Consider the following 72089-nt stretch of genomic DNA (forward strand, 5'->3'; position numbering starts at 1 on the left):
TCGCTCCCAAGTGTCACATGCACCATCTTCTCTCCATATTAGGTGATGCAATGGAGTAGTTTGTGCTATCATGTAGCACGTCCAACGCGTGCAGAAGGCCCTTGTTGTGGTATGAGATGATACAAACTCGTTCCCTGTTGCCCACGACACATGTCCTCACCAAAGTGAGGAACCACAACCAGCTATAATTATTCTCACTCTCAACCATTGCAAAGACGAGAGAAATGATATGATTATTTGCATCTGCCACTATCACTGTCATAAGGGTACCATGGTACTTGCCGCTCAGAAATATGGCATCCACACATACAACCGGTCTGCATGTCTGAAAGCTTTGATGCATTGCCCAAAGGACCAGAATAACCTAATGAGATATCGGTCAGTGGTGCTGTATGACCCATCCTTTAGCTTGATCGACTTATCTACCATGGCCCACTGAGTCCGTAGATTCATCATGGCAATCTTCTGCAGTAGTCTTGGAGCATAGTTGTAAGACTTCTCGAAGCTTCCAAACAACATCTTCAACGCCTTCTGCTTTGCTCGTCACGCGGTGTGGTAATTGATCAGCATACCCGTCTTAGTCTGCACCTCCTCCATAATGGATTTTGGCGATAAACAAATGTTCGTGTCAACAAAGGTGATGAGGAGTTGGGTATGAACCTCGCATCAACGGCGTGACTCACATTCCTAATAGCTTCTTCGCTGCATATATATGGGGTGTGTCACTAATCACAAAATAGTTCTCATATTTTAGCTTATGTGCTCGTAGAAACTAAGGACAATTCAGGTGCTTCATAAGCCTGACCTCATACTCAGTAGGGTTAAACCGAGCGCACTTGTTGTCCCTTCTTGTTATTATAGCATAGCTGCTAATAAAGTGAATGCCTTTCCCCCAGTTATGAAACTGTTGCCCGACTTTGATGTCGCTATTATGGTATCCCAGTTAGGTAAGGTGTTATATTCAATGATGACATAATCCAACAACACATCACCACAAATGTACTGGATCGCTGGCACCGGGTCATCGTTGTCACAGCTTCTTCATCCCTGCTACCACCGGCTTCATCATTCATGCATCCTACATCTATCTCAAAAGGGCCCACTCTAGCTCCCTCTCTATCGGAACTGCCCCCCCCCCGACATACCCTCCATCCTCTTCATGCATCACCTGCTGGCCTGATCCTTCCACGATAGTCACTGCATCACCTTGCAACAGTCGTGGCACTATGTTTACATACACCCCATATAAAAGTTCTCCTCTAATACCTTACGTGAGTATAAAGCCCATGCGTTGTTCCTTCTCATCTCGAACAACGTATGAACAACAACAAGCTGTTTAGGATGAGCCATGTCCACATACCCTCTAGGACAACAATATGAGATTATTGGTTCACACACAAAAGGCTCATTACATGTAATTTTAGGCTATCTAGGTCATTAGGTATCTCAACTGAACTCTCTATGTGCTGCTAGTTCTGAATTGTTATGAGTCTCCTATGCAAAATTACGGGACGCTCTCCATAATAAATATAGAAAGTCATACCGTATTTGCTAAACAAAGGTACATCTAATAAAATAACTACTTAGAAGTATGTATGATACACAACTAATTACGCCTCTCGATAAATAATAAATATATTAACAATGCAAATTAAATAGTACAGTACTTAACAATGCTAACTATTTAAGTAATTAAATATGTTAATTAAATCATCAATATTGAATTCAAATGGAATAATTAAACATGTTTATACCACTATCGATCCATCATTCTCATCACATCCCAACTCTGACCACGTCTTTGGCCATACAACTGTTCGGTGTGTACTATTATTTTAATAGATTGAATTAAAATACTAATTAAATAGACACACACAACTTTTAATTAAAAAAGTTCAATTTGACAATTTTTGGTGCATTGTGATTTTAATCTAATCCTTATGCCCAACTCAGGTTTTTTGAATCTTTTTGAAATTTATTTTTTTTCTTTTTTCTTTCTTTTTCTCTCTTTTCTCTCATTGCACCGACACTTTACTTACTCCTATGGGGAACATGCATACACTAGGTCATCATCCTACACCACCACTAGCATAAAGTGCCACCACTAGGCCATCTTGTTATTAAACTAATTATCACCCTACGCCACCCCTAGCATAAAGTGCCACCACTAGACCATCATATTATTAAACTAATTAAATAATCTAATTACACTGACTAATCAAATTCATGCTAATTACTTGTGAGGAATCATCCAAATAGTATTCGAGCTAAACATTAGGACGATCATTTTTCCATAATCACACCCATAATGATTAACCAGAATACCATTCTGGTAGTCCCGGCATGTGTTTACTTATAGGATCAGAACACATGCCTTTACAACAAGCACATCATCACAAGATATAATAAAGAACGAGTAATTAAATTAAGTTACAAGTCTTTAAGTAGATTAAACTTTACAACAAAATACATAACTCAAACATTTGCTAGAGTAGCTACGCTGTGGAATAAGTTACATGACGACAAAAGATGGATCGCGCTATTTGCCCTAAGGCGTCACCCAAAAATAACAATACACGAGTAGAATGGCACTAGTCCCACCCGTCGCCAACATCGGCGGGTGTAAAGTAGTCAAAGACTAAACCTTCCTCACCTCAAAAGCAAACAAAGCACGTGAATACAAAGGTAATCGTAAGACTTAATCCATAATTGACACTTATAAATAGCCTGACTCCAAGGATAATATAATTTGGATAATTAGCAAGGACTCATAAGGTTAAGTGAATTTCATATGCAAGAGTAATGTCGACTCAAGTGTAAATATCTACACCTAACCATAAACAACCTTCTATCCTAAGATCCTTAACATACCATAATTATAACTTGAACCGTATCAAAACTTCAACAACATCACTATACATTTCCCAACATACAATCACAACCACAACTAAAACTCTACGATTGATACAAATGGACAGAAACATACTCATAACCGAGAGCACAACAATTCAAATTATTTTACACCCTGCAGGGGGTACTCCATTATCCACACGACTTGAGGACCATACAGCTTATATGACCACACAGGTCCACACAAGAGGGTACTCATGTCAACCTTTCCCAAATAAGCACCAAGCGTTTTAACATGTGCCTCGACATATGGGGTCATCTAGAACTACTCTCATAGCAAACTAGATACCCCTTCGAAGCCTATTATGCCGATAACACCCGAGACTAGCATGCCAAAAGATCACAGCTACATAAGGTATTCGGCTCATCTCCGTCCCATATATGGATATGTGGTAAGTACGGACAAGTGCTAAAACCAACTGCAACAACAGACGATGATTAATCGATTCAAGCGGGCCTATAACATCCAAGACTCCCTTCTCGAGCCATTCCTACTGTCTGCCCGAATCTCGGCTCATCCTCACTAACTTACACCATACTCCATCATCATTATCTTTGTGATATAAAGTAAGCCCTAAGTTTACGAACGATAGTCAAACCACCGCTCAACTTCTACCAAGGACCTGTGCCATGCTAAGAATAACACATTATTTTTAAGTTAGTCCATTATGTGACATGAACAACCCAGGTTACAAACGATCAAGCGATAAAAAAAAAAATCAAAGGAGGGTAATACAACAAATAGGATCTAATCCAAAACTCAACATAAGACTCATTGAAATGCAAACATACATAAAGCATAACTTATCAATTGATACAATATATGATCCAAAGTAATGTGATAAAAATTCTTAGATGCTTTCCTTGCTGCTCAGCTTCACAATTAATAGCCACAAACTCCGGATCGCCCTCGATCACGCCCGCGTTACCCTCCGGTCCTTCGTTCACTAAGAAGAACACATGCAATGATGAGCATGAAAGAGATGCTATGAAAATGCTACAAAATTTTAATGGGGATGTGGTACTGGGTAATCAACATAATGAAGCAAGAAACACTTGAATTGAAGCACATAGGCTCATGGTATAAATGGTTTATTTAAGGGCTATCTAAAAAGGACCGTAACTAAACTAGATATCATGACTAAATGAACTTCAATAAATTAAACAACACTTCCATCCAAAGTATATTTTTCCTAGATATAACTGATTAAAAATGAATTTTCCAAGTGGTTTTATAATTTTAGGACATGGTATTAATTATCCATGATTTAATTAATCTAAACACATTTAATTAATTTTAACATGTAGTTATACTCATAGAAAGCTAATTCAACTGATTTCATGATTTTTAGAGTTTGTATGAATTAATTATAAAATTTACAAGCTATCAGCAAAGTATATGAAAAAGAAAAACGCCTGATGATTTGGGTTGAACTCGGACCCTTCGGGTTCCAGAGTCTCCGGGTTGAACTCGGACCCTCCGGGTTCTAGAGTATATGGGTGAACCTCCGGGTGGGGGTCCTCGGGTATGTTTGGTTAGGATCACATGAAACCTCCGGGTTGTGACCCGGAGTCTCCAGGTTCCTGCAGAACACGAGTTCTTCGACGGATTCGATTTGTATGTTAAAGTCTAACCCATATAAGCATGTATAGGCACTCAAAAATGGATTCTAAACCTAATTTATCTACTCCACCAACTCAAATCACTAGCTTTGCTCATTCAAACCTTCTTTCTATCTCTAATACCTCAAGAAGACAATGCTAGTTCGCCATTCCTCGATTGCACTCCACAAATCCCATCCAAATGCCAACTAATTCGTGCATACTCACATGAAAAACCTAGGATACATTCCCAAGGTTTATTGCCGTCTATTTGGGGAAGTTTACAGTCGTCGATTTGGGGAAAAATTGAAGAAAAAGCTTGGAGAAGGGAAGACAAGGTGCTGCTGAAATTTCAGAACAAAGTGGTGACGAAAATAAGTTGCAATCCTTCAAACCTTCATGCATGTGAGAAATTTTTGGATGGATGGAGAGCTCAAGAGGTGAGGAATGTAGTGGTAATACATGCATACCTTGCTTCTTGCTCCTTGGGTGGGATTTTGGGGAAGAAATGAGAGAGAGCTTGAGAGAGAGAAGAGGAGCAGCAGCTCTGCTGCTTGTGCTGGCCGGTTTGGAGTGAAAGAGAGAGTGAGTGTGAGTGAGTGGGGTGGGGGTGGGGCTGCTGGCACCCAAGAGAGGGAGGGGTAAGGTGTGGGGCCAGCCAATGGGTCCCATTTGTAAGAGAGACAAGTATTTCAGCAGAAGTTACATTCCTTCTCTCCTCTTTTTATTAGTCCAAATAAAAAGATTTAAGCTCTAAAAATTCTAGAAATTTTTGTGACATGATTACAAAACAAGATGAAACATTATTAATTGGATTCATCTACAACGCATAAGCGGAGATTAAACTAAAAAACTCTAACGTCAGGTATTTTCATAACTCAAAGAAATTTTTTAAACACCCATTAGAAATAACAAGCACTCAACCATGCTTAACAATTAAACTTGATGCTTATGATTCCCATGATGCATGACTATGCTTAATCACATGATTACAGAAATTAGGATGTGATATTACTATTATACAATCTACTTACTCTGACTAAGCAAATAATTGCTATTATACAAATTCACGCAAATTATTATTACACTGACTAATCAAATAATCAAATTCATATAATCAAACTAAGTAAATAATTATACAAATGTAATTGATCAGATTAAACAATCTACTTACTCTAATTACTATTATTGCTGCAAGTATTAATTAAATACATAATTTAAGTACTTACTATATGTAAGACCCCAATCTCAGGATCTTTTGTGCCTCCTGTATCAGTCCCTGGATCAAGTAGCTGATACGCACAGTATAACAGTTGTAATATCACAGTCAAACTCTAACAAGTATTAAGGTTACAGGGTACAAAAGGTTACAAACCATAGTGTATATATTACAAACCTGGCCGAATGACCAACAAAAGCACAGCGGCAAACAGAACCCAAACCACAAGCAACTAGGGTGCGAACGCAACTCTAGAGACTACTCCTCAGTTCCGTCTTCGCCTCTGGCGTTGGCGGGATCCGCCTCTTCATCTGAATGACAGCAAGAGTGAGCACGGAAGGCACTCATCAAGCCCTATACTATTTCAAGTTGTTGATAGATGCATAATTGGGTAATTTAAGGATAAGGCTTTACGGTTTAGTTTTATGCGTAAAGCGGTTTATGCAGGTATTCTGTTGTATCACATATTATTGATATTAATTAGTTTAAAATCGGCTAACAAGCTTTATCTGGGGGTTTTTGGGTCATGAGAGGGGCTACACTTCACTCCGCAGTCCCTATTATCATATCTGGTGTACCTCTAGTATCATACAGCTTCTGGCGGAATGAGTCAGGAATCTCATCACACGGACATCTAGTCCACACACTCACTCATCAAGACGCACACACCCAGTGTCTAGTCATTAGGGTTACTGCCTTCGCATGTCCATGACCGTGGACACGGCTATTCGAATAGATTTACACTCTGCAGATGTTGTACAACTTTACTCATACGATATGCTCAGCCTCCAACCGTTGCAAGCGGAGGAGCGAATCATACCGAGATCCTCCAAACACCTTTCCAGCCAAGCTTTTCTACGAGACACCCCAAGTACCAGAGACCATGTTCAGAATATCAGATTGGCTATGCCGTCTCTCGAAATATTCAATAGAGGGCCAGATGGACACTTGGTTTCTCGTTGCTCCCCAGCAGCTTAGTATTATGCCCAACCCAGTCCGGTAAAAGAAGAGTGAAGTCCTACCCATTTAGGACGCATGGTTGCACGGGGGTGGCTAAGCATGATAGCGCAATGACTCGGTCCTTAATCGGCTAGAGCAGGTATCTTCTGGCAATGAACACCACAAAGGTGACTCGAGCCCCCAAGAGCATCCTCGTCCAGAGTACCACTCCACCTGCCCTCGCTAAAGCAGTTTTCACCTATTTTTACACATCTCCCACCATATCCCACACAATGTCAAGGATTTCACATCCATTATAGAATTCATAACCATCAAGGATTCATGGTATATGAGTTAACATTGATAACGGTAAATCTTATCTTCGAGAAGAAGTGTTTTAAAAGCGACGTCTCCGAGGAGACGTATTCCATCCTAAGCATGCTAGATATCAAGGCGTCATCCATCGTTAATATATTTAACAACAGGTCTTCCTAGGGTGATATGCATTCTGGATGATGACATGTAAGGCATGATAGTGTTGATAGGATTAACTATTACAAGTAGTTTGAAAGAAAATGCAATATATAGCAAAGGTGACAATAAGTCCGGTTTTAGTTGGTCATGTACATTATTTGAAAATCATAGGTTCAGTATGATCAAGGAGATAGGACTTGCCTTCTCCGAAGTTCTCTTCAGAGTCTTGGTTGTAGTTTGGATCCTCTTTGCTCCTAATGCTTCCTGCGCAGCACTCACAGAATTCTGGTTGCTCTGCAATTACGACTACGATCAATAACGGCTATACTAGAAAAGAACCAATTAATACCAAATGGAAAACCAAATGAGCCCTAATGAACAACACAATGTGACAGATGAGTAGATCTCGATTTTAGATGAATTTCGGCGAAAGAATCGCCAAAATCGGAGCCAGAATGGAGAAGTTACGGCTCCCGGAAGTTTTAATCCAAATTAAATCGGAAAAATACTAAATTGTACTATTCATGAGTGGGACCCACTAAATAGTACCTGGGCCCATATGAACAGTACTAGTTGGGCCGAGATGGGCCGAGATTGGGTTGAGATGGGTCGGGCTGCATAGTATTGGGCTACATAGTATTGTGTTGCACAGTACTGGGTTGCACAGTGTTGGGCTACGCGGTATTGGTTTGCACAGTACTGGGATGCATAGTGTTAGACTGGCCCGCTGGGGTACGGCCCTTAAATGGTTGGGCCGGCCTAGCAGGCTGACGGCGCTCGGGTCGAGCCGTGGCCTAGTCGGCCAGGCCGAGTCACGGCTATTGGCCGGCCCACACGAGTGCGTGGGCTGTGGTGATGGCTGGTGCAGCGCGAGCGGCGGAGGGGAGGGGCAAGAGCGGCCGACGGGGAGAAATCTTGCGACAGCGCGCTTCGGGGGTCGACGGCGAGAAATATCGCGACGGCGCGCTTCGGGGAAGCTCGCCGGCGTGGGATTTCGACGAGGTTTCACGAGGGGAAATCGACATCGAGCTCCTTTGCGAAATGGTGAACACAGCAAGGAGCATGTCGACGGTGGCCGACGACGAATTCAGTGCCAGTTGGTTGCTAAAGGGGGGGGGCACTGGCATGGCCAAAATACTGGGCAGTGCTCCCCTATATATAGGGAGGCGCCAATCCGTTCGGAAGGAGGGTCCTACGGCTTCTAGACATCATGGTACGCGAATGGGGTACGAAACACACCGGCGGTGAGCTAAAGCGCAGTTGCGGAAGTCACACACATGGCGGCGCATGGCAATTGGCCAAGAGGTAGCTTAGGGGCGTCTACACGGTATCTAGGAGGGGGCGTCAGGGGCTTAGGATGTTCACCGAGCTCAAGGATGGCGAGGAGCGGGACAGCGATCGGCGATTCGTTGAAGAGGTGACGGCGGCGCTGATCGGTTGCTAGCGCGAGCGGGCTCTCATCGAGCTCCTGGCGAACGGATGGCGGCCTAGGTACGGCGGAAGGGCCCTGAAGCTTCCTGGCAGCACATGGTCGGAAGTTCGACGGCGGCGAGGTGTGAGAGCATGGATGCACGACGGTGGCAATGGAGTGTTGGGAAAGGAGGGGAAGAGAGGCTAGGGCAGCGCTATTTATAGTGGAAGAGGGAGCATGGGAGGGGGCGGTGTGTGCGTGACGTCGAGAGGTCGTCGGTGGGCAGCGCGATGGTGAGGTGGCGGAGCGGCACCCACCATTTTTCCTGCGGCGTGGGCGCTCTGCGCCAGCCACACGCGGGCGGGGAGCAATACTCGTGCGAAGCCATCCCCTTGGGCTACGGGGAAGAGAGAGCAGGGGGGACGAGGAGGACGACGGATGGGGGAAAGGGCAGGTGGCTCGCCAGCGTGGGTGCTCTGCGCCAGTGAAGCACGACATTGCGCTGGAGGAAGAAGGCAAACGTGCAGGCGTGGCGTGGATGCGCAACACGTGGTCGGCTCAGTGCAGGCGGAGCGTGGACACGTCGACGCGCGCGCTGCCGTTCGGTTGGGCTGGCCGACGTGCTGTTGGGCCGAGTGCGCGGAGAAAGAAGGGGAAGGAAGAGCGGGCCGCTGGCGGGCTGAAAGCAGAGAGAACGGAAATTTGGCCCGAGAGTGAAAAAGAAAAGAAAAGGGATTAGGAATTAAATTCAAAGGAGAGATTTGAATTTGAATTTGAATTTGACTTTGGATTAGGATTAAATCAATTGGAAATTTCTGAATTATGAGGTAGAGGTATAACTCCGAGATTTGGGAACATGATTTGAATCAAAGGATTTAAATTTGAATTTGGACTTGGGATGGGAAGAATTTTAAGACTGGATTTGACTTGAGAGATATTCAATTCAAATTACCACTCAAAAATGAATCAAGACCAAAAACCAAATGCGGATGAATCAACTTAAGGCAGGGATTACCTTAGTATAAAATTTGGAGCATTTAGAATACTTAGCCAATTAATACCAGTACCAATACTCGCACCTATACTTCTTTGATTTTATTTGGTTTTAATTTACTAAAAAGATTTAAATTTGCACTAGATTTTGCTATTTAATTAATATACTAAATCCAGTATGTTACACTATATCTCGCGCTCCTGCTTCTCCTCGCCTCGGGCTGATTCTCCTCTTCTCGCGCTACTGCTACTCCTTACCTTGCGCTGCTGCTGCTCTGCACGCGCTGCTACTTCTCATCTCCTCCTTTGCTCGCGTTGCTCGTCTCCTCTCTTCTTGTAGTGCTACATCTCCTTACTAGCCCGTGTCTCCTTATAGCGAACACGACAGTGTGGGGCTAAGACATGCGAGCACGCGGGGACAAAAACGCGTGGGGTGCTGTCAAGTCAACAAAAGAGAAAGCAGCCAGTGCACTAAAAGCGATGACATGACACGATGTGAAGGGATGGCAGCACCATGATGGCCAGTATTTAGCACCTAAGGTGCTGAATATGATACTATGCACCGTATTCAGCACCTCAGATGTCAAATACAGGGAGTTTTTGTCACCTGAGGTGCTGAATACGGCGAGCAGTGCCGTATTTGGCATCTCAGGTGCTAGGCCCATCTTTTTCGGTGCCTCAGGTACTGAAATCGATTTTTCGGTGTTTGAGGTGCCGAATACAGGTGCTAGGCTTGCAAATACGCCAATATATTATTTATTTTGGTAAATACGGTGGCATTTGTTGTCTATTTTTGGATTTTTGTCGATCCATTGCATCCAATTCAACTACCTCATGCCTCCCACATTGCGTCTTGTGTGAGATTCTTCTTCTATTCACTCCTTTATGAGTATTGGTTGGCAAATTAGAGCATTTTCCATCGACTTTCTAAATCTCGCTCTGTATATCTTCGTACCGAGAGACTCCTGAAAAGATCTCCTCTCTATTTCTCTACGCGCTCCAACCGACCTCCTAAATCTCACTTTCTAAATTCCACTTACTTATATTTATTAATATCCTATAACTAAAAAATATTCTATGGTAATGTATGCAATTTTGTATATGTTTTGAATTCAAATTGAATTAAAAGAAGAATATCACATGAAATGATAAAAATGCATATAAATGGAGTATTACAAATGAATTCACTTTTTCACCATATAACCTAGGGCTGGAAATAATTTTAGAAATTAGTCTATAACATAATAAGAAAATTAATGAATTTCCTAGATTTTTGTGAATTTATTTGAGGCCCTAACAATTGATAGAATTTATAAAAGATCATTTTTGGAGAATTTTAGATTAAATTATGCACAGGATTTTTGAATAAATCTAATTAAAATATGGTGCACATTGATTATGAAACATGTACAATTTTTTTAAACATTTAGAGTAGTAAAAGACCACTGTTTTGAATAAAGAAGATGGAAAAAGACCTTAAAAACTACATCGATAGTGAGCCTCTCCCGCTCCCTAACTGTAGCGAGCGATGCCGGTTGGATAGCGAGCCGCAAAAGTAGTGAGAGCAAATAAAGAGCCGGTTGGAGAGGTGCTTCTGATGGTTTTTGCTAAAAAAAATAGGATAGGGAGTTGAATAGGGGTTTGATTAAAGTTGCTCTTAAGGCTAATTATATTATTAACAAGGTAAACCTTCTTTCTCTCGGTCAGACTATGTCTCCATCGTAAAATGCCACCTCCCTTGACATCACTGCGTGGCCGCAGGGAGGATATTAGATTGAATTCAGTTTAATTTGGAGGTTATACAAATTTAATCGATATTATTATTAAGTTCCAAGCTGCATCTTCAAAGCTACTGAAAAGATCGATTACGTTGAGACTAAGAATTGAGCAGATTCGAGCCATGCAAACTATAAAAGCTAGGGCATCCACTAGCTTATATATATACCAGCAGGCAGCAGCAATAGATCGAATCATCCACCGCAGTAGAATTATACTCCATTGTTTGAGCCGTGAAGCTAGCAATGTTAATTGGAGTCTGTGCATATGATTGCTCGCATGCACAGGGTTTGGATACAGGAATATTGAGCAGGTAACTTAACGCCTGCATATGAATATGATAGAGGAGGACTGGACGCATGTCCGGCTTTGGAGGGACAGCCCCCTTATCTCTCCCATGTGATTGCCGTTGCTACTTCCTCTTCACCTTGTCCATCTCTCCGGCCACTGGCACTGGGGAGGAGCCAGCTCTTTGACCGGCCCGGGCAGCACAGCCCTGAGCCACAAATCCAATTAACCAATAATATCCATATATTGCATGCCATCAAATCTAGTCAAGGCGCGCGTACGAGTGATCCGAAACTTATCAACATATATACTCCAGCTAATTATATATCCACGTACGTACGAATCTCAATCTAGTTTACTGGTATCTGACATGGACACTGCATCCGTGAAGCTGTTGCAGTCGCGCGTCTCTCCTATGCATGCATGGTTGCTTTCACAGACTGGTCACTTATTAAATCGTTGTTGCAGATTGTGTATATCGATCTTAAATTATACTATCAGTGAGCAGCGGCCCAATTAGTTTCGACAGTACGTGCAGTATACCCGTACTTAAATTATTACTCCAGTACTGCACCATACAGAATAGTACAGTAGTGCTCTCTCTGTCCATGCATTTTCGGTGTAATCATATAAGCACTGGAAATATATACTCCACTCTAGATGGAGATAGAGCAAAATTAAGTTTTGGTCTTGCTGATTGGACTCGCTCTTAGCGTGAATGCTTGCTTAATTTGCTGAATAGTAGCAGAAACAGAAGAGGAGCTAGATCTATAAAATAAATTAATTAAGAGATGGATGAATATAATGCAGGTGTGGTCGTTAATGGTCGTGTGCAATGGATCGGAGAGATGCTCTCACCCACGTACTGTTCCTGATGTTTATATGTCACCTTGCTAGCTCATCTCTGTCGTACGGCGCACGTGTGGAAGGAAGGGGGAGTAATAATCCAAGGAATGGGGGTGTTTGATCCACACGTGCGCCCACGTGGTCTTCACGCTCGTCCGTGCGCTTGTCCGCGACCGAGTCCGAGTCCATCATCAGTTCCCACATTAAGACAGAGAGAGATCACCTACCTCCTGCATCGATCGATTATATTTTCTGTTTGTGAAAACAAAATGAAGACAAATAACGCACGCACATGTCAGGAACTAGTATGTATTTCATTAATTATGTGATTTTACAAAATACATGACACCGTTCGAGTTTTGTCTTCTTCTGTCTTTTGCATCGATGTTTAAGGAGATATCTGACCGGAGAAATTACATAGTTTGTTGATTTCCAGGTCGTGTTAGACGCATCCGATTAATTATAATTGCAAGTCTAATATGCAGAATACCTCTAATAAACTGCACTTTATGGTCGTTGTCAAATCTTGTGTTCCATTCCATATATATATATATACCCGTTCCTCCCCGTGCTCGCTCGTTGACAGCCGGGCCCCACCTGTCGGTGCCTTCGTCTCCACCGCGTCGTGCCCGTGCCCGCGCCTGCGCCCGCTCCCGCAACTGCCTCGCGCGCGTAGTCCGATTTCGCCGGCATGCCCCGCCCCACGCGCCCACGTCCGCGCAACGGCACCGCACGCCCCTCGCCTATAAAGCCCTGCAGCGCGCCGCCACTTCTCCACCTCATCTCGCCGAGAAAACCCGAGCGCCAAAGCCGCTGTCGCCGAGCACTCCGCCGCACCTGAGCTCCGACCACCGCATCTGAGCACACCGCCAGCATCGCTGAAGCTCGTGAAGTTCGTTTCACTGCTCGTCGAAGCCCCTCCGCCACAGGAACCGTGCTCGCGCCGACTGCCGGTAAGCTCCGCCGCCCCCTCGCCGTCGTCACCCCTTTTCCGAAGCTCCCCGCGGTCAATTGACGCCTCCTCTATCTCCACATGCCCCCCAGGAAGCCGTCCCGACCGCCAATTACGCTGTTCCGTCGTCGCAGCCGTGAATTCGCCGAGCTCCGACCGTTGCCATCCACCATTTCCGTCGCCGACCACAGTCGACAAGCTCTCGGTGAGACTCCCCGTGCACCCCTCTTTGATTTCCGCCGCTCACCGTAGGATTTAGTGGCCGGTAGCGTGAGTTAACGTGTCTCCAGCGAAATTCCGGCGAAGCCCGAGGTGGCACCGCCGTTCTCCGATCGCCATCGGCCTTGTTCCCTCCCAACTAGTCTCGGCCGTCCGATCATCTGTGAGTGGCCCAGATTAGAATGCCCCGTACCCCTTCTCTAGCCAGTTAGAAGCCGCCATGTGTCCGCTTTAATCCAGTCAGCAAGCCGAGCCACGTCAGCGCGCCACGTGGGCGTTCCTATCCTACGTGGCAAGCCACGTCAGCCCTGGAGCCCAGTCAGCCGCTATGTCAGCCAGTGACGTCAGTATTGCCCAATAAATAGGGTTTTTAGTACAAAAATAAATCAAGTTATTCTCTGGAATTAGGTAAACTTGCAGATAGACCCTTAGACTTTACTGTTTTCACAAAAATGCCCTTATATAGTGCAGGCCCCTGAACTTTAGGATAATTACAAATAGGTCCTTGAAATTTACACATAAGCCCCTAGAACCTTTTGTATTCACAAATTAGTCCCTGCAACCTTTCAGAAAAGCCCCTGTAGAGTAAAACTAGCACAACTTTTTCATACGAGCTCCGATTTAGGTGATTTTCATGCCCCCGAGATCGTAGCATCGTGTACTTTCCTTTAATAGCCTTTTTAGAGTTATTTGCCCTTGTTTTGTGTGCTGTACTTAGCTGTTTGTTTGTTACTTTTCGGTGTGCGCTTTGGTTTTAGGAGACGAGCAGAGTGTCAGTGTTCAGGACCAAGCTTTGGTTTTAGGAGATGAGCAGAGTGTCAGTGTTCAGGACCAAGCTTTTGAAGACTTCGAGTAGCCTGCTTTTGAAGGCAAGTGTTCTTGACCACTTTGATGCCATTATAGGACATTATAGTTTTATTTTCCTTAGCTGCATGCTTGTTCAATTATGAAATCCCATAAATAAGGTTTTACTAGAATTTGTGTGATAATTCCTTGTAGCCTCTTTTGGGTCTTGGGACATGAAAAGGGTAGTCATGCTAGTGCAGTCAGTGATCGGAATAATTATGAATTTTGACTAATGTCTATGAAACAAGTATTTGGGAAATGATAATCTTGTAGTAACTTGAACTAGGGATCCCAACTAGATGGCTAGCATGAGGTGGAGCTACGCAGCAGGGATTGTGTACGTTCTTGTATGGGATCCTATGGACCGGTTGTGAAACCTGTTACCCGGCATAACAGCACAACCATGAGGCTTATATGGGTACGACCTGGCCAAGTAATTAGTGCCCTTCATATTCTGTACGCACTAATGGTCGGTTAAGTGGCACAAGAGGGGGCCTCTGCAGTGGATGGAATCCCTGTTAGCGGTGAAACCTTAGTGGGTGCTTATAGATGTGGAGGTACTTTCTAACGGCCTTGTAGTGAGACCCCGGCTCTACACCCCGGAAGTGTAAAGCAAAATGGGAATTACGACTCATGGGTAAAGTATGCAAACTCTGCAGAGTAATAAAACTGATCGATCAGCCGTGCTCGCGGTTACAAGCGGGCTTGGACTTCTTCATGATTAGATGGGAATACTAAGGGTTGGTTTGGTTAGTCGGGTGGTGGAACTCCCGATGAGTCGGTAGCCAGATATGGGATATCTGGTGAGTCTGGTAGTCGGATAGAATCCGATGAGCTATGTTCCTTATTTGTTGGAGTTTAATCTAGTAAATAGGTTGCTAGGTTATTTGAGTCTTGTTTAGTTGGGTATAGTCGCAGTAATCCCCAAGTCAAACTTTTCCTTGTCAATAGCCTGCATGTCATATTTTTCCCCCACTTGCTGAGTACTCTGTGTACTCACGCTTGCCTTCTCCCAAACTTCCGGATGCTGCTCAGAAGGTGAAGCTTTTGAAGACTTCTCGGACGATGGTGCTGAATTCTAGAAGGAAGAAGGCGTCATTTGAAGGCCATATCCTAGGTTGATGTTCCCCCCGGACAACGCCTATGGATGGATGGAAGTTCTGCTGCCGTTTGAAGATTTCTTAGTATTTTCTTTCAGACCTTCGGGTCCTTTTGTAAGGAATATTTTCATTATTAAAGACACAGTTTATGTTATCACTAATGATGTCGCTATATGTATGAAAAATTTGATCCTGGCATATATGTGAAATACATCTGATTTATTTTTTTTAAAACCGGGTGTGACATACATCTGGCATACATACGCATATCTCAGGGAAATGATGATAAGTGCTCCATCCCGGCACACCTAGAACTCTCTCTCTGAAGATGACGAAGATCTAACTACATACTATGGTAAACTAGAAAATGATGTTTTTGTCATTCCAAAGACGGCTGCATAGTAGCTCTAAGTCTAGTTGCAATTAAGAATACATGTCTAGCGGTTCAGAACTTCAGAAAATTATAAATCAGAACACAAAGTCGGCATGACTACAACATATGAACATCCTATATCTGCTGATCCGCGCATCTTACATCTAGGCATACAACATACCAATCTAGTCATCTAGGCATACAACACATGTAATTTAATACCTTCTGTGACTGTGAGTTCTGTCCTTTTGCTTGTACCGTTGCTAGTCTTCACGTTGCACTTTAGAATCATAACACCACGCTGCAGGCCTGTAGCCAAGCGCAACTGCGCATACCTAGCCGAGCGGCCAAGCCCTGGCCCGAGTGCCTGCACCGTGCTCGCCGTCGTCTGCTGCCGCTTCTCGCTCTACAGCTGTGGATGCGATCACCATGGATTTGGTCACCGTGGATGCAGCCGCCATGGATCCAGTCGTCATGGTGGAGGAGCTCATCGTAGTGCAGGAGCTCGCCATGGATCCGATAGTTGTGGTGGAGGAGCTCACCGTAGTGGAGGAGCTCTTTATGGATCCTATCACCCGTCGCCAGATTAACCTTGATGATGTTGCCGTAGAGAAGCTCACTATGGAACCCGTCGCCAACAGCCACGCTCCATGGATCACACTGCCAGCCTCCCTCGATGGCCCTCCATGGATCCCGCCGCTAGTGTCAGTGAGGAGGGGCCTGACGGCACATCGACAAGGAGAGGCAAGACCCTAACCCTAACTACCACCCGTGAAGGACCGACACTAATCCTCAGCCAGTGCCCACACCCCTTTTATCTGGCGGGGGAAAGGCTTTGGTAGCGCCTTCCGTGGGCTAGCTCCAAAGGCCAGTGCAACCCAGGCTTAGGTTGCCTCCACGCATGCCCGCACATTAGTGACGGGTGTTTTTATTACCCGTTATTAGTGACGGCTTGTAAAGTGATCTGTCACTGTTGTCATTAGTGACAGATTTGATACGACTTCTAGCTCGGAGTGATATTAGTGACACATTGTCAGTGAACTCGTCACTAATGGGTCATTAGTGATAGGTTCTAGTTGACCGTCACTAATACGGTGTCATTAGTATTGGTTTCTTACGTCGTGTTAGTCACGACTATGTCATCGTCATGTCGGTTTGTGAACAGAAGTGTTGATAAAGAGGATGATTTTCGCCTTGTCGGTGCCAGTTATATGTGCTTCTGCTTTCATCAAGTGCGGACGGATATGTTGCCTACATCTCGTCGATACCCAGCAGCGGAGTGTTCGATCCCGTAAACTTGGGATGTGTTGATGGAATCTCGTCGGGGCAGAGTTTCGTCTAGTCTCGTTGGTACTACATGCTTGATGATTATAATGTGCCTTTTGTCTCATCGACGCTGAGCCATAGTGTTGATGTGGATGATTTACATAAATAATGCCCAGCTGCTGTCAGTGTTGTTGTAATGCATTGGACGAGGCATGCTAGATGATTGACGATGTCTTGCGCCCGTGCAAGGGGCAAGAAACATGATTTCAGCCTTCCGGCGTCGGTGTAGAGCTTCACCAGTGGAGACGGTCAAACTACGCCTTATGGGGTCATATCTGTTTGCATCGTATTGGGAAAAATATTCGATGAGTTATTCTGCAATGGAAGAAGAACGAACTACGCCTTATGGGGTCGTAGCCATCTTCGTCGCATCGCGAGAAGCCGTGTCTGTGTAGATTATTTCTTCGTCAACAGAGGAGGAAGCTCTACGCCTTCTGGGGTCCTAGCCGTCTCCTCGCATTGGTAGATCAGGTTGTTTCATGGTACGAGGAAGGCCCGGCGGCGGGGTTATTATGTCGAGGTTGATCGCTTGTCGTCGATGAGCTTGTCGCCGGTGAGCATGCGCGTCGATTTCTTCTGCAAGCATGCTTGTTTATGCGCACTCTGCTTTCTTTATTGGCTTTTTCTTGCGGCGTCGCGTCGTTGCTCTAGTGCCTCTTGGCGCGCATATGTGGGTGCAGTGCTTCCTCCTCGACGGCGGCGTGCTGTGGCGCTATCATGCCGTGAATGGAGGTCGGTTGGTTAGCAAAGCGTCCGTACGTTTAAAGGAAAGCCAGGATGGTATGGTAGCGTGTGGAGGCTGTGATTTGCATTGGCAGGCACATGGTAAAATATGGATTCTGTATTCTACGAATAAACGGTTAGATTCTAGAAGTGAATTCTGTAAATATATATTTGGATTATAGCACAATTTACAATCTATTTAAAATAAATTTATACAATTCATAATCCATATTCCAGAATTCATAATCCATATTCCAGAATTAGGAAAACAAACAGGATCTTTCACGTGAAGAGTACGGTACGACTATAGGAGAGAGACCTCTAAATGGCATGCCATGCCATTCGGGCCTAACCTTGCGGGTACATTTGCATGTATATGTATTTTGTTGGCTAAAATTCAAAATTAGACAACACACATGATCGTATTTATCGAAATAGATAATATATCGTTATATTCATAATTTTAGTATCCGTATTCGTCATCTCATTTACCGAAAACCGACTTTTAGTATATCATACACCAAAAAATGCAGACCCGGCCATATTCAGCACATGAGATGCATAATATGGCACTGTAGCCCATATTTGACACCTCATATGCCGAAAATCAGATGTATTTGATACACGATGTGCCGAATATGGCACTGCAGCTCATATTCAACACCTCATATACCAAAAATCAGGTGTATTCGGCATATGAGGTGCTGAATATGTTGAATATGGCATGTGCATATGAGGTTCCTAGCATAAAATGACGGCATCAAAGAGCCCGCAGCTGGCACAGATAATATTCGGCACAGTGGAGGTGCCGAATATGGCACTGTAGCCTATATTCGGCATATGAGGTGCCGAATATGGCCGGACCTGTGTTTTTTCAACGTATGGTGTACCGAAAGTCAGTTTTCGGTAAATAAGGTACCAAATACAGATACTAAAATTATAAATACGATGATATGTTGTCTATTTCAACAAATATGGTCACATATGTTATCTAATTTTGGATTTTTCTTGTTGGTTTCTTGTGTATGGAAGTGCAGTACATGATCTTCGATAAGTTACTCTGCAATCCAACACAGAATCTTCTTGTTTCATCCACCTCCATGCCGCCTCGCCTGCCTGCAGTGTCAGCCCAGCCAAGTCGGCGGTGCGCATGTTCGTCCCCAGTGGCGTAGCCCAGGCCAGCACGGGGGGAATTTTTTTAATATTATTTTTTAGGATATTGCGGAAATAATATCGAAAATGAGAAATTTCCAAAATTAATACCTGTTCGTCCAACGGTTTGGTAAAAACTGTTTTTGCTCTACCGTTTGGCGAAAACATTATTTTCGCCAAACCGTATGGCGAAAACTAGTGACGTGGCACTGACAGAAGGTTTGGGATGGCCAGTGGCAGTTTCAGGCAATTTTTGTCAAAGAGTTTGGCAAAAATTAGTTGTTGCCAAATCGTACGGTGAAAATTGTATTTTCACCAACCGGGAGGCTGAAAAATCCAAGCCCCCTGTATCCCCTCACCCCCTGCGCTTGCATGGTTGCACCCGTCGTATTTAGCTGCCGCGAGGCGCGAGCAGAGAGGGAGCGCGCCAGCAGAAGAGAGGAGAAGAGAGAATAGAAAAGAGGAAGGGAGGAGGGAGAAGAAGGAGGAGGAGGGAGAAGGAGGAGATAGGAGGAAGGAGAAGGGGAGGAGAGAGAAGAATATTGAGGTAATGTTTCTTTTATATTTGCATTTTAGATGAATATTTATCGCTCTATGTGTATTTAGATTAAATTAGGGATTAGAAAAATAATTTTTCGTTTGTAAATGTTGATTTTAGGTATAAATTTTTGTATTAGATTATTTTTAGTATTATGTTAAGAAAACAAAATATATGTGCATGTAAATATTAGATCTCGGTACTCTAATTATTTTGGACTTTAGATTAGTGGTTTGCAATAGAAAACAATAAAACAACTAGAGGATCAAAAAGCAATGCAACACCGTAGTATTTACGTTAAAATTTTAATATCAAATGGTATTAATTAATAAGTTCTTGAGAGTTAAATATATTCAATTTGTTGGTGCTAGTAATATGTTTATTTAATAATGATATCCCTGATGTAGATTTAGAATAGTAATATTGATTAGATTTTAGGCAACGAAGACTATAATACTTTTTATTGTAGGACCAGAAATGGTGGATCGATATGGCCATTGCGTTAGACAATTTTAAGTTAGTCGTATTGTATGAATGTAATTTAATTTCATTTCTAATTGATATATTTTTAGGTGACAGTTATGTCAAATTTTATAAATCTTAGAGTATTCTATGAAAATGATCAAATCCGTAATGGTCCATCAAGTGTTGATTTGAGCAATTTTTCATTTGCCATCCTTGAGCACCCAAACCCTGAGAGTAAAAGGATGTAGGAGATGAAAAATGTGGTTCACCCAATACTTTCAGCTTGACCATCAGATTTATTCTGTTACGATGCAATACATGTGGACTCGTACGTTAAATCCAGTTTGTTGGGAGTTAAAACCGGTGTATCGGACAGGGTGCAAGCGGCGTCAGGCTGAGTTCAATATCCTGATGCAACCATGTCCAAAAAAAGCGGATGATAGTAGCAGTGCAGCAGGACCAATAGAAGGAGAGGATACACACGAACATGCAGTGTCGATAGGAAAAGTTGAACAAAGGCAGACGACCGAGGCATAGGTTGTTGTGCATAGGTAGGCGGCAGAGGTTGAGGAGGGTCAGACTGATACAGGGAGGAAATTGAAGAAATCATTGTTGAGCTCGAGAACGTGGACCGTAACGCAGTTTATGAGAAACAAGCTTTATTGGAATATGTAAATGTAGATGAAGATGATGGTGATGATGAAGATGAAAGAAATAAAAATGCGATATAATATTTTTTTCAAGGAAGAAATAATTTTGACCATTCGGACGCGAGATATATGGTTCGTACTGAGCTCCCGAGCCAGGAGATATAGCCCACTGACCTCACACGGTTTTTTTTTCAATGGTTTGGCAAAATTTAATTTTCGCCCTACGGTTTGAAGACAATTAATTTTCGTCAAACTGTTTGGCGAAAATTGCCTCGATACTGCAGCCAGGCACCTCTGACCTGTCGCCGATGCCACATCATCTATTTTCGCCATACGGTTTGGCAAAATAGTATTTTCGCCGTACGGTAAGGTAAAAACATGTTTTCGCCAAACCATTGGTGAATAGGTATTATTTTTACGATTTTCTCATTTTGGGTATTATTTTTGTAATATCCATAAAAAATGTAATATTAAAAAAATTCCCGCCTGTCGCAGGGCCAGGCTGGTGTGCCTCGTCATCGCTGATCGTGCCTCTCACGACTGCGATTCCGTGGACATGGGCGGCAACAAGCTGGTCGTGCTCGACAGCCGTGCGGTGCTCCTCGGCTTCCTCATCATCAACAAAGCTAAGGTTATGTTTGGAAGCAAGGAGAGAAAATCATAGAGAAAGAGATTTCTTAAGATTTTAAGGGCTATTTATTTCTTAGGGGATATTCTCGCTCATATTTTTATTTCCTATGACTGTTTGGTAACCAAGAGATGGAAATCTCGAGAAACAAAAATAATCTCAAAAAATCAAAAAAATAAGAAAAATAAAAAAAATCATTATATGAGAAACTTATTGTGTATTTATCTTAGACATCACAAGATCGTAAAAACAAGCACAAAAGCATGACATTAATGGCCCAAGTACAAAGATCGAACATAATTTGACATCCAACATAATTTCAAGTGTCTAATAGCCCATGTACAATGTCTTGTGCATTGCAATCTGAATCTTTTTTCAGAATAGAGAACACAGTGATGAGTTAAGAAACACAACAACAGGATACGAAACACAAGCAAATTTGTATTTGCTAGATACCTCAAATGCACTAATTCTTCACGTCGCCAATATCAGAATATGTATGATTAGTATCTTCAATATCCATGAAAGTAGACTAATGCATGTTTTGATGTAAGCAGTCTAGCTCATCTCATGCATTGTTCTACAGTTGATATAAATATATTTGTAAAGGTATTGATATATTTCATATTGCAGAGCCCAGCAGCTCCATTGCAAAGAGCTGCCAAAGTACCTCTAGTGTTCAACCAGATATTGATGCATGAACAACATGAGGATTATGACGGCCCACCTCAAAAGAAAGTTCCTACTTTGTTTACTTGAACTCTTGAAGGGAAAAATATCTATGTAGAAGGATCATGGGATAATTGAGTATCAAAGTACATTCACCAGCCAAATAAAAGACACATTCTATTCCAAGTTTTGAACAACCTTGAAGTCTGGATTTGAAATAAAAGATTTTGGTAAAACTAAGTTTTGCTTAGCCCTGCAGCTAGAGCATGTGACAGATGAAATTTTTGTACATCAATCAAACTACACTCAGAAGGTGTTAGAGCGGTTTGGTTTTAGAAAATTATTTCCTACTAAAACCCTATGGTCGGAAGGTCATTGCAAGCAGATCAAGATCCCTATAGACCTAGAGAAGAGGGGGAGAAAGTATTAGGACCGGAATTCTCGTACGTAAGTGCAATAGGTGATGTATTTGGCTAATTGCACTAGACCAAATATATTATTTGCAGTAAACCTATATGCATGATACAGTGCAAAGCATACTAAAGGCATTATAAGGGTTTAAAGGATATTCTACGTTACTTGCAAGGTAGTAAAGGTATGAGTCTATTCTATAGAAAGAATCAGGATCTAAGTCTGGTTGAATATGCAGATACTGGGTATCTATCTGACTCGCATACTATGAAATCATAGACTGACTATATTTTTCTATGTGGTGGAACTGCAATTTTCTAGAAATCGTCAAAGCGAAGTCTTGTATTTACTTTGACAAACCACTCAGAAATAATAGCTTTATATGAAACCGCACGAGAATACGCATGGTTTAGAAGAGTGATCAATCATATCTATCCAGTAGTCATGTGGTTTGAACATTACTGACACCCCTACCATTATCTATGAAAATAATGCTATATGTCTTGCACAAGTGCAATTAAAATATGTGAAAATCAACTTAATGAAGCATATCAACCCAAGTTCTTTTATGCTTATAAATTGCATAAGATGATTAAAATAAAGGTAAGGTATACCAAGTCAAGTGAGAATGTTGCAGATTTATTTACTAAGTCTCTCCCTATATCTAGTTTTGAAAGATATTTTCGTGATATTGGGATGATGAAATTTAGAGAGTTGCCCATTTTAAAGGGCGATTTTTCACATAATACTGATATATAGAATTAAATCTTAGTTAAGAAGATTAAGTATCCAAAAAATAATCATTAAGCTTATATGAAGTATTTTGGATGGATTGTACTCTTTTTTCCTTAGATAAATTTTTATGAAGTTTCTTATGTTAATGTTTCTAACGAGGCAATTTATGTGATCATGTTGCGAGCTATGTACTCTTTCTCAATTTTTACTACTGTGTTTTCAGGGAGCGGCTAAGGAGAGGGTAAAAAAACTTAAAGTTTACTATCGAATATGGGTTCATCTCGATCTTTTTAAAGATTCGACTCTATCTCTTAAGTATTTTTAATTCATTCATTGTAAATAGATGAATAAAGAATAAGTAATTTTTCTTCTACATTATCTACTTTGTAATATTCTCTCAAAGAATTATTAGACTACATCTACCAGCAACAGTTTCTCAACGCTTAGCCCCTCTTGCACCTGTGCTGTGATCACGACCACGGCCAGCCACCGTGTCCGGAGGAGCGCCCGAAGCCTCGGCCACGACCATATTGGCTCGACCCGCCATGGAAGCGATGACCGGGAACCCTCTCATCTAATGGGGAAAGAAACAAGAGGGAAAAGGCGTGCCATGGTGTACGACTCGATATGCATGCTTTGCACATACAATGCAATACAGAATATCAACTCAAACTCAGCATAGCAAATGGGCAGCCACCTCAAGAACAACTCTGCAGTAAAAGGTGCACACTGTACACACACAGCCAAGCCTTATTATTCGATTCTATGGAGCCATTCAACACAGATCCCAGGTTTAGTACATCAGGGAAGGAGGAAAATGAAAAAAAGGTTAGCTTTACCACCAGTTGCTAAATGTAAATAAGCAGCTGCTAAAGCACAATCTGCGATTCTCAACATTGTCTTCAGGCTTGCAGATTAGCGAAAGCGAATCTCTCCAATCGAATGGCTAGTGACAAACTGTGTTTTCAGCTACGCTTAGTACACAGCAATATTCACAAAGCTAGTTAGAATCCGCCTTCATATGCCACCTTCCCTGTTTCTTGGCTGCTGCTGCTGTCATGGTGTGATGTGATGGGAAAGGCATTCACTCGTTCCATGCCGCAGAACAACGCCTAGGCAGTCTTTTTCGCGTCGCATGAGGATACTGATCACCCGAGGTTCTCCTTGACCGAGTTTTCCTGAGTTCGTACCCTATGGAATGCAAGTCATCGCATATCTCGTGCCTCGCCAGAGAGACGAGCCCAGGTAATATTTCCCTTTGGAAATCTCTCAGGCCCCTCCCTCTCTTCAGCTTAATCCCGCAGGATGGCCCTTCCTTGTCAGGTGGTCTCACTGGAATTGATTCCACATCATCTTTGATCTCCTCAAGGTTCAATATGCTTTCTTCGAAAGAATTCAACGAAGGCTGAGGTTGGTGAATTCCAACCTGAGCATCCGTTTGACTGTTGCTTCCATGGCTGTCTGTCATCCAAGCAGAATTGTTCGCGAATATGGAAAGGAGTGTCTCAGCGGCTGTAGTAGCACTTTTTTCATCCTCTTCCAACTCCGCCTGATGATTGCTGACAGTATCAAGAGGAACTGATGCTCCATTATTCGACAATCTCAGCATTGGACAAGCATAGTCACGACCTTGAGGAGTTTCCGGGATAAGAACTGACCTTCTAATTGCAATTCCAGAAACTGGAGACTGTACATTCTTGCAGTCCTTACTCTCAGCCATGTGATGGTTTTTAATAGTTGGACATTCAACAAAAGGAATACTTTGTTGACCCTCAATCTGACGAAAATAACGACTGGATGAGTTTTCTTCACTTCCATCCTTATATATAGGTTGCCCTATGTAATTATTTGATACCTTTGATGGCAAATCAATGCTCTCAATCGATACGTTTAAGTCAATGCCTTCCATTTCATCATCAGATATTACTGTTATAGTCTCCTCTTGGGACTCCTTATGCAGAACAACAGCGGGTTGCCCCATCAAATTAGTGGCTTGTCTGTCTCCCAATTCAGGTAAACCTGACAAAGAATTATTTCCACCGTTGGAACTAACTGACAATGCTTTTCGCGGTATTACCATACAATCCTGAGCATCTAATCCAGAAATCTTATCTAGTGCGTGTTGATGCTGGATATTTCCTCTGAGAAGCGCATTGTATTTTGAAGCTTCCACACAGAAAGGCCGGTGGCTCTGAGAATCACGAAACAATCCTGCAGCCATCTCTTCCCTTGAGTTGTCTGGAGCAGAGATGGTCATGACAGCTGTGATGGAAGATCCCTTCGATGATCCAACACTGGATTCACTTCCCTTGTGGAATATTTTGTTGGAATTATTGCAAAAATCTTTGGAGGGATGAGGGCAAATATTCAAATCATCTTCCTGAGCTACATTCAGGTCGAAGAACATGCGTCCAGATTCAGTAGTCTTTGCTTTAGCAGGTGAATGACTGTCTGGAGTATCACTAGAACCAGTTGAACCTGACATATAGAAGATTCGAAGAGTCAAGCAAATACCCCTTGAAAATCTCACACTATCAAGTACCAGAAGGCAATGAACAACAAATTTTTTTTTAAAAAACTTAGCAATGAACAACATGAAGTGCAAGAGAAGCAACTGTAAATACGGCCTCTCTTTAGGAATCATTATTGTTTTGTGAACAGAAACAATCATTACAATAAAGCCAAAATTCTGGCACCAAAGTTATTTGAATTTTACTGGGAGATGAGAGATATTTCAGTTATAACTCACAAAGGCATGGATAATTCAAGATGGTACAATATATCTAGTTAGGATGGTGCACATGAACATTCTAGTATTTACTCCCTGATTTTAAAGGAACGCAGCAGCAGAAACCACATGCTGCAGAAGTCTAAATCGGAAAACTATTCATAAACCATTTGATATTTAGCTGGGTCAATCACCATACTCACGTCAAAAGATATGATAAAGTAGAAACAAACCACAAACAGTCTTTTTTTGCTATTCGAAATAAAATGAAAACAAATTTATATACATAGACCAAATGCAGAGGATGTAATCTCAACCCCCACATCCAATCATATGCATTATAGAATTTATGATCCATCCAACCATTAGGACAAGGAATATCCCAGTGTATATTTTGCACATGTTACGGATCTGATTAATACTCGAGCAAATGGTCCGATTAATACTTCCATGTGTTGTAATGGACATAAGCTGAAAAAATGTCACATAACAGCACATAAACAAAATATAAACGCTGCACGTGAGAACGGAGCAATAGCTCGGTTGGTAGAGCCTTCAGTTGAGAGTCCGCCAACCCAGGCTTGAACCTGGGTGCTTGTAAGTCGTGTGAGTAAATCCCTAAAGAGTTTGGTACTCCCCTCTCTTAAGACAAAGCCAGTGGGACATCTTCTCCCAGTGGTTGAGTTTTTTTTTTTAATAAATGCTGCATGCTACACACACACACATATATAATTTTTAGTCTATAATTGTGCTTATATGGTACAACTCAAGACAAGGCTTTTTCGATATGTTGACAATGCAAACCTGTAGAGTACAAGCTTGAAATCAAAGCAGAGATTTGTGGAAGGCACTTTTATGTTACCTAAGGTATCCTATTTATGGAGACTACAGATTTCAATCAGGACTGATTAGTTATGCTTCATTTGAGTCTTTATATTTAAGGGCGACCTAAGCTTTGATCACCAGTGTATTAAAACCAATTCGGTTGGTGTTTTTTTTATTCTAGAACCAAAACAATAATCTATTTATCAGTTCCAGTGGACATAATTGTTATTCTGTACATAATTAGATACGTAAGGAGTCCAAGTGGTACCATTGTAAAAGCATTCAGATTGCAAAGATATATGAACAGATGATTTGTATGTCTTCAATTAACATGAATAGTACTCTAGAAAGGGCAAGACAAGGGATGTACACAAACTTACCAGAACTAACGTGAGGAATAGTCTGATCTCCGCGCAAGTGACTAAACACCAGAGGTGAACTCTGCACCCAGACACATTGGGATTTATCTGAAGAGCCACCATTCTGGCTAGCATAACTGATGAAGCCAGGGGGAGAAACAATCTCCACATCATCATCCAATGTCGCCGGTTTCTCTAAATCTATCAAACAGCGGTAACCAGGCCTCCCCTGCACACTACAATTATCAGTTTTTTTCCCAACTGAACCCTTGACGTCCAAATTCTCCTCTGTGCCCTCATCGTGGCATCGACGGGCCTGCTTCCCTCTCTCATAACAATGGCTTAAAACACCTGGATTCTCTCTGACATCCGAATCCATCTGTGAAACCAGAAACCTCATTTACAATCACGAATTTGGAATGGCTTGGGTAATAAAAAATCTTTAACCGAAGAGCTGACCGTGTGAGAATAATGCGGCGGATGGTGAGCATACAGCACACCATTGGACTGCTTCCAGAAGGGCGGCATATCCGCGAGATTCTTCTGAGTCCAATACAGCCTGTGCAAGTTCTGCACCTGCAACAGGCAGCAACGCAATTCCTTATCATAATGAACGCAATACAACAACAACCTCGAAAAGTAATCGAATCTAATTTCGCTCTAGAAACTAATAGTAAAGTAAATGCCCTAAAAATGATAAAGTAATTAACTTTGTTCTATCCTCTCTGTTTTCTACCCAAGAAAGTAGGTAAAGGAATTTCATAGGCTATTGGTGAGAGCGCAAGAGCAAAGAGAAGAGTTTGTACCCGAACCTGATCGCGGAAGGCGTGTTCTTGGCGGAGCATTGACCGCCTGAGGTCCTCCTGGGCAGCGGGCTCCGGCGACGGCGGCGAGCAGTTGAGATCCAAATCCATCACAGCCGCCATAATCTTCGTTTTGCACAGTGGCCCTATAGCCGACCGGACAGAAAAACCAAGTTGTTCAGATCAAACAAATCGGCAACAAATAAAACGAATAATAGGAGCATAGGTGGAAGAAGAAACATAAAAAAGAAGAGGAGATTGATAGGACAACATACAGGAAGGGAGCGAGAAAATAATTGGAGTCGTCCTATGCCATCCTAGGGAGGGGAGGTGTCTCCTTTCTGCATGCTTGCTTTTCTTTTGTTTTTGTTTTCCTTGCACGAAGAAAATTTCTCCTTCCCTCCCCCTTCTCCCCTCGGTGTTTCACCGCATCTGAGGAAGGCGCTGTTGTTTTCTTTTCTTCGCTCTCGTCTCGATCTGGACTGGACTGGACTGGACTGGACTGGTTGGGAGGGGAGGATGCTGTGCTTGCTCTGGCTGCTGTCTGTCTCACTCGGCTGTCAGCCACTGCAGCTGCTGGACTGCTTCTGCTCACATCTCTCTCTCTCTCTCTCTTCTTCTTCTTCTTTCACTGCCCTGCCACTTTCTCCTCCTTTTTACCACTCTATCTTGTGAAGTCTCTCTCTAACATGTGTGGCATACATGGGGGGAAAGTGTAGAGGAGGGGAAGAAGGAAAAAGATGGGATTGGGGTTGGGAATTGGGATTGATTCCTTGTAAGCAATAAATGGTACTATCTTCTGTCCCCTCACTCTCTCTCCCTCCGCCTAATGATCTCTGTTTGTTTGTTTGCCTGTCAAGTGTCAAAGGGAGTCTGCGAGGACGCAACCTGTCGAGAAAGAAAGAAAGGAAGGAAAGTGATTACGCGGAGGTAATCTATTTTGGTAATGAAGGTGGAATGACTGACCGGTAATCTGTGTTCTTGGAAAACCACCAACAGTACTAGTCCGTTTCATGGCACAGCCAATTTGACATAGCCTTACGGGGGATTTAGCCAAATTGGTATTAAAAGTCTACGAGATGAGGTTGCGAGGAAGAAACGAGTGGTTATTGCCGCCGTTTGTTGGATGGTTTTGCGTGTTCCAAGTTTTGTAACAAGGTCTGATTAGTATTTTTCAGGCTAGCTGAACCGAATCGGTCCACGTCTTTTATTTCTTTCTGCTTTTAGATTGGCAACTTTGTAAGTCACCTGCCTACTTGCGTGATTAAAAGATCCAGTACAAGATCCTGCTGCCCATAAGTAAGTTAACGATACTATATTATCCGAATAGTTGAGGGTTAAAAATTACCAAGTTAATCTAAAAATATATATATACTGCTTATCGTTATAAACATCTAACGGTCTAGATTTAACTAAAGAGTCCATATTAAATATGATTAATAAATAGTTAGATTCGAAATTAAAAGATTATTAGTTCGATTTTCATACAGATTGAAAAGCAAAATATCTAAATAAAAAGTCCAAATAAAATAAAATAAAAAATAATTGAAAGTAGGGTTAGAATAGAAAAAAGAAGGATCCATATCAAATATAATTTTAGAAAAAATCAAATTATTATAAAAATCAAATACCTAAATAAATTGTCCAGGTAAAATATAATTAATCAAGAGCTATCTGGATTCAGGGGTCCACGTACAATTTGTTTACCGAAGGTAGGCAAATTCTTGCCTTTTCATTTCCTTCTCATCAGTTTTCTTTTCCTTGTTGCTGTTGGTGTACTTCATCATTTTGTTTTGTTTTTGGGTGGATTCATTCTTGATATATATGCTCCAGCTGGGTGGCCTTTGAATGACAGAAAAAAGGCATCTAGTACATGTTTTTTGCAGCTAGGGGTTCACTTTTCTCTGCATCCATGTTTCCAGTTCTGTAGATTGAGCAATCAGACACTAGCTAGTATTAAGGTGAGAAGATGCTGACTAATCATAATTATGCTCTGTAAATCGAGGGCGATATAATCTCGTTGGTGGTACCTCAAGTGGACGACAGATGTAGTAGTATCTACCAGGGATTAATAATTCAAGGGAGCAATTGCAATTTGCAAAGCAAGCATGAAAGGAAAATTAAGTCATAGACAAGTGGTGGCTGTGGTCCCCTGATCGTGCATGGAGAAGCCAACAGAACAATAATTCACGAAATCAAATGGGAGATAAACGTCGCTGATGATGAGGTGCAGTTGTGCGATGATGACCAAGAATAATAATCCAACATCTCATCATTAAATATGTTAGGAGCACACAGACACAGGCCGGTAATAACTAGAATAAATTAACTTTTGCTTCTGCTTAGATTAAACCACTACAAAATCTATATGTGATCTAGCATAAGATTCACTACAACACGGTTGAGTTTTGAAGGCTGTATATTTGCCAGTATATGCGCATAAGTGCCCTCGTAAACTTTTGAGCGGCACATATATGTGTCGTGTCCCTTAGATAGCACGTACTAGCACATAGATGTGCCATCCATACTCTTTGGTTTACCTGGCACTACATATAATTGTCATGGTGTTGTCATTAGCCTGGCACATATATGCATGTGCAGCTTGATCTCCACAACACATATAAGTTGTGGTGGCTACAATAGCTTGGCACATATATCAGATACGAAGCTGCTATTAGTGGCACATATATATCACATTTGGCATATCAAACATACACATAAACTGTAACATTTTGGTCAATTCGAATAACTTCATACATACATGGAGCAGATAAACACATGTAGTTTGTCGTATTATAATCTATGTCTGTGCAAGGTAACTCATATATCACATGTTTGAGCAGTAAAAGACAACTAACGTATCCTAGCAGCTCCTAGTTTTCCAAATTCAAAGGAACTGAACACCAAAAGAGATTGAACTAGTCTTCAGCGGAGACAAGCCAAAACACAACTAGTTCTTCTGCCAACAAAAGACATGTCTCACGCAACGAACAATCATATATATCACTTGTGGTTATATGGATGAAGACATTAACCATCAGTTGGCCTATAATTAAGTAACTGAACAATGAACATGACTTCCAACAAACTAACCTAAGTACCTTTTTCAGGTTTGGGCATGTTCAAAGGAGATCCACCTGATCGCACAACCTACAATAAAATAGAGTCAGTCAAACTTTCACTAATAATATTTACTACCAACTACTATATGTCATTTCGTATGTTTTGGCGTGGGCATAAGATGCAACAACCAAGGTTCTCATTGGACTCTAGGTAGAACAAGGTTGCTATAAAGCACAACATCGACTAACACCTCATAGAATTCCACTAATTGTAGTCCAACTTGACCTTTAGTTGTTTTACCTATGCTTATAAGTCTTCCATGAGTTACAATGTTTGTTCCAGTGGGTGAATGTATATCAAGATATACGATCCAAATCTCTATGCATATATGTTCTAACTGACTTCAAGTTAAGTTCTTTTTCACCTGTGCTTATTTTTGTTGCAGCTTTCTCACCCATGTTAAGTTATTTTCATCTACATGCACCCTGTTTCCAAAAGATATTGATCGTTGTTGTTGAGCCATTGGTAAAACCACATCCTAACAATCAACATAATACTGCATTATTACAACAAAAGAAATACATTTAAAGCTATATGTTGACCAATGGTGCTGCATTATGAGTTGCTCGTTGTTGTTTTCAGTAGGTAAATGTAGTGCAGCCCCTTAGCACTCTAGGACAATCAATATGAAGATATATATGAGATATTCTCCATGCACACATAATAAAGAACTGAGTTTGAGCTACTTTTCTTTTACCTGTCCTTGACTCTTTTGCAGCTTTCCCCACCCTAATTGGGTTCATTTGATCTACTTGCAACCTATTTTCAGAAGATGATGATTGTACTTGCTGACCTCTTTCTGCAGCCACATCCTAATAATCATATTTAATTTTGTGACCGAAAACAGGAGGGGATCCCCTACTGCATATATTAAAAAGAGATGTACACAAGAGTTGTACAAAAGAGGGAGGGGGTGAGAGGAGAGCAGGAAAAAAAGGGAAATTACAACAAAGAGAGCCATTGTTGCATGGCAAGTTTCAGTGTGGTTTGGCTCCATACATAACTAAAGAAAAAACATCCCTAAAATCCTTCTTCGTACCAGGGAGAGAAGGGAATCCACCATTGAAGATTATGTTATTCCTGTGGATCCAGATTGACCAAGCCGCTAAGATAATCACTTCCATGTAATAATCAAAATGGAATTGCCTTCTCTATAGTTTCACCATATCATGCAATGACAAAGAAAGGTCCCCTGTGATTCACAAAGTGACCCAACACAATTGAGAGAAAGAACAACCAAAGAAAAGATGCTTGACTGTATCTTCAAGGCCATCTTAACATAGGGCACAATCTAGTGAGTCAACCTGATGATTCTTCTGGTGAAGCAAGTTTTTTGTGTTTAGCCTATCTTATATCAGTAGCCAAAAAAGGATTTTATTCTTATATTGGTAGCAGGATGACCAAATCCATTTTTATTGCAAGAGGAGCATGTGTGATGCCTATGATGAGGTTATACAACCTTTTACTTGAGAATTCTGAAGAATCCCAAATGTAGCTCCACTTGTCCAATTGAGTTTCATTACACCGCCAGAAAGAAAGAAGCATAGAGAGCTATTATAATTGTTCTGAGCCAACCACAACAAAGGTACACTACTAAAAAAACCCTTCACTGCTGGCTCATAAAGGGGTTTCACTGTCGGTTTTGAAGCCGACAGTGGGCAACAGGCAATCATTGTCGGTCCTCTGTCGGTCCGAGGACCGACAGTGAAGGGGTTATCACTGCCGGCTGAAGGCTTCAACCAGCAGTGATAGTTGGACGCCGAATTGATCTTTTTGGGCTGAAAAAATTGAAATAAAAATATTTTTTGCACTCGAGGAACCCCCACGCCCGCCAAAGTCACAAGTCACGCGATTTTTCGTGCGAAATACGCTCGCGTGTGGTTCATGGCAGTCGAACTCGAAACCTCTCAACTCACGTGATACGTCCTTAACATCCCACTAAAGAAGTACTAGTGATACCATTAGCATATACAATCCTTTTGACATCTTCTGTCTGAAACTTCAAACGATTATTTTGATATCTAAATAACATCAAATAAAAAAAATTTAACTACAAAGTTGTAGATCTCGTCGAGGGATACAATTTTGATATAAAGTTTGTCCCTAACCGACTTTGTATGAAAAAATTATGATTTTTTTTAAAATAATCTGTCATCCACTATCACTGCCGGCTCGTGAGCCAGCAGTGATAGTGGATTTTCACTGCTGATTCTTTTTGAATGACCTTTTAATACCAATCCATGATACAAACCGGTAGTGATACATCTAGTCAAACAAGTTACAGAGATCTCTCCACCAAAAAGAACCCCGAGGAGTCAAGGACTGTGGTCTTTTGAGCCAAAGTAATAGACTTGCCAAATGAGATTTACCCAAGGAGTATCATCTTTGTTGAAAAATTTATGTAGGTGCTTAAGAAGAAATGCCTTATGGAAACTACACTGAGACCACCTTGACTTTGTGGTCGGCTAACCTTTTTCCATGCCACTAAAGAATTTCCTTTCTTATTGATGTTAGAGCCTCTCCAAAGGAAATATCTTCTATACTTTTCGATTTGTTCTATAACAACCACTGGTAATTTGATTGCACACATGAAGTAGGTGGGCAAGGCAGAGAGGATAGCATTGTGACAGTTAGCCGGCCACTATAGGATGCATGTGGGATCACCCCCATGAGCCTTCTCTCCATTCTATTCAAAATAGGCATACAATCTTTGACCGAATGTCTTGTCATCCCCAAAGGTAGCCCCAGATAAGTAAAAGGCATCGAAGCCACAACACAGCCCAAGGTTTTTGCCAGATGAACGACCTTCTCTTCTGAAGTATTAATGGGTACCAAAGAATATTTTTGAAAATTAACCTTTAGGCCAGTAGAGCAGGCAAAAGAGTTTAGAAGACACTTGAGGAAAAAAATTGTTTGTCATCAGCTGGCATGACAACTAATGTGTCACCAGTATATTGAACTATTGGATATTGCTGGTGTTGGAGGATTAACTCCTGTCGCAGGGATCCCGAGAGACCCCTTTTTAGAGATTCGGCCGGGGGGATGATCCTGAATAAGTTCGCCGGAGAAATGAATGAGAGTAAATGCAACGGCCGGTGGATGGGGGTGATGACCTAGTGCAAAAAGGAGTAAATGCACCGGAAATTTAGACAGGTTCAGACCGCACGGGGGCGTAATACCCTACTCCTGTATGGATGTAATAACTGTCATGAGGAAGTCCCTCAAGGAGGTTGCTGGTTACAAGAATATTTGTCTAACTAAGAGCTTGGGGCTCCCTGTTCTTGGGCAGGGTCTATGGTTCGGTTCTTGGTGCTTCTGTGTCCGATGCTTGCGGTCTCTTGGATGTCTCGGATCGGGTTGGGTTCTCTTGGTGCTATCTTGGATCCCTCTTTCTCTTCTGTGCTGCCGACCCTTTTAAGCACTCGCCGGCTGCGACATGCCCCAAACGGAAAGGAGGGGGGCTCAAGTTCCAAGACGCCATGACTGGAAAAGGTGTCATCATTTCTTCTGGGTGAAGTGACCGGGGGGTGAAAAACGCGGCGCACGCCCGGTCACCTGTCACCATAAACGCCCTGGCAAAGGGCGCCGTAGAGGGGGCCCACCGGGCAGCCACAGAGCAACCCGGCGTGCCCGCCCTGTCTTGTTCCTCTGCCACGGCAGGGCGGCAGGCGGAACACCTTGATCCTAGCAACGTTATCCCGAGACACACCGGATGATACGGGACGGGACCCGTGCAATTAATAGCCCCACGCCTCTCTGCCAAAGTATGGCAGGAACTGACACTGCGGCGGGAGCAGTTGGGGATGTCAGGCCACGCACGCTTATTAAATGCGGCCTCGGACCTCTGACTGACTGACACCTCATCGGCGGCCCCCTCGGGGGTCTTTCTGGGTCGTCGGGGCACCGAGTGCTCGGGGCTACTGTTCACCTCCCCGAGCACTCTCTCCCGAGAATGCCTATCCTTGCCCTCGGGGTACCGGGTGCTCGGGGGCACTGTTTACCTCCCGAGTACTCTCTCCCGAGCACTCCTGCACGAACCTTCGGGGAACCGAGTGCTCGGGGGCTGCCAGGTGCAACCCCGAGCACTCTCTCCCGAGCACTTTTGCACAGATCTTTCGGGGAACCGAGAGCTTGGGGGCTGCCACGTGCAGCCCCGAGCACTCTCTCCCGAGCACTTTCACGCTGACCCTCGGGGAACCGAGCGCTCGGGGGCTGCCGCACGCAGCCCCCGAGCACTCTCTCCCGAACTTAGCTCTTCTGATCGTCGAGGGACTAGGGTGCTCGGGGGTGACCGGGCACCTCCCCGAGCACTTTCTTCCCGGTACTTAGACTCTGCGGATCATCGGGGAACTGGGGTGCTCGGGGACCGGGGACTGTGGCCCCGAGCACCTTCTCCCGGGACTTGAACTTTCCTCACCCCGCAGGAGGGATCTCGCGGGATGGCGACACGTGGCGGATGGCCGGCCGGGCCTCGGGACTCAGGGACCCCCGGTTCCTGATACACCGACAGCTGGCCATAAGAAGATCCCAGTGGCATTGAAAGAAATCCTTTGTGATAGGCATCATTTACCAAAGTTTGTAGGAGGTCAGCAGCTAGCACAAAGAGAAGGGTGAGAGGGGATCCCCTTGTCTTACACCCCTTCTACAATGAATTGTTTTTCTAGGCACTCCATTAAGCAAGACTTGAGAGGTGCAAGAACTGAGAATTGTAGGTATCTAGGAAATCCATTTAGGAGAGAACCCTTTACTTTGAAGCATTCTGATAATCACATGGTGCTCCACCTTGTCGAAAGCTTTTTCAAAGTCCAGTTTGAGGACCACAACCTCCCTCTTGGAGTTGTGACACATATGCAAATACTGAAAAGTCAATGAAAGACAATCTTGTATTGATCTATATTTTATAAACCCATATTGGTTCTGATGGATCAGGTGAAGAATCACTTTCTGAAATTTGTTGTCCAGAACCTTGGTAATAATCTTTAAGGGGCTATTAAACAAGGAGATAGGCCTAAAGTCATTACAAGACATTGGAGATGTGACTTTAGGGACCAGAGTGATGCACGATCTATTGATGCAACAAAGATCAAGAGTTTCATCATGAAACTCCTCACAAAGCTTGTACATATTATGGTAGATAATGGGCCAACATTTCTTAATGAAAAGTCCATTAAAACCATCAGGACCCAGAGCTTTATCAGAAGGTAGAGTCTGAATAACAACGTCAATGTTCTCCTTTGTGAAGATGTCATCCAGATTGGGTAGGGGATAAGGCTGAATAAGTTCTAGGAAATTAAAGTTCATATCTGAAAACTCATTCTAACCAAGCCTGTCTCTGAAGGCAATCCAAAGGACAACAGCCTTTTTATTTATGATCTGATATTACAATTCCATCAAGGAGTTGGAGAGTTGCTATATGATTTCTTCTAAAATGTTGTGTAGCAATTGCCTAAAAAAGGTGTGAATTTTCATCACCAAAGCAAACCCAATGGATGGTGGATCTCTGCTTCCAATACAGACGCTTAGCCTCCAACAGGTTCAGCAAATGTTCCTTCAAGAGCTTTTTGAAATTTCTTTCAGGCCGAGAGAGAGGACGTTAGTCTTCAAGACCATCTAACATAGCCATTACCTAGCTGCAAGTATTAATTAGCTTGTTCAGTTGAGAGAGTTCTTTAGTCCAAACCTTCAGACAATGACACAAGTGCTTGAGTTTGGTAGACAACAAAAGAGCATTATTAGGTTTCCGACAAGGTAGGTTCCAATTCTGCTCCACAGTTGATAGAAAGTCATCAAAGTTGAGGCAATAGTTTTCAAAACAGAGAATTGGGGACCAGGGTATAGCAGTTTCAATCTGAACCAAAGTGAGGAATATGATATGAAACCAGTTGTGCCATAGGTATCTCCATGTTGTTTGGAGAGGAAAACGCCCAATTAGTACAAGTGAAAATCAATCAATATTCTCTAGGAGTGGATTAATATGCATGTTACTCCATGTAAAAGAGTGCCCTTTTTAGAGGGATTTCCACTAGATCCAGATGGTGGATAATGTCATTGAAAAGGAGCATATCCTGAATGTTACCACTCAGCCTGTTTCTGTTTTCTGGACTTCACATGAAGTTAAAGTCGCCTAATACAATCCACAAGTAAAATGTGGAAGGATCAAAGTTGTATAACCAGTTTATAAACTCTGCACGGTCAGCAAGCGAGCAAGGTCCATAAATATTAGTGACATAGATGGACTGATCAGACATAGAGGATGTTAAACATACTGTCAAAGCAAACCAATTAGAGTTGACCAAAACTCCATTAAAAAGATTTCCATTCCAAACTGTAAGCAGTCCACGAGAGCCACCTAGAGAAGGAAAGAACGCAAAATGAGAGAAACATTGTGGGAAAATCAACCGAAGGGAATTATGATCAACTTGTTCTTGCTTAGTCTCTTGAAAACAGAGAAAAGCACAGACACTAGAGTCCATCTTATACTGGATATCATCCCACTTGTAAGAAGAAATCTGGCCTCGAACATTCCATGATAAAATATTCCATGATCTTCTGCTGCTATTCATTGTAAACCACAATGAAAGAAAATCAAATATTGGGGGTCTTAGACCAAGGTAGCATAGGATAAAAAAGGAGCCATAGGTGAACTTCACAGGGAGGTATCACAACATAACACAGAGGAAGGAAGGTAAACTATGATTCGGCATATAAATTTTCCAAAAATGACCAATGCAACCATATTATCATATAAATATTGTGCCAAAAGACAGAGTGCCCACCGCTGATAAAACAGCTATGAGGTACTAAGATTATAATCAAACCAACAAGAGCTAACTGGACGAGGCACTAGCCTAGAGTATTACACCTGGAGATAGACTTATTCATCATCACTAGCCAGGAGGACATCCTCAGACACGTCCGCAGGAAGCATCTTGCAGTAGCCAACACCAATGGACTAGATGTTACCCACTGACAAATGGGGAGGACAAGGAGCTACTCTGTCCAACACAAGGCAGTGTACGTAGGGGCTTCATCACGGGCATGTTTCTTCACACGGGGCACTGCCAACACCATAGCCTTGCAAGAAGCTTCATCAACCTTTCCTTTGCCTTTGCCAGAGGATGTTGCATTATTGGGGTTGAAACCTTTAGCTAGAGCCTCCAGTCGATGGCTACAGCAAAGCTGAGAAGTGTCGAGGGGTATTATGTGCTTCGTGGTGCACCGCTTGGGGGTGTTTGGAGGGCGAGGTATGATGGAGGCTTCAACTTGGTTCTGCACATCATCAGCAGTGTCTTCTGGTCCCAGATGGTGAGAACAGGGTAGATTAAGTGATGAGCCTAGAGCTTGATAAACCACAACTCGGGTAGCTGGCAGCACAAAATCACAAACTTGCTACATTGACACATAACTAAACCATCAACCAACACTCTTTGCCCAAGGCCTAAGGTTCCATATTGCTATACCAAATTCATCACCATAAAGACTCTACTACTAGGACTCCTCTCTAGTACGAGACCCTGAAAAAGACTTAGCTGATCCTTCTTCTTCTATGGTGGGAGTGTTGAGGCAGATCCTTTTGCGCGGAGGTGAGTGGATAGACAAGACTTCTTCTACATCTTCTACAGGTTCTTCTTGGTTGGCACGTGAGAAATGAAGTGACAAAAGCGAGGTGACAACGAACATCTACCAGCTCCCACAGGGCACTGTCCAACTCATCCTCTAAGGCCATAGTGAGTGCCACTTGTTCATGTAGCTTGGGGTTTTCTCTAAACGTGTGCTTCACGAACGGTTCATCACTTCCACGATTTCTCCAGGGACAATAGGCATAAGGAGAGTTGACCATCTTGTTGTTGTATTGATCACGGATGTGGGATATGGCTTGACGTGCTGCATCTCGAACACCAGAGGTGAACGTTCCTCTTGGGGACATTGCAGGGTGAATGCCCACAACTTGACGAACGTCCATGCCTTCATCTTCACTTCACTCGTAGTCGTAGATGGTGACTTCTACCGTCCATTCCACATATCCAGTTTGCTCCTTCTTGACTCCCCTGTAGATTGGCTTCTTTATATGTCCAAGTCTAGAAAGTATTCCCCACAGTAGGTGAGGAAGGTGTCCCGCATGAAGACCATCTCTCTCATAGACATTGGGAACGGGATCCATGTTGCGGAAAGTAGGATCATCAATCTCTTCTTCGGTTGGAACACGCTGAAGAATGGGCGGACGACCTCCAGTTGACTTGCGAGTAGTGAGCAGTTGATGAACCATCTATAAAGGAGAAGATATGATATAAGAGATAGCCTTAAAAGATAGCATGAGACGAGAAAAAGAACTAAGAAATGCTTCTATGGGTTGAAACAAACTAAGAGAAACCTTAATGATGACCATTCTAACTAGGCCTACGGTCCTACAATCAATATGACTCTGATAACACCTCTGTTACACCCGGTTTTAACGAACAAAACCAAGTGTAGCTTATGTGTGCTTAGGAAGTTTAACACACATAAGAACATCACATATGAAGTAACAAAAGTAATACTTTAACTTACAAACGTTTAACTCTAACATTAAAGACTTCTCCTAAACAACTCTATTAGCTAAACTATAGCAGCTAAATGACGCCAGCGGAATGAAAGCATCGACGACCAAGCAACTCCACATGCACCGACTAGAAGACACGCTCCTAGAACACCAGGTCGTCGTCTTAAATGTTTTAAAAGTCCTCCACTGAGCAGTATATGTGTTGTGGGAGATAGCAAGGGTGAGTACATGTAGTACTCAACAAGTGTGGAAAAATAATGACATGCAAGCTTATAACCAAAATAGGCTAACACATAGTATTTTTGCATAAATGCGAGTAAAGAAACAATATTGAAAAGCATTAATTAAATGTTAAGTGAATGCAACCCAATTAATCCAGCCTTAAACCAAGCCCAATGCTACCTACACTGTAAATCATAACCATCTAGTACTCTCTATACCATAACCAAACCATAACCACAACTATAGCCACAACCATACTAATCATGTGAGGATCTAAGTCTTCCATAACCGCGGCATAGTTGTTATAACAGTTTTTACACTCTACAGAGGTTATCCATCTTTCCCCATAAGTCAGCGAATTCCTTATTGTTGTGTCGCACAAACACTTAACACACGCAAGTTGTGTGGCGACCGGAGATCACTATATGACATTACCACTAACCAAAGCCTACGCCAGCATGCATCTGCCCATTAAGTTTCACCGCCAGGGTTTACAAGAACAAACGCATCCCTCTCTACCCAGAAGCCCCCTTTTGTGCTGACACAATACATACTAGATAGAACTCTAACTACTATACCAAGCCTTACCCATATCAGCTTCATGGTTAGTACATTACTTCTTGGGTTATCGATTCACGAACCAGTCCTTACTTAGGTTACTTGAATAAAGACTAACCTACCAACATAACCATGACCATCATCGCCAACATTCTTTGCCCAAAGCCTAAGGTTCCATGATGAATCTCTGGTCATGTGTCGTAAACAACCAGAGTCAATGAGTCACTTATTCTCTAGGCCTCCTCCTGCCGCCTATATAGAAGAAGAATAGAAGGTGGATAGCTCAGTATTGGGGTTAGTCAAAAACCTCCTGGGAATCCAGTATTAGGTCAATTGTCTTGAAGTAGAAACAGTATGAGCATGCAACTCAACACCAAGGCGCTGGGGACGAGTACCACGATGTGGAACACATGGTCTGCCAAAGCGCTGGGACTCAAAACCTCTTACACGTGGACCAAAACCATATGAGTCATTGTAAAATCCACGTCGGGCAACACCTCTAAGAAGAGATTGAAAAACACTAGAGATTTTTGTGTATGAGTGAGGAAAAGACTCATGTACACCAATAGAGGGGCGATACATGTCCCAGGTACTCCACTCCCACTCACGTCTCTCATATCTCCTACGGCGAAAGAAAAACCCAACAAGGTAACCCTATCTCTAGCAGTAGGTGCAGTGATAGCGTCTCTCAAAAACTCGATTATCAGTCACTCTAGGCTCTCTCATAGGTGCCCTCATCTTAGGCTGTGAAGCTCTCTTGAGTGTGGGTTTCTTCTTTGTAGGTTGACATGTAGGCTTATTATTTTCTGGCATAGATTGTGAGGCATTGATCTTAGCTTTCTCTAACTTAGGGTAGTAGGTGGGGTGAATACAGTCTTGCTAGAACTGGTGTAAGAACCTCTCTCAAAGCCTAAACCCAAAGCTAACCCAGCCTTATTAGCATACATCTTTGTCTTGGCTAAGATCAAATCTATTTTTCCCTTACCTTCTGAGCACTTCTCCACAAGAGAAAGGAGGTACTCATTCTCAGCCATGAGCTTTTTAACTTGCCCTCTAACCCAGCTAAGCTTGTTCTTAAGAATCATGCAAGTGGGACACTTAGGTTACATATCCGTAGAACTCTCAGCACTCTCCAATATAGACTCTAACTCCTTTATGCGCTTGTTTTTCACTTAAGTATCCTTTGAAAGCAAAGGGTAATTTTTACAAGCGCCTAAGAGAGTAGGTCTAGACTCCTCCTTAGAAGCTTTTTCTTGATAGTCTCAAGCCAACTAGCGACTTGAACATGTACAGTTTGAAGCTCGACAAGCTCACTCATGACAACTAAGCAACTCTCACAATTTGCATCCTCAACCTTAGCCCTAGACCTAAGCAACTCATGCTCAAAAGAAACAGACTCATATTTAGGCCTGAGCTCCTTCAACTAACGTACAATTTTCTTAAGTAACTTATCCTGGCTAACGACAACATCATTCAAGGTATCAATTTGGATGGAAAACTAGTCGTAGGAAGGTAATATCTCAGAGGGATCAAGCTCGGGGTCGCTGTCGTTGTTGTCATTGTTGTCGTTCGCCATGAAGCAGAAGTCAGTGAAGTTTTTGGTCTTTTTCTTGTTCTTCACTTGCAGTTTCTTCTCCTTTGAGCTCTCTTTCTCGCTTGATGAGGTGTCGATGTCACTGAGAGCTACCACAAATGCCCTAAAAACCGCCTTGGCTATCTTCTTAGCCATCTTATCGCGATTTTTCTTGAAGAAGGGCTTCTTGTTCTTCTTCTTGTGCTTATTATAGATGTGGTTGTTGTCCTCCCTCTTCTTGAGCTTAGGGCAATCCGCCTTAAAGTGAGTGGTATCACCACAGTCAAAACAAGCACGTGAGCCCCCTCTCATTCGGTCTCTCCTGTTGTTGCAGAAGCGGGTGAACTTCTTCACGATAAGAGCAAGATCCTCATCATCTAGTGCATCCACCTGCTCCTCTGTGATAGAAACCAAGGAAGACAAAGCAAACTCACTCGGTGAGGTGTTAGCACAAGAAAAGATAGCTCCAGCCTGATTGCCACCATTTGGTCCGGAAACCAACACCATGTCCGGAAGAGTTCATCACAAGTTAACATGGTATAAATAGGTGACTCTTCAATGCTCGAGATCTTCACTTCCCATATGCAACGGTCAAGAGCATAGAGAAGCTTGATCGCTCTCTCATGGTCAAAGTAGGGCAAAACACTAGTGGATCTAAGGTTACTCATAATTCCATCAAAATGAGCAAATATAGCATCCAAAGATTCATCGGGTCTGTCGATGACATGGGAACCAGGGGTCCCCGAGTCCCGAGGCCAGGACAGCAGAATGCCATGTGGCGCCATCCCTCAGGGACTATCTCCCCGAGGTCCGAGAAGACCCAGTTCTGGGAGGGGTGCTCGGGACCATGAACAGTGGTCTCCGAGTATCCGAGTTCCCCGAGGACCCGAGAAGGCAGTTCCGGGAGAGGGCACTCGGGGCCATGAACAATGATCCCCCAGTACCCGAGTTCCCCGAGGATCCGAGAAGGTAGTTCCGGGAGAGGGCGCTCGGGGCCATGAACAATGGTCCCCGAGTACCCAAGTTCCCCGAGGACCCGAGAAGACATAGTTCCGGAAGAGGGCGCTCGGGGCCATGAACACTGGTCCCCGAGTACCTGAGTTCTCCGAGGACCGAGAAGAGACATATCCGGGAGAGGGCACTCGGGGCTATGAACAGTAGTCCCTGAGCACCCAGAGTTCCTCGAGGACCTGAGAAGCTCCTTGCCGGTGGCCCTCACAAGGGCTTAGCGATGAGGTGTCAACTGATGAGAGGCCCGATGCTGTATTTAAGAGGGAGCATAGCCTGTCACTTCCAGCCACTCCCCCCACGCCTGCTGTCAGTCCCTGCCACCGCTTGGTAGGGAGGCATGGGGACATTTAATGCGACGGGTCCCATAACACATCATCCTGTGCGGCTTGGAGATATCGTTGCTGGGCTTGAGTCTTATCGCCTGCCCCCCTGCTGTGTCAGGCCCGCTCTGACCGAGCAGGCATGCGGGGTGGTTCGGCGGATGCCCGATGGGCCCCCCTCCCGCAAACGGCTAAAGACGTGCATAATGGGCGACAAGACCGGCTAGGGACGCACTTTTCAACCCCTGTAACACCGAGCTGCAGCCCATGATGGTTGCTTTCTATTTATGGCTCATGGGGACTCGTGCCCTCCTTTCTGGGCACGCCAAGCCTCCCTGACGGGATATAAAAGGGGGAGCAGACCCCAGAGAAGTTGAGGAAGGTCAAGGAAAGACTGAGACAAGCTAACGAAGACAGGACACACAAAGCTCAAAGCCAAGCAGAGGTTCTCCAAGACTGAAGCTCTAGACTTAAACAAAAAATCTTGTAACGTAAGAGATCCACAGAGAGGCATTCCCAGAGCAATAATAGCACACGCACATGAGTAGGGTATTACGCTTCGTGCGGCCCGAACCTGTCTAAATCCCTCAAGCATTTACTCCACTAGCATCCAATCATCCGCCCCGCCTGCATCTCCCATATACTCTCATTTAATTTCACGTACGAGGTAGATTCAGAATCATCCCCCTGGCCGAATCTCAAAGGGGGTCCCTCAGTATCCCCGCTTGAGGAGTTCATCCTCCGACAGGGTCCTTACACAAATATTTAGTATTCTTGGTTATGAGTGCTTTGGCGTATGACCTTAATCTAATTAGTGCCTTGATGGTAGACACTCACAATAGTCCAGATTTTCTGAGCAGTACGGAAGTGCTAAACCTTGTCAAACTCATTCCGACTTAGGCTAGTGAACAAAATATTTATGACCTTGTTGTTGATCTCATACTATTTGATTTGAACCTGAATCGTACGAGCAGTAGGGATCTCGTAATTGGAATCAACTACTTCCTATATTTTACTTCCTTGGTTTAGAAGATAAGCCTCTATGCGCTTCTTCTAGTACGAAAAGTTTCTTCCATCGAACAATAGAATCTTCTCACTTCTCTCCATGTCGCCTACGGATCACAAATCTCTGATACCAATTGTGGGACTGAGAACGGCGATTAGAGGGGGTTAAATAGGCGTCTTATAAATTTCTTACGAAATAGATGGTCTACTCCTTGTTCACCCAATGCCCCTAAAAAAATGTACAAACGGAAGTATAAATTTTAGAGAGACAAAGGGAGAAAGAAAGTTTCAAAGCAACATGATTTTACAGATGGAATATGAACCATAGGCTCTATTCAAGACCATTTTATGTGTTTTCATGCACAAAAGCTTGAAACTTGAATGAATAGCAAAGCAAAAGGATAGTCATCGAAAGAAGCAACTCTCTAAGTTGATGGTCTAGAGGCAAGGGGATTCAAGATCCTCTAAAATACATGAGTATATGAACGCTTATGCCTTTAGCAACAAGAAAAATAACTTTCTAAGGTTAAAAAATCACACCTCAAAGGCAAAAAACAAAAATCAACAAGAAAACCACAACCGAAAAAGAAAAACTTGCAAATTTGTAGGCAAACCAATAGAGAGACTAGAAGAAGAGGAATTCAAGCATATGCAAAAATATAAACTTCATTACTCAAAGAGGTCATCCCTATTTTAGGCGGATTACAAGAATTATTCTCTCAAAAACTCTCACATATTATATAGTCTTAGCATTTATCTTCCTCTCCTCTAAAACTCTAGCATTAGGCTCTCAAATGGATGGCATAAAGTGCTCAAGTGACTGGTTCAAGTCTTCTTATAGTCCTACCCCTCTATTTATAGGCCTATAAAATTTGATTCCTAAGTTTCCTATTTTTTTCCCAAATACCCCTCTCTTTACACTCCTACCTACCACAGAAGATATTTTAGTCTATTTTCTTCTCCATTCATCATATGGCTATGGTGCCTTCACGACTTAGTTTCGCCTTGACGCAAGCTTCACGATGATGTCACGTACTCCTCTAGTCCTCCCATAGTTTTGAAACCAAACTGTAAAACCTTAACACACTTCTCAAAGTGTGACTAGTCGTCACTTGCTTCTACCTAAAGCGAGCGCTCCGATGATGATGTGTGTTCTCTATCTTGTGATCTTGACCGCCGGCAAGTTCCTCCCACTCCTGATCCCTCAGGACACCTTGTCACTTGCACCGGCATCCCCTTTGCTTGACTTTGTCAATACGTTGTCTTCATCCTCCATTTTATGCTTTGGTTGAGCTCCACGTGTACAGCTAGGATCACTCTTGACTCCATTCGACATCCTTAATCGTTTGACACCAAGGCTCCCGCTTAACCCCGATCATCCCCCGTCGACCGCCAAGCATCACATACATACCATGAGACAAGCAAAAATATTTCTCCAACTTCAAACAAAGTTAGTTCAAAACCAAAATCACAAATCCTCAGTTCAAAATACATTGTACTGAAAACGTGAATACCGGATGATCTAGCGTGTTTTCCTCTGAATACCAGACCATCCGATGAGTGTAGCACTATCTGTTTTAGAATTTTTTTGCTCTCTACAGCAAAAAGGTCTGATAGAAGCTTCCGGTGATCTTATGCCCATCACCGTATAATTCGGCGTATGCAAATCCACTGAACCACCCTTCTACAACCTCTCTGTAACAAAATATCTGGTGAAAACTTTCGGTGATCTTATGCCCATCAACGGATAATTCAGCGTGTGCAAATCTACCGAACCATCCTTCTGCAACCTCTCTGCAACAAAGTTCCGGTGATATTCTTCGGTGCTCACACTAAAACGCTGGACTATTCGGTGTTTGCTCCTATTTCTTCTTCAACACCGAAAATGCTCCGGTGCTCACTTTACCGTACCACCCGACTATCCGGTGTGGTCAAGAATCCACACACCGGATGTTCCGGTGAGGCGTTTTTTTAACTTTAAAACAGTCTAAACTTTGGTTAACCATAAAGAAGAATACGCACAAACAAACTCATACCAACCAAAATCATCTCAAATTTAACGTTATCAATGACTCATCGGATGCAAACCAATACATATTTCAATTTAATATCTCAACAGCACTGTACCAATTCTAGAGCGTAGACAAAATTTTCAGAGATGGAGCAACCTTTGATGAAGCCCGTTTGATCAGTGTCCACCACCAGCTTCTGTATTTCCGGTTGGAGGCGGCACGTCAGCATCTTGGCCAGTATCTTCATGGACATGTGCAGCTAGCTGCATCTGCTGTTCTATTTCCATTTCCATTTCCTCCTCTCGTCAAGATGGCCCAGTTCGCGGGTGCAATGATTCCCCAAAACAAATCCAAATCGCACGCACGAACCACATATAATTGCAGTAGCCGCTCTTTCCCTCCAGCTCCTCCTCCTCTGCTCCGCTCGTATTTTGCTGCATCGTCGTCCATCCGCTTCGATTAATTCTCCCAAACATACCATGCAGCTCCGCGTCGCCTTCATCGGCCTGGCAGCCGCGCGCGAGGTTCATATGGTCAACAGATGGTCACTTGTGAAAGGCTGCCTGGCTACCACAACCTGTGGGCTGTGGCTTCGTTCCATGGTAAATTAATGGACCATACATATTGTCCTAACTACCTCAACTATTTACTTACATCTAATTAGATACAAGCTTCAAATATATACAAGGAACAATGCTAGTACGTACGTACCTGCTTATCTGGGAACGTTGCAGGTCGAGCGTGCTGAGGACGATGGCAATGCGGTGTTCCGAGACGGCAGCTCGATCAAAGCAGATGTCATCCTGCACTGCACCGGGTATGTAGTATCCAGCGGCTTGATTTGGCTACTTGCTTAATCAACTCAAAACCTTTGCTAACTTACTTGCTGTCGAAAATTTGCTAGTTACAAGTCCCGTTCCTCGGCGACGACAACCGCATTGATCCGCTGTACAAACATGCCTTCCCACCTCAAGTGGCTCCTCATTTCTCCTTCATCATCGGACTACCGTTTACGGTCACTCCTTGGATCGAGCACAGGAAACTTTAATGTGCTAATTCTAGCTGAACTTGTGATTTGCCTCGCGAGGTTCTGAATCTGTAATGCACACTCCATTCAGGTCATTCCGTTTTCTAATGTTTCAACTCCAAAGCAACTGGGTTGCCGGCGTCTTATCAGGACGAATTCAGCTCCCCTCGGAAGAGGAAGTACTCAGAATTGGAAGCTGTAGGATGGCCTAAACGATACACTCACTGCATGAAATACAATCAGGTAGGTAGGAGCACAAGCCTTGTATAATTATATGTCGTGCTGCAGCAGATCTGATTGTGTGTACTTCCCGGTAGGTGTCTGATGCCGCTGATTTTTGTTTCAGTTTGAGTAGGATGAGTCGGGGTGGCGGAGCAGTGCAGCCATGCCAAAGTCGAGGAGTGGAGGAAACAAATGTACGATGCAGTCAGTAAGAAGAAGGTGGATTACCCAGACGCCTACCGGGAGGAGTACTGGGACGATCACCATTTGCACAAATAACAAGCATGCCAACATTTCCACAACTACTTGTACTCCTTTTTATTCTTTTCCATTCATTATTTGAAACAAATTAAACACTGCATATAATAATACCAAGTGTGCTCCTTCCTACATTGTAAAAAATAATTGGCAATGCACATAACAAAGTTGGCTGAGCAGAGCTTGTTTCTCAAAAATGGAAAGAAAAAAAAATTGATTTGCACCAGCCGGTAATCGAACCTGCACCTGGCAGGGTACTATTCTACGACTAGACCAATGGTGCTTTCGATGTATGAATTGAAAATTTAATTTATCTAAACAAAGTTTTCTAATTCTGCTCCAATGTAACCTAAGATCACAGCAGAAGAAATATATATCCTTTGTGATACAGGCGTCAGGTCAACCACTGGTGCATATCTAGTTGTATTTGTCCAGGTTTCAGTTGCAGGCTGAAGAGCATTGCATTGTATACGGGCAGGGTTTAAAAATTCATTTGACAACAGAAATGCAGAGGTAAGTTGTTGAATTCACGAAATTCGCTAAATGTGGAAAATTCGGCTAAATTCATTTGATCAAACTGCTTTAACCACGGCAAAAAGCGACGAAACGGCCGAGCGAAGACCGATCGAATTCAACCAAAAACCAAACGTATTTTTCACATTGACCGCATTTCGGTCAAATTAGTCGAAAACCATTCGATTTTTTTATTTACCGAGTATTTTTGAATTTCAGTAAAGTTCAAGAAAAACTTTGTTATGATTATTTAGGTATTTAAATGATCTCAAATTAAAAAATTCTAACTACAAAGTTATAGATCTTATTAAGGGCTATAATTCTAATAGAAAGTTATCTCCATCCAGCTTCGTATAATAAAATTATGAATTTTTTAAGATAAGCTATCATTCATTATTATTGTCGGCTAATACTTGACGAATTATTGTTGCTACTTCGTCATTAGAATTGGTAGTGATAGTCAGTAAAAATAGTCCTGGAAACGAATCAGCAGCGGCTCATAAGAAACCGATAATGATGAAGCAGCATATACAGGGGTTCCTGTAGTAGTGATGGGGCGCATATATAGGGTGACATGTGTTTTGAAAACTTTTTTCATAGATAGTCTTAGAATTATCTCTAGTTTTTTATAGAATTTTTTTTTTTTTTTTAAAATCTGATTTGAACTTTTTGAATTCAAATATGAATTCTAGTCATATTACAAAATCAGATCGCACCGAATTGACCGAATTTCACGATTTTGAACCGGTTTTCGTCGAATTTGCGAACCCTGTATACAGGTCGATGCCTTGGTTTTTCACTCCACAAATCTGAAAGCCTCAGTTAGTCCTCCACTACCGGATCGATTTGCTTTATCGTAGCATGCATTTCTTCAGTGACCATCCTGTGTCCCATCCCAGCAGTCCATCCTTCTCCCATCCAATATCATCCATCTCTGGTCTGGTCTCTTGAGGAATAATCCCAACAATCTCGCAATGAACTAGTCCAATTCTTCCTTCTGTGTGTTAGGTGTTTCAGATTCTCAACAATAGAGGCAGTTCTTACGAAGAGGTTCACTCAAAAAAGGAGCGGGGAAAATAATCATGCTTGATGCTCTTTTTAGAATTTAGATCATGCTCGATGCTTGTGGAAACCACAAGTGACAACTGTGACACTCAGTAGCCAGTTCGAGCAATACCGAAGCAGAACAAAATTTTAGTGCTAGACCAAGTCGTCGTCATCCTCCTCCGGCGAGTAGATAGCGTCCGGCTTGCTGTCCTTGTGCTAGAGCAAGTCATCGTCATCCTCCTCCGGCGAGTAGATAGCGTCCGGCTCGCCGTCCTTCAGCGCGCACCCGCCTCCGTATCCTCCAGAGCCCGTGCCCTCCACAACAAGGTAGACCACATCCTTGCTCACCTCCCTCAGCTCTGTCGTGCTCCTGTGCCGCCGGTACACCACCCTCGGCGCCGTCACCAGCAGGTGTGCTCGCATCCTGGCCACCTCTGCCTTCGGCACCGCCACGAGCATCTCCCCTGTCTTGATGTCCCTAGCATCACATACTCCTTGGGTTGTTGGACTTAATTCTAGTCGTAGGCCTCGGGGACTCGATTGAAGTATGAAGTTTTGGTCGTAACTTGGAAGGTTCGATCGTGCGGGGTGCACGGGAGTAGTTGGAGTTTGAGTCAGAGTCAGATCGTGAGATGGCACAATTCAGTTTAGAATTCGGAGTTAGCATGTCGCTATAAATATGAGTTGTAATCTCTAGTTCCTGTAAGAAAGACACAAAGTCGTGCAAATTGCAAGTTAATAGAGTCGAAAGTTTTCTCCAGAGTGTTTTCACCTTGTTCTTTGTTTGATTTTCATTCTCGCCGAGTAGTACTCGACTCGGGCATTACTGGTTAATCAGTGTGATCAAGAGCAGCACATATAAGGCAGATAGCCAAACTGGTCGTGGTCGAGCACGTACGTCAGATCGCTCGCTTGGTCTGAGGAGTAGTCGCTCGTGCGGTTGGAGACGTGATCGTTCGCGTGATTAACGACCTCGGGCTGGTTGTAGTTGGGGCATATACTGCTTAGACACGTACTGGTCATGGTCGGGTGTGCACGTGATCCAAAGGAAGGGGCCAACATCTGGTATCAGAGCCAGGTTGGCGCAGCACTAACTCGTGAAGATGTTGATCGTTCCTTAGGGCGAGGCAACGCGGGAGAGTGGTGGTGGGTCGTTCTTGTACTCGTAGTTCACGGCGACAAACTACACAAGCTGGGTGATTCGCGTGCAGGCGATGATGGAGGATCAAGATGTCTGGGAGGTAGTCGAGCTAGCGACCAGTGCAGTTGTCGACGAGAAGAAAGACAAGAAGGCGAGGTCGCATCTCTTCCAAGTGCTCCCAGAGGATCTACTGATGCAGGTGGCAAGGAAGAAAACTGCAAAGGATGTCTGGGCCTGTCTCAAGACAAGGTTTGTAGGCGTGGATCACATCAAGAACATGCGGGTGCAAACATTGAAGGGAGACTTCAACACTATGCACATGCAGGAGGGAGAGATGCTGGACCAGTACGCTGGAAAGCTCAACGTCATGTCTGTCAGGTACACAAACACAAATCTGGGGGAGACACTCGATGACACTGCAGTGGTTAAAAAACTATTCGACACCGTGCCATATCGACTCCTGAGTCTGATCGCCGGGATCGAGCAATTCTATGACCATGACAAGTTGCCTTTTGAAGAAACCGTGGGGCGGCTAAAGGCGTTTGAAGAACGTGCTCACCCACATGCATTTGGCAACAACAATAATGGCGACGACAAGCTTCTACTCACTCAGGACGAGTGGCAAGCGCGGCAGAATAAGGACGGCAGTGATTCCTCGTCAGGCAACAAGGGCAAATACCACTCTTCTGCAGATAGCAATCGCGGTTGGGGTGGTCATGGATGCGGCAGAGGTCATGGCAGAGGTTATTGTGGTTGTCGGAGGGTGAACTCCTGTCGCAGGGATCCCGAGAGACCCCTTTTTAGAGATTCGGCCGGGGGGATAATCCTGAACGAGCTTGTTTGGGAAATAAGCGGGAAAACGGAAATAAATGTAGTGGCTGGTGGGAGATGATCATCCTAGTGCGAGAAAGATGGGTGCACCGGGGTTTAGACAGGTTCGGGCCGCACGGGGGCGTAACACCCTACTCCTGTATGAGTGCTATATCTATCCTTGAAGGGAATTCTTCAAGGATGTATCTGGTTACAAGAGAGAGACACTTACAGAGAGCTTGAGGCTCTCGTGTTCTAGCTTGGCTTGAGCTGGTTCGAGCGTCTGCGTCCTCTTTCTTCTTTCACCTCTCTCTTTTACGTGTTCTCCATCCTTTCCTTTTATAGGCGCGCCGACCTCGACATATCCTGAATGGGAAAGAGGGGGTGCGAGTGCCAAGGTGCCACGGAGAAAGGTGTCATCATTCCGTCTTGGTGAAGTGACAGGGGCGGTGGAAAAATGCGGCGCGCATCCGACCACCCGCCACTGTGGATGCCCTCGGGTGCCATTAAGGGGGCCCACCGGGCAGCCTCAGAGGTGCCCGGTGCGCCCACCCTGTCTTGTTCTTCTGCCAGGGCAGGGTGGCAGGCGGAGCGCTTCGATTCTGGCAACGTTATCCCGAGGCACCCGGATGAAACGGGACGGGACCCGTGCATTTAATGGACCCACGCGCCCCTGCCAGTGCATGGCAGGGTCTGACACTGGGGCGTGGGCAGCTGAGAATGTCAGGATGTCAGGATGTCAGGCCGCGCGTGCCTATTAAATGCGGCATTGGGCCCTTGACTGGCTGACACCCCGACGATGGGACCCTTCGAGTCGTCGGACGATCTTGCGCGATCCTTCGAGGAACCGAGTCCTCGGGGGCTGCCACGTGCAGCCCCGAGCACTCTCTCCCGAGCACTTCGGTGGGACCTTCGGGAAACCGAGTCCTCGGGGGCTGCCACGTGCAGCCCCGAGCACTCTCTCCCGAGCACTTGGGTGAGACCTTCGGGGAACCGAGTCCTCGGGGGCTGCCACGTGCAGCCCCGAGCACTCTCTCCCGAGCACTTGGGTGAGACCTTCGGGGAACCGAGTCCTCGGGGGCTGCCACGTGCAGCCCCGAGTACTCTCTCCCGAGCACTTGGGTGAGACCTTCGGGGAACCGAGTCCTCGGGGGCTGCCACGTGCAGCCCCGAGCACTCTCTCCCGAGCACTTCAGTGTTTGGATTATCGGGGGACTACAGTACTCGGGGATAAGTGAGAAACCTTCGGAGCACTTCCTTCCCGGTACTTGGACTCTGCGGATCATCGGGGAACTGGGGTGCTCGGGAACCTAGAGGCTACGGCCCCGAGCACTTTCCCCTGGGACTTAGTTTCTTCTTATCCTGCAGGGTGGACCTCGCGGGATGGTGATATGTGGCGGATGGCCGGCCCGGTCTCGGGATTCAGGGACCCCTGGTTCCTAATACACTGACAGTAGCCCCCGGGTCCATTGGTAGGCGACGGGACGGAGACTGCGAATGGGCCCTTCATCGCGGCCGAGGCTGAGGCTGGCGTAGACGCCATGTGGCAAGCTTTCGAGAGGTGGCCCTTGCGGACCCGGACCTCAAGTATGCCCCAACGGGAAAATGAGTGGACGCGTGTCCACACAACTTCCGAAGGGTATGATGACCATACGGGCGGCACGCGCGGTCGCCGCGCAGATCAAGGAAAATACGCCTAGCAGCCGCTGACATCGCGCGATCGGCGGGAGATTCGCCTGGCAGTTGCGTCGATCGAGGCGACGCTTCGCCGAGCGAACCGTTTGGGCGGCAGTTTTTGAACTTTGAGATATAAAAGGGGGAATGGATCGGTCCGTTCCCCTCTTTACGCTCTCTCGCACTTGTGCTCTTGCCTTCTTTGTGCTCCGAAGCCCTTAGGAAATTCTCAGGCGACCGGAGCATTCTTCCTTCTCTCTCTCTCCACCACCAAAACACCTTCCATCTTTGCCGAGATGACGAGGGTTGGAGGAGGACGCCGGGACAAGGCTTCGGATAGCATCTTGCCGGAGTCTCGTCTGAGGAACGAGGAGGCGGCGGACAAAATCAGGAAACTGCTGGTGCCGGAGGGGCAAGAAGGTGCTGTGGTGGTGAGGCCGGCGGGCCTGATGCCGGCGACGACCGTCCCTGGGCGGACCATCCTCTTCACCTCCTTTGTGGCAGCGGGGTTGGTGCCGCCGTTCTCCGCCTTCTTCCTGCAAGTGCTGGAGACGTACGGCATTCAGCTGGTGCACCTAAGCCCCAACTCTGTGGTGGTGTTGGCGACTTTTGCGCATCTCTGCGAAATGTTCGTGGGGGTGATGCCGTCGGCGACGCTGCTTCGTCATTTCTTCGTCCTTCGGCCGGTGGGGAAGAAGAGGGGGCACTCCACGGCGGACGTCGCGGGGTGCTGCAACCTTCGGTTCCGGGACGGCCTGGGGGATCGTTACATTCCCCAGGTGCTGCGCAGCAAGTGGGAGGAGTGGCGACGGGACTGGTTCTTCGTCGACGTCGACCCCCATGAGCGCCTCGAGCTGCCAGAGGCGGCGGCGGAGCCTCGGCGATCGACGTGGGAGGCGCCGCCGCCGGAAGACGCGAGGCTGAAGCCGGTGCTGGAGCGCATCCTGGAATTACGCGAGTCCGGGCTGACCTCCGTCATGGTGGTCGTGGACTTCCTGCGCCGTCGGCTAGTGCCCTTGCGAGAGCGGGCCCAGCCGAGCTGGTTCTATACCGGACCGGAGGACATCACCAGGACCCAGATCGGCGCGAGCTGGGATCTGGGGCAGGCGAAACTGCGGGGGATGACAAGGGTGATCACCGGAACGGAGGATATGGGCCGGACGGAGCTCCCGTGGCCGGAGATGGCGCTCTGCGCCAAACCCAACCGGGTGGCCATTATGGCGGGGCTGCCGGAGTTCGACGCCCAGGGGCCTGTGGACCGGCCAAGAAGCCGGAGTCCCGAGGCCTCCGAACTCCCCGGGCTAGAGGAGCTACTTGGCGAGGAGACTACTGCTAGCTCGGCGCGTGCTAGCGACGGGGCCGCCGCAAGCAGCAGCCGCCGTGCCAGAGAGGAGGGCGCCACTGAAGTCATCGAGGAGGTGGCACCGGGAGATCGGGGAAAGCGGCCCCGGGCCCTGATGCTGGTGCTGGACTCTCCGCCGTCGCCAACGGCAGCGGTGGCATTTCCGGTGCTGGAGCCGCGCCTGGTGCGGATGGGGCCTGCACCGGCGCCCGCGACCCGCATGGCGGAAACCGAGACCCGCGCGGCGGCACACGAGGCCCGCACGGCGGCGCCTGAGGCCCGCGCAACGGTTCAGTCGAGCCCCCAGCGGAAGAGGCGGCGGGAGGAGTCCGGACCGACGGCACCGGACCCGGACATCAGGCTCCCAGCGGCCAAATGGCGGTATCGGTGAGTCTCCTTTCTTGCTTTTCCATGGGCATTTCTGGCCCGAACTAAGCTTCGGCATTTTTCATCTGTCTCCCGTAGGCCGGCCGCAGGTGCTACTGCGACGGAGAAAGAGCGGGCGCCGAGATCAGAAACGAGCCCACCTGCAGCTCCGACGGAGGCGGGCACCGGAACGGCGGAGGCGCCAATCGTCGTGGCGGCCAGCGGGAGAGAGACGGAGGCGGCGGCCGAGAGGAGGACGGAGCAAACGTCCAGATCCTTGGCGCCGGCGGAACCTACCCCAGGCGTGGAGAGCCCGGGGCGGATGATGGTGGAGGCGGACGCTTTGCCGGGGCCGGCGGACAGGGCGGCCGATGCGGGAATGCGGCCGCCGTCCGAGTCTTCGGCGCCGACGGAGCCTACCCCGGGCAGGCAGTGCCCGGGGCAGATGGCAGCGCAGGGCCCTGCAGAGAGCTCGACCCCCCTAGAGGCACTCTGCGGAGAAGCCTGGGCCCCACCGGCGCCCGTCCAGCCCGCCGACCCTTTCCTGGCTGCCATTGAAGGCGTCAAAGCAGCGGTGGATGCTAAGGAGGGGGAGCTTGAAGCTGAGCGCGCCCGCCTGGCGTTGGAGAAGGCGCAGCTGGCGGGCGCCCAGGAGGAGGCCCGTGCGGCGGCTGCGCAGGAGCAGAAGCTCCTAGAAGATATCCGCGCGGAAGCGGCGCGGGAACAAGAAATTTTGAAGACCGTGCGGGCAGAGGCCGCGCAGGAACGAGAAAACGCCGCCCGCCTGGCTGAGGCATCGAAGCAGCAAGCTGCCGAGGCCCTTGCCAGGATGGGGTAGGCGCAGGAGAGGGAGATGGCAGTCGCTGCCCGGGAGCAAGCGGCGGAGGAGCGGCAAGCCGAGCTGACCCGTCGGGAGGGCGCGGCCGAGAAGACGCGCGCCGACCTCCAGCGCTGGGAAGATGACCTCCGGAAGATCAGAGAAGAGATCCACCGCTGGGAGGAGAACGTCTCCATCCGGGAGGTGGACAATGAGTTGTCGGCGTCGGATCTCGGTGCTCGGGAGGATTCGGTGGCCCAGAAGGAGGACGCACTGGCCCGGCGGGAGGGCGAGCTGAGTCGCCGAGAAGGCGAATTGAGTCGTCGAGAGGGCGAGGCTGACGCGGTGGCAGCGGCCATGGCGACCAGGGCGGAGCAGAACGCGAAGCACGAGGCGGAACTGACCGCCCGTGAACGTGCTTTATCCGAGATGGTGGCCAAGGCGAAGCAGGCTGCCGCCCCCGCAGCAGTTGGCGGTTCTTCCGGTCCGGTCAGGGACCAGGGACTTGAGGCACAGCTGCGGGCCGCCAAGGAGAAGCTCGAGACCGCCTTTGTCTCGCGGGTCAACCTCGAGCATATGCTGGAAGACGTACTCCGGCGGATGCGGCGGGCCATAGAGAAGGGTGGTCTCGGACGGCTCGTTGGAGGCGAGAAGGGCGACGGCCCCGCACGACAAGTGTTGGGGCTGCAGCAGGTCTGCGAGCGCCTCGAGGCCCTGCCTTGGGCAGTCCAGGAACTCGCCGCCCGGGAGGGACGTGGCTTGGCACATGCAGTGGCCGAGCACGTTTTGGCCTGCTACCGAAGCAGGGATCCAAACTTCCCGCTGGAGCCGGCGCGGGAGGGGGTGGTCGAGGCTGAGGGAGAGGCCGCCCGGGTAGCGGTCCGGAGTACCGCCGTCGTGGTGGCGGCCGGCTTCAGGCGAGAGGTGCCGCCGCCGCCAGCCCCCGGGGACGACTCAGAGGATTCAGCCGACGCCTCTGCTGCCGACTAGATCTTTTGTAGTCTTTTTTTCTTTTGTTGTCTTGATGAATGTAGAGGTAGGAGTGAACTTTTAGAAAAGGCCTTGTATCTATCCTGTGAATATTAATGGCAGTTTTTCCTTGAGCTCGCAACTCCAATTTCTCTGAGTGTTTGATGCTTCTTCTGGAGTTTTGTCCGGAAGTCCCGGGGAGTACTCAGTCGGGCCGTTCCCGACCTTCCCGTCCCCGAGAATGAAGTTATCCGGATCGCTGCTGCTGGCGTAGTCGGCCTTCGAGCTCTCGCGACGGACAAGAGCAGGCAGAGGCATAACCCAGAGGTCCTATGGTTCGATGGCGCCCGGGCATGACAGACCAGACCGAGCACCAACAGCCCGCTCCGGGGGCCCGAGCTCTGGACTACTCGAGCGGCTCGAGCGATGGGATTACCCAGAGCACCCCGAAACTTGGTAGTGCCCGGGAGCCTGCCACGACACCGAACACCACAGCCTACCATGCCGGACGTAAGTCAGCGGCGACTGCTCGCATGCATACCGATTGGGATTCTTTTATCAGCGGGGAAAATGAGAGAGCGAACTTTTTCTCGCACAACCGAGCACCTCACCAGACAGATTAAACATACGGAATCCAGAAAAAATATGTTAACATAGTGATTGCTTATCGAAATACTGAATGTGCAATATTTACAAGGTTGGGCGACAGCGACTTACCCAAGGGGCGAAGCCCTCGGACTGCTTGGGTGGGGAGAAGCCCCCGGCCTTGCTGACCTGAGCCGCGAGCACGACCATCTACGGGTAGAAGCGTCAGAGATGCTCGATGTTCCACGGATTCGGGAGTGGCTGTCCTTCCTCCGTCGCCAACCTGAAAGAACCTGCCCGCGGGACCGCGATCACGGTGAAAGGACCTTCCCACACAGGGGATAGATTATTCATTCCTTCGGGCGACTGGACGCGTCGGAGAACTAGGTCCCCCACCTCGAGAGACCAGGCCCGGACATGGCGCAGATGATACCGCCGTAGACTCTGCTGATACCGAGCCGCCCGGACAGCGGCACGCCGCCGGCGCTCTTCCAGGTAGTCCACGTCGTCGCGTCTTTGCCGCTCCTGCTCACCCTCAGAGTATGCATGCACTCGAGGGGAGCCCAGAGTGAGCTCGGAGAGGAGGACTGCTTCGGCGCCATAGACGAGGAAGAACGGAGTCTCCCCGGTGGCGCGGCTTGGCGTAGTCCGATTGGCCCACAGCACGGCTGGCAGCTCGTCCACCCATCCCTTCCCGTGCTTAGCGAGCACGTTATAGGTCCGGGTTTTGAGGCCCTTTAGTATCTCCGCGTTGGCGCGCTCGACCTGCCCGTTACTCCGAGGATGAGCGACGGAAGCGAAGCAGAGCTTGATACCGAGATCTTCGCAATAGTCCCCGAACAAGGCACTTGTGAACTGGGTGCCGTTGTCGGTGATGATCCGGTTCGGGACGCCAAAGCGGCTGGTGATGCCGCGGATAAACTGGAGTGCCGTGTTTTTGGTCACCTTGATGACTGGGACCGCCTCCGGCCACTTGGTGAACTTGTCGATAGCGACATATAGGTATGCATAGCCCCCGATTGCTCGGGGGAATGGACCCAGAATGTCCAAACCCCAGACCGCGAAAGGCCATGACAGGGGAATGGTATGAAGAGCCTGAGCTGGCTGGTGAATCTGCTTTGCATGGAACTGGCACGCCCTGCAGCGCCGAACCAGCTCGGAAGCATCCTGGAGAGCTGTAGGCCAGTAGAAACCTTGCCGGAAGGCCTTCCCGACCAGCGTGCGGAACGATGAATGGCCACCGCACTCGCCCTCGTGGACCTCAGCGAGAAGATTGCCGCCTTCTGCCCGGGAGATGCATTTCAGGAGGACACCTCCTGCGCTACGCCGGTAGAGATCCCCATCTACTATGGCATAGCGTCTGGACTGCCGAGCAACTCTTTCGGCAGACGCCTCATCCTCGGGTAGGAACTTTTCTTTCAAGTACCCTCGGATGTCAGACATCCACGAGGCATCTTGAGAACATTCGGCGAGCACAGCGCACTCGCCGGACGGCGGCGCCCTGACGGGGCTTCCCACTGAGGGCACCGCCGGGGTCCCCTGAATTGAGTTTGAGGTTTCCCCTTCATCCGGTTCGGCAGGCAGGACGGAAGGCCGTGCGAGTCTTTCTTCAAAGACTCCGGCAGGGACGCGCGCACGTGAGGAGGCCAGGCGAGAGAGCTCGTCGGCCGGAGCATTGTCGCGGCGAGGGATGTGCCGCAATTCGAGGCCGTCGAAGCGTCTCTCGAGCTTCCTGACTGCAGCCACGTACGCCGCCATTTGAGGATCCCTGCACTGGTACTCCTTGGATACCTGGTTGACGACCAGTTGGGAGTCCCCTTTGACCAGGAGGCGACGAATCCCGAGCCCCACCGCAGCCCGAAGGCCGGCGATGAGACCTTCATACTCCGCCATGTTGTTGGATGCGCGGAACTGCAACTGTACGACGTACCGGAGCTCTTCACCCGTTGGGGAGGTGAGAACCACTCCGGCCCCTGTGCCTTTCAGCGAGAGGGAGCCGTCGAAGTGCATGACCCAGTACCCGGGCGCGTCGTGCCCGGGATAGGCAGAGACCTCTTCTGGGACGACGCAGGGGACGGGCGTCCACTCTTCCAAGAAGTCGGAGAGCGCCTGGCTTTTGATTGCCTGGCGACTGACGAAGTGTAGGTCGAACTCCGCCGGCTCTACTGCCCATTTGACAACGCGCCCGGTGCCTTCCCGGTTCCGGAGGATGGGTCCCAGTGGATCAGTGGTAACCACCGAGACCTTGTGCGCCTGGAAGTAGTGGCGCAGCTTCCGGGAGGCGACGAGCACGGCATAGAGTAGCTTTTGCGCCTGGGGATATCTTGTCTTGGCTTCCCGGAGGACTTCGCTGACGAAGTATACCGGTCGCTGCACCCGGCAAGCCCGGACGGCGGCTCCACCCGGGGGGCTACTGCAGCCCTTAGGGTTGGCGGCACGGTCGGGGCTGGCAGGGCACTCGGGCTCGACTCCTTGGCTGGGAAGAGCAGTGTGCTCGGGCTCGACCCCTTGCCCAGGGGGAGCCGCGAGGACAAGTGAGTGGTCGGGGGCCTCTGGGAGCTGGAACCCAGCACCCGGCCCCAAACACTCGTCGCGCTCCACCACCAGCACTACACTCACGACCTGAGGAGTGGCCGAAACGTAGAGTAGTAGGGGCTCACCTTGAAAGGGAGCCACCAACACGGGTGGCGAAGTAAGGTACTTCTTTAAGTCGCGGAAGGCCTGCTCGGCCTCCGGCGTCCAGTCAAAACGACTGGATTTCTTCAAAAGCTTGAAGAGGGGGAGCCCTCGCTCCCCGAGCTTGGAGATGAAGCGCCCGAGGGCTGCCATGCAGCCGGTGAGGCGCTGGACCTCCTTGAGTCGAACCGGGGGTCGCATCTGCTCGATGGCCCGGATCTTTTCTGGATTGACCTCGATCCCTCGGCCAGAGACCAAGAAACCAAGGAGCTTGCCCGCCGGCACCCCGAAGACACACTTCTCCGGGTTGAGCTTGAGGCGGGTAGAACGGAGACTGTTGAAAGTCTCGGCAAGGTCCTCGAGCAGGGTGGCACGGTCTCGGGTTTTGACCACGAGGTCGTCGATGTAAGCCTCGACGTTACGGCCAACCTGCGAGTCAAGAGTAATACGAATAGCGCGCTGGAAGGATGACCCAGCGTTGCACAGGCCGAAAGGCATTGACATGTAGCAATAAGTCCCCACCGGGGTGGTAAAAGCAGTTTTTTCCTCGTCCCCTACGGCCATGCGAATCTGGTGATACCCAGAGTTTGCATCTAGAAAGCATAAAAGATCGCATCCCGCAGTTGAATCTATAATTTGATCAATGCGAGGTAAGGGGAAGGGATCTTTAGGGCAAGCCTTATTTAGGTCGGTGTAGTCCACGCACATGCGGAGCTTGCCATTGGCCTTTGGGACGATGACTGGGTTTGCTAGCCAGTCGGGGTGGAGGACTTCTCGGATGAATCCGGCGTTGAGGAGCTTGCTGACCTGCTCGCGGATAAACTCCTGGCGCTCTGGCGCCTGCCGCCGGACCTTCTGCTTCACCGGGCGGGCGTCCGGACGCACCGCCAAGTGATGCTCGATCACCTCCCTAGGGATCCCGGGCATGTCGGACGGTTGCCAGGCAAACACGTCTACGTTAGCCCAGAGGAAGGCGACGAGCGCGCTTTCCTATTTGCTGCCCAGGTTGCTGCCGATACGGACAACCTGGGTAGCGTCTTCGCCCACCACAACCTCCTTCGTTGGAACAGAGGTGTCGGCGGCGAGTCGGGGTTTGAATGAAGAGGGTCCCGGGCCCCCTGTAGAGCCATCGACCTCGGCCTGCGCTGAGACCAGAGCCATGTATGACTGTTCAGCGCAGGAGACGGCGCCGCAGGAATCGGCGAGCACAGAGATGGAGCCTGCGGGGCCGGGCATCTTAACCGTAAGGTATGCATAATGCACGGCCATCATAAACTTGGCGAGCGCCGGACGCCCGAGGATGGCGTTGTAGGGGAGAGGGAGCTCCGCGACATCGAAGAGGACGCACTCCGTGCGGAAGTTGTCCCGGCTCCCGAACGTGACAGGCAACTCAACCTGCCCGAGGGGCAGGGAGTGCCTAGGGGTCACTCCACAGAAAGGGAGCGACGGCTTTAGGCATCGGGAAGACACCTGCAGCTTCTCAAAAGCCTCCTTAGAAAGGAGGTTGAGGCCAGCATCACCGTCGATCAGCACCCTGCCGACCTTGACATTGCAGACAGTGGGGGACACTACCAAAGGTAGTCGCCCCACGGCTGCAGTACTGGTGGGGTGATCAGCCATGCTGAACGTGATCGAAGTATCCGACCATCTTAGGGGCCTTGCGGCCTCTTCACTCGAGGTTGCCGAGCACACCTCGCGTCGCATGACCTTGATGCCACGGCGCGAGGAAGGCGTATACGCGCCCCCGTCGATGAAGGCGACGGTGTGCTCGGGCTCCTGGAAGCCGAGCTCGGCGTTGTCGGGGGCGACCTCACTATCGCCTCCTCCACGGGACTCGTCGCGTTCCCTCTGGCGCTGCTCCACGAGTCCTTTGACCGTACGACACTCCGTGAGGTCGTGCCATCTGGTCTGGTGTATGGGACACCATTTACCTGGCTCGGGCCCCGCGGGAGCGGGGGCCCTCGCTGGAGCGGGAGCTCGGCCAGGGGCCGGGGCTCTCGCTGGAGCTGGTGCCCTTGCTGGAGCCGGGGCCTTCGTAGGCACGGAGGCCCGAGGAGGAGCCTGAGCAGGGGCCCTGACGGGGCGTCGATCGACACCCGGCCGGCGCTCTTGCCGGTGATCGGGCTCTTGCGGCACCCTGTGAGCAGGAACCTGGGTTGGCTCAACGGGAGCGGCCTCGCGCTTCCTTCTCTTCTTCTTTTCCCGCTTGTCAGAGCGGGAAGAACTTGGCTGGTCGGAGGCGGGGCGAGGAGCATGCCACGCCCTGGCCTCCGCAGCCATGGCGCACTTATCGGCCAGTGCGAAGAGTTCCGCAGTGGTCTCGATCTCGTGCGTACCTAGCTTTTCGAGCATCCGCTCATCGTGGACGCCCTGCCGGAAAGCAACAATAACAGCGTGGGGGGCCACTCGTGGAATGGTGTTGCGAACCTGGCTGAAACGCTGTATAAAGCGCCGTAGCGTCTCCCCTTCCTGCTGTTGGACGGCGTGGAGGTCGCACTCCAAACCGGGACGCGTAAACGTGCCCTGAAAGTTGGCCACGAACTGGTGGCACAGGTCATCCCAGGAGCCGATAGACCCTGGGGGTAAGTTCATAAGCCAAGAGCGGGCGGAGCCCCTCAGGGCAACATGAAAGAAGTTTGCCATCACCTTTTTGCTGCCTCCGGCCGCTTGGACGGCCGTTGTGTAGATCTGGAGGAACTCGACGGGGTCGATGGACCCGTCGTACTTCTCCGGCAGCTCGGGGCGGAACTTGGAAGGCCACCTGACCCGGCGGAGCTCGGCGGTGAAAGCACGGCAGCCGGTGCCGTACCCCGCAGCGCGAGCGGGGGTCCTCGGTGGCGAGTGGCGGCGAGCCGGGGATCCCCGGTGGCCTTGGGCCGGGAGAGAGGAAGCCTGGTCCTCTGCCCCGACCCCCTGCCGGGTCTCCCACTGACGCTCGAGAGTAACTCGGGCATCCTCGTGGCCCCTCCGCTCGTCAAGGCGCAAACGAAGGTCCTGGGCTTCAGATACAACCAGGGGGACGGCACTCCGCCTGGAGACCCCTCGGCCCGTGCGGGTGTTGCCTGTTGAGGAGCCGGCTCTGGCGGCACCATGCCGGGAAGTGGTGCGAGGACTCCCGGCCTGCACCTGGCGACGAGCAGTGCCGACCAAAGCGACGACATCTTGTATCCACCGGCCTTCCGGAGTATTCGGCGTGGCCTGAACGGGCGGGTGCCTAAGGAGAGCATGCGCTGCAAGCAGCGCGCTCCCTGGGCTGGCCTCGCTGAAAGCGAGCTCGCGTCGTGGTGGCACCCGACGCGGTCCAGAGGCGGACCTGGCGGCCGGGGTCCCGACCACCTGCTGGGGGTCGGAAAGTGCGTCGGCAGCGGCGGCGGCGGCCCTGATGGGCCCAACACCTTGATCCCCTTGAGCGGGAAAAACCGCGCACGTGGATGGTGGCTGTTGCTGGTACGCAGCAGCGACTGGGCCTCCTCTGGCGTCGGGCAGCGCCCCGTCACTGGAAGTGGAGCCGGAACGCTGGAGGCGATGCCCACCGGCCATCTTTTCCTGTGGGAAAAAAAGTGACACAAACAATCCAGGGATATTCCCCTCTACCTGGCGCGCCAGCTGTCGGAGGGTGAACTCCTGTCGCAGGGATTCCGAGAGACCCCTTTTTAGAGATTCGGCCGGGGGGATGATCCTGAACGAGCTTGTTTGGGAAATAAGCGGGAAAACGGAAATAAATGCAGTGGCTAGTGGGAGATGATCGTCCTAGTGCGAGAAAGATGGGTGCACCGGGGTTTAGACAGGTTCGGGCCGCATGGGGGCGTAACACCCTACTCCTGTATGAGTGCTATATCTATTCTTGAAGGGAATTCTTCAAGGATGTATCTGGTTACAAGAGAGAGACACTTACAGAGAGCTTGAGGCTCTCGGGTTCTAGCTTGGCTTGAGCTGGTTCGAGCGTCTGCGTCCTCTTTCTTCTTTCACCTCTCTCTTTTACGTGTTCTCCATCCTTTCCTTTTATAGGCGCGCCGACCTCGACATATCCTGAATGGGAAAGAGGGGGTGCGAGTGCCAAGGTGCCACGGAGAAAAGCGTCATCATTCCGTCTTGGCGAAGTGACAGGGGCGGTGGAAAAATACGACGCGCATCCGACCACCCGCCACTGTGGATGCCCTCGGGTGCCATTAAGGGGGCCCACCGGGCAGCCTCAGAGGTGCCCGGTGCGCCCACCCTGTCTTGTTCTTCTGCCAGGGCAGGGTGGCAGGCGGAGCGCTTCGATTCTGGCAATGTTATCCCGAGGCACCCGGATGAAACGGGACAGGACCCGTGCATTTAATGGACCCACGCCCCCCTGCCAGTGCATGGCAGGGTCTGACACTGGGGCGTGGGCAGCTGAGAATGTCAGGATATTAGGATGTCAGGCCGCGTGTGCCTATTAAATGCGGCATTGGGCCCTTGACTGGCTGACACCCCGACGATGGGACCCTTCGAGTCGTCGGACGATCTTGCGCGATCCTTCGAGGAACCGAGTCCTCGGGGGCTGCCACGTGCAGCCCCGAGCACTCTCTCCCGAGCACTTCGGTGGGACCTTCGGGAAACCGAGTCCTCGGGGGCTGCCACGTGCAGCCCTGAGCACTCTCTCCCGAGCACTTGGGTGAGACCTTCGGGGAACCGAGTCCTCGGGGGCTGCCACGTGCAGCCCCGAGCACTCTCTCCCGAGCACTTGGGTGAGACCTTCGGGGAACCGAGTCCTCGTGGGCTGCCACGTGCAGCCCCGAGTACTCTCTCCCGAGCACTTGGGTGAGACCTTCGGGGAACCGAGTCCTCGGGGGCTGCCACGTGCAGCCCCGAGCACTCTCTCCCGAGCACTCCGGTGTTTGGATTATCGGGGGACTACAATACTCGGGGATAAGTGAGAAACCTTCCGAGCACTTCCTTCCCGGTACTTGGACTCTGCGGATCATCGGGGAACTGGGGTGCTCGGGAACCTAGAGGCTACGGCCCCGAGCACCTTCCCCTGGGACTTAGTTTCTTCTTATCCTGCAGGGTGGACCTCGCGGGATGGTGACATGTGGCGGATGGCCGGCCCGGTCTCAGGATTCAGGGACCCCTGGTTCCTAATACACCGACAGTGGTGGTACATCATGCAATGACGAGGAGAGCGGCTCAGGCGATGGTCGCTGCAACAAGAGCCGCATCAAGTGCTACAACTACTATAAGATGGGGTACTACGTGAATGAGTGCCAGAAGAAGGACAAAGAGAATGATGAGTATCATCTCACACATACCGATGACACCGAGCCGGCCTTATTGCTCACAGTGTCGGAGGAGATGGTACCAGGACTGCAGTGAAGGCTGGAAGGCCATGTTGCTAAATGAGGAGAAGTTAAAGCCGAAACTGCATGACACAACAGAGAGAGGCTCCAGCTCTAAGGTCTACTACCTGGACAATGAGGCCAGTAATCACATGACTGGTGACAAAGAGAAGTTTAGAGAGCTGGACGAAGGTGTCACTGGCAAGGTGAAGTTCGGGGATGACTCCACGCTACAGATCATGGGGTTAGGGTCTGTCGTGTTCAGCTGCAAGAACGGCGATCAATGATTGTTGCAGGTGGTCTACTACATTTTAAGACTATGCAACAACATCATCAGCCTAGGACAACTTACTGAAGTTGGACACAAGGTGATCATAGATGCTAACATCTACGAGTGTATGATAATAGTCCTACACGATTGCTGATGAAGGTGAGGCAAACTCCAAATCGTATCTTCAAGATCGAGTTGCATCAAGCAACGCCGATATGTCTCTTAGCCAGCCTTCAAGACCCAGCGTGGCTCTGGCATGCGAGGCTCGGACATGTCAACTTCGCAGCTATGAAGCTACTTGTTGATAAGGAGATGGTGGCGGGCGTGCCGCCGATCACACACCCAAATCAGTTATATCAAGGGTGTTTGCTAGCAAAGCAGGCGAGGCAACTGTTCCCGTTAGCGGCAAATTTCAGGGTAGAGAAACCAATCAAGCTGCTACATGCTAACCTTTGTGGGCTGATCACAACTTCGACTCTCGCCGGTAACAGTTATTTCATGTTAATTGCTGATGACTTTACTCGATGGATGTGGGTGTACGTGATTAAGTCGAATGACCAAGCCTGCTCTGTGTTCAGAAATTTCAAGTTGCAGGCCGAGAACACGAGCGAGCAACGCAACGTCTTGATGCGCGGAAGGATTGATCGCGGTGATAGCGAATTTTCAATCAAGCAAACAGCGTATGCGAAGAAGGTTCTTGGTCAATTCGGTATGCTGGATTGCAATCCCATAAAATTCTCCATGGAATAAAGGGCGCAGCTGCATAAGGATTTAGATGGACAACTGGTTGATGCAACTGAGTATCATCGCATCATCAGTTGCCTGAGGTATTTACTCCATACAAGACTTGATGTGTCTTTTGCTGTCAGGGTGGCAAGCAGATTTATGGAGAAGCCCACTGTGATGCATCGGAAGGCAGTAAAGAAAATTATTTGGTATTTGAAGGGCACCGTGCATTATGGTCTTGTGTATCCTAGAGGAGGAGAAATATAGGTGGTCACTGCCTATAGAGATAATGATCTGGCTGGTGACATGGATGACAGAAAGAGTACTGGAGGTATGGCCTTCTACATCATGATAGCCTTGTGTCATAGAACTCGCAAAAGCTGAAAACAATGGCTTTGTCTTCCTGCGAGGCTGAGTTCATGGCGGCAACGGTGGCAGCATGCCAAGCATTATGGCTTAGAAGTCTGTTGGGAGAGCAAACATGAGAAGAGTCCAAAGTAGTAAAATTGCTTGCTGACAACAAATCGGCAATTTCTTTGATGAAGAATCCAATGTTTCATGACCGTAGTAAATACATTGACACCAAATTTCATTTCATCCGTGAGTGCGTTGAAGGAGGCCAAATTGAGGTGGATGTCGTCTGCATGGAGGAGCGGCGAGCTGATGCTCTGATGAAGGCATTATCAGCGATGAAGCTGGTGGTCATGTGACATCTATTGGAGTTTATGAACTTGGCCCACGTCAGGATTAGGGGGGCGTATGTTGGACTTAATCCTAGTCGTAGGCCTCAGGGACTCGATTGAAGTCTAGAGTCCTGGTCATAACTTGGAAGGTTCGATCGTGTGGTGTGCATAAGAGTAGTCGGAGTTTGAGTCGGAGTCAGATCTGGGATGGCACGATTTAGTTTAGGATTCAGAGTTAGCATATCGCTATAAATATGAGTTGTAATCTCTAGTTTCTATAAGAAAGACATAGAGTCTTGCAAATTGCAAGTTAATAGAGTCGAAAGTTTTCTCCAGAGAGCTTTCGCCTTGTTCTTATTTGATCTTAATTCTCGCCGAGTAGTACTTGACTCAGGCATTGCTAGTCGATCAGCGTGATCGAGAGGAACACGTACAAGGCAGATAGCTGAACTGGTCATGGTCGAGTACATATCGCAGATCGCTCACCTGGTTAGAGGAGTAGTCACTCGCGTGATTAACGACCTCAGGCTGGTCATAGTTGGGGCATATACTGCTTGGACACGTACTAGACATGGTCAGGCGTGCGCGTGATCCGGAGGCAAGGGCCAACATGAGTATGGTGATTGAGAAGTAGTTGTACCTCCGGGGGAGGTGCCACCCGTATTGCAGCCTAGCTACCTCATGCTCGAAGAACATCGGCACGTGCCCAGCGATGATGGAGTCGTACGTCGACGGCCGCAACGGCGTGTCCCCCGGCGGCTCCAGGCAGAACTTGGCCTTGAGCATCGGCCGCATGTACAGGACGACTTTGAATGCTAGTACTCGGAGGGATTTCGAGACTTAGCTTATAGAAGATTAGTGATAACAAATAGCCTATGTACTTTTTTAATCTCTTATGTATAAATTTTAAATGATTATTTGGATATGTAAATGACTTTAAATAAAAAAATAACTACAAAGTTGTAGATCTTGTTTTGGGCTATAATTTTTATATAAAGTTTATCCCCATTCAAATTTGTATGAAAAAGTTATGAATTTTTTTAAGATAATCTATCATATATTACTAGAGGTAGTTCCTTATGTGAACCGTTTCTGGTAATGAATGGTTATTGCACAGGCGGTATCTTATGTGAACCGTCTCTGGTAATAGATGATAGATTTTTAAAAAAAATTCATAACTTTTCATATTAACTTGGATGAGGACAAATTTTATATGAAAATTATAGCCCTCGACGAGATATATAATTTTGTAGTTGAATTTTTTATTTGAAACTATTTAGATGCCCAAATAATTGTTTACAGTTTTAGATAGAAGATATAAAAAAGAATGCATATGCTACTAGTATCACTATTAGTTATCTAGTGGGATGGTAAGGAGGGTTTGCACAAGATGAGAGTTTCTGAGTTCAAGTTTCAAAGAACTACATGCGTACGTATTTCATGCAAAAAACTGTGTGACCTCGCGGCCGTGAGGTGCCTGGTCGGTCTAAATTTTTTCGCTTAAGGAACAGTATGTGGAAACACATTTCACAGACAGTCTCTTTTGCGTATGTAGAAATTATCCATTTTCATAGAACTTCAATCAGAGATATGTATTTGCGCATGTGGCTAAATGTCTTTGAAAATAGATTACCATCTGACTCTAAAATTAGTTTTTATACTTAGTGTCAGCTAGTCTGCACATACATATATTTCAGAAAGTTTACAAGCTAGCTAGCCTCGCATCGCGCGCTCTCTCAACTAATTTTTGTTCGATACATCTATCAACATACTATCATGAAGTACATCTATCATAATTTTGTTAGATACTGTAAGTGTCCAATACAATCTCTTTTCTGTGGCTGACAGAAGCATGCATGAAGGGAGCATGCATACATATGATGAGTAGAGACAGTACTCGGAGCATCGATCCATCTTGCATGAGTTGTTACAGTTTATGTGCTGAGCTAGCTACGCTTGAGTGAGTGGTCCTTCAATTTCCACTGTAATAATTTAATTTTCAACAAATCTGAAGATTAATTCAGGGAAGCACAACACGTACGTTAATAAGCACAGGACAATTAAGAAACACTTAGCCAAGTCAAACCAACTATCCTTGCCAATCATCCATAGCTAGTAGTAGTATTTTGAACAATTCTGAATTTATTGTCTCATGCATCCAGTCCAGGACAGCGCATGCAAGAAGCCAGACACGTAGTACGCGTAGGGCTTGCCGAATTAACCAGCCCACGTAGGCATCACATCAAGCACAATTTGTATAGTTGGCTGGGCTGGCTATAAATTTGCATACCACCTCAAGCAAAACCATCCCAAACACACAAGCACCCACCTAGCAACACAAGCTAGCTCGGAGCCTGTCAACACACCACACTTGAAGCTAGCTAGCAATAGCAATGGCTCCTCCATCGTCCAAGCTTGCCCTGTTGTTCCTTGCCCTGACCGTCCTCTCCTTCGCGGCGGCAGTGCACGGCTGCGAGTCGTACTGCCCTACCCCTACCCCTCCGGTCGTCCCTACCCCTACCCCGCCGGTGGTGCCGACACCGTCCGGCGGCGGGTCCTGCCCGATCAACGCGCTGAAGCTGAACGTGTGCGCCAACGTGCTCAACCTGCTCAAGATCGGCTTGCCCCTGGCGAACGACGAGTGCTGCCCGCTGCTGCAGGGGCTGACCGACCTTGACGCCGCCGTCTGCCTCTGCACCGCCATCAAGGCCAACATCCTCGGCATCAACCTCAACGTGCTCATTGACCTCACCCTCCTCCTCAACCACTGCGGCAAGATCTGCCCCGCTGACTTCACCTGCCCCATATAGTTACTCCACGTGTCCACGCATCATCATCCAACATCTTCTCGATCGATCTCACCTACAAATAATACTACATATGCATACTCTAGTGTCATCTGCATGCATGGGTTCCCTCGGTACCTCGTGCATGCATGCATGTCATGAAACCCCTAGGTACGTCTACATAATGTTGTACGCCCTTTTACTTGTGTCCTCTGTGCTTCCAAATGATCACTCGGGAGCTTGTACGATGCAAACTGCTGTTGTTCTCTAACGTACATACAAACATGTGTGTTTGTATGCGTGAAATAAAAGTATAGACATGTTGTGTTGACTCAGCTGTGATATGGCATACATACACGTGTGACACTATTTATTTACGCCTCATTCATATATATATATATATATATATATATATATATATATATATATATATATATATATATATATGCAATCAAGTCTGTTATACATTCGACCATGAACAATATTGTGATTGGACCAATTTTTTCTGGTCATGTAAAAAACAGAGCGCTTCCTGAATATGCAAAAAGTTTGCTAGGAAAGCTTAGCCCTCGACATATTGAAGCAAGATAATTTGCTTAGCGACACAAGAAACAAGCGATCCATCCAAATGAAGACGGCGATCCAGAAATAATAAACCTGAAATTGTACTGACATCGATGACCTGGAAGCATATGTATACACATACGTAATCCAGGGAGCCTGACTCCGACTGAAGAAATGCCATATGCCTCTGACACTTGGCTGTGGCATAACTATGGACCACGCAATGGCTTTGAGAAGTTTTATTGGACTAGCTAGTGATATAATATATGAAGATAGTTAACATGTCAATATCATCTCTTTTTTACAAGAAAGTCCAGAACATCATGTTGTTGTACTACTTTAAGATGTCATCAGGCTAAGACAAGAAAATGCATTGGCCACTAACAATTGTAGGCGAAACCATGTTTCAAATTTATGTAACTAGTGATTTTGATATAATAGAAATTTATGTAACTAATTCATCAATCCGTGCGCATGCACAAACTATATTTTTTATAGAAAATATATGGATAATAGAACTTTGTGAAATGCTTATGATTTAAAATTTAGAGGTGATTGATATGCATATATTTACTGCATTTAATTACTATACTCCACTACTATATGCATATGTTTGCTAGTTCTGTTCTGTGAATGTTCTGTGAATGTGTTCTCAGCTAGCTTGTGATTTTTGTGAATGTTTGCTTGACCCGGCGGCAGTGGCGGTGTGAGTACGGCGTCAAGCGACGGCCGAGGAGTGGGTGTGGCCGAGCGGGATTTTTTTTGTTTCTGGAAAATGGCAATATTGTCAGGGGACAACAGCTGACAGTGATAGCAATCAGACTATCACTGCTCGTTGCATACTGACGGTTACAAAACCGGTAGTAAAAGCCAGTTTGGAACCGGCAATGAAGGGATGTTTTGTAGTAGTGTTCCTATATTGAATCAGAGTCTTGTGCAAAGTTATTTTTTCATATTTTTTCCTCACTTTCATGATATTCGTTAATATGTGTGTGGCCATCCATATATAATATTTCCTTTCTTTTTAGTTTGTCTCGGACTCCACAATATAATTGAGAGGGAGAGAGAAACCTAAGTTAATGTTTAGGTGAAAAGTATATAGAATGTTTCAATGCAGCGAAACTTTGGGTTAATTTTATTATAATGGTAGATGTGGATGATTTAGAATCAGGTATTTGGGTCTTTTGGTTAGTTTTTTCATATTGGCAAATATGGGTAGTTTAGATGTAGGTATTAGGGGTTACCTTGGGTTAATATTTTCATAATGACATAGGTGGTTAATTTAGAAGGATGTATTGGAGTACTTTGGGTTGTTTCTTAATAATGGTAAAGTTGGATAATTTGGAATTATGTTAGATCCAATGACTATTGTTGTCTATGATAATTAGAGTCCACTAAATTGATGGTTGGATATTTTGCTTTTTGTGAGAATTTTTAAGGTTTCTCTCTTTTTTTTTAGCGTGTCTCATTTGAGGATTAATGCATAGACTCTCCTCCAATTAGTAATAGTAATATGTGTGTGAAGGGCTAACTCAGATTTAGTAGGTCAATGCCGGTCTAGCCTAGCCTATCCATAGAGGTTCAAAACCCATAGTACTATTGTTGGTGAAAGAAAATATCTTTCACGAATAAAGTGCGGCGAGAACCAACTCACAGGAGTGGTTCAAGCTTGGAGGAGAAGTGGAGAGGGTAAGAGTGCCTAGAGTTCTCACAAAAATCTGTCCTTCTTGGCTTGGTGGTCAAGGGTCAGTATTTATATTGATATTTAGAGTGTGAATATACAAACGTGCCCATAGTAGGGCATAGGGACAGCCTCGTAAATCATCGCTATGGCTAGCGAGATGGTTGTCATAGCGGTTAGTCGTCTATTCTGATGTCGTAGTGCACAAGCATGTCAGTCGGGCACCACTTGCACCAGTGTGGTAGACGACCACTACTTGACGGTTATTAAATATGGGTCACTTCACTAGAAGTGGGTATTATTTGGAT

The 72089-nt window shown here is 46.8% G+C and overlaps 3 protein-coding genes across 4 annotated transcripts; 2 read left to right on the forward strand and 1 right to left on the reverse strand.

Annotated features, from left to right (window-relative positions):
* Positions 1–23956: 23956 nt before the first annotated feature.
* Positions 23957–28836, reverse strand: LOC133911341 (uncharacterized). 2 transcript variants are annotated; one of them, XM_062353545.1, is made up of 5 exons: positions 28236–28836; positions 27964–28106; positions 27617–27733; positions 27179–27536; positions 23957–25723 (listed from the first exon to the last, which is right to left on the reverse strand). In XM_062353545.1, exons 2-5 carry the CDS (start codon positions 28081–28083, stop codon positions 24330–24332), a joined length of 1989 nt encoding a protein of 662 aa, XP_062209529.1. In that variant the 5' UTR covers positions 28084–28106; positions 28236–28836; the 3' UTR covers positions 23957–24329. The 2 variants fall into 2 exon arrangements, with proteins under 2 accessions (XP_062209529.1, XP_062209530.1); XM_062353546.1 differs by having other exon boundaries at positions 27970–28106; positions 28236–28835.
* Positions 28837–50607: 21771 nt separating this feature from the next.
* Positions 50608–65357, forward strand: LOC133911324 (uncharacterized). Its single transcript, XM_062353518.1, has 2 exons — positions 50608–51294; positions 65076–65357. Exons 1-2 carry the CDS (start codon positions 50608–50610, stop codon positions 65355–65357), a joined length of 969 nt encoding a protein of 322 aa, XP_062209502.1.
* Positions 65358–69060: 3703 nt separating this feature from the next.
* Positions 69061–69867, forward strand: LOC133911342 (cortical cell-delineating protein-like). Its single transcript, XM_062353547.1, has one exon. The coding sequence runs from the start codon at positions 69144–69146 to the stop codon at positions 69558–69560; it is 417 nt and encodes a 138-aa protein (XP_062209531.1). The 5' UTR covers positions 69061–69143; the 3' UTR covers positions 69561–69867.
* The last annotated feature ends 2222 nt before the right edge of the window (positions 69868–72089 follow it).

The sequence above is a fragment of the Phragmites australis genome, chromosome 3 (genome assembly GCF_958298935.1).
Source record: "Phragmites australis chromosome 3, lpPhrAust1.1, whole genome shotgun sequence".
NCBI classification, from domain to species: Eukaryota; Viridiplantae; Streptophyta; class Magnoliopsida; order Poales; family Poaceae; genus Phragmites; species Phragmites australis.

Bases quoted from the DNA above. Each gene is read 5' to 3' on its own strand.
- LOC133911341 (XM_062353545.1), bottom strand. From the start codon at position 28,083: ATGGCGGCTGTGATGGATTTGGATCTCAACTGCTCGCCGCCGTCGCCG. The intron at 27,537-27,616 runs GTCAGCTCTTCG...CTGGTTTCACAG, and splicing joins CGCCGCATTATTCTCACACG to ATGGATTCGGATGTCAGAGA. The intron at 25,724-27,178 runs GTAAGTTTGTGT...TCTATATGTCAG, and splicing joins TATTCCTCACGTTAGTTCTG to GTTCAACTGGTTCTAGTGAT.
- LOC133911324 (XM_062353518.1), top strand. From the start codon at position 50,608: ATGGAGGATCAAGATGTCTGGGAGGTAGTCGAGCTAGCGACCAGTGCA. The intron at 51,295-65,075 runs GTGAACTCCTGT...TATTGCTCACAG, and splicing joins GTTATTGTGGTTGTCGGAGG to TGTCGGAGGAGATGGTACCA.
- LOC133911342 (XM_062353547.1), top strand. From the start codon at position 69,144: ATGGCTCCTCCATCGTCCAAGCTTGCCCTGTTGTTCCTTGCCCTGACC.